Genomic DNA, 72,089 nt, shown 5'->3' on the forward strand with positions numbered 1-72,089 from the left:
ACGAACAGTTCTTGTGCTGACATGGCTTCCAGAGGCAGGTTGGAACTCGGTAGTGAGTATTGCAACCAAGGACAGACGATTTGTTTGCACTATGCACTTCAGTGGTTCAATTCTGTGAGCTTGTGTGGCCTACCACTTCTGGTACGGCTGAGCCGTTGTTTCTAAATGACGTTTCCACTTCACAATAACAGCACTTACAGTTGAATGGGGCAGCTCTAGCAGGGCAGAAATTTGACGAACTGACTAGTTGGAAAGGTGGCATCCTATGACAGTGCCACGTTGAAAGTCACTGAGCTCTTCAGTAAGGCCATTCTACTACCAATGTTTGTCCATGGAGATTGCATGGCTGTATGCTCAACTTCATACACCTGTCAGCAACAGGTGTGGCTGAAATAGTTGAATGCGCTAATTTGAAGAGGTGTTCACATACTTATGTATATATAGTGTATCTATTAGGTGAGCAAGCACGACTGTCCATCTTACTCCCAATATATACAAATAAATTACATGTCCAAATATGTACTCTAAGCCCATGTCGCACCCCCCCCCCCCCCCCAAAAAAAAGTTTATACAAAAATCTGTGAAAACATGAAACTTTTTAAACAGGCAACAACCGTACAAATCATGTTCTACATTAAAACAAACAAATGGAAATGTGTAATTGAGGACTGAGTTCCATTATGGAAGGAGACATTTCAATAGTACATTTAGGAGAGTCAAAGGCATTTAGTCCCATACTTCACATCAATCAGAATTCCACACGGTCTATGTGGAACTTTGTGCAAGCAATGCAAAGTATTTATACTTAGCCAATCAACCCTACAGAAGGCACTTACTGTTGACAAACCATCACATTGACAAGGCTAACCAAGATGGTCTGTCAGTTGTTCTGATGCCCCCTTCATTTCATTAAGGCAGCAATGTAGAAGATCCTGGTTTCTAGGCAGGAATGGTTTGTTGTAAAGGAATGGTTGAGGTCTATCTACTCCATACACAAAAATATAATACATTTTTCAGTATTATATTTCATTTTTTACTGCCCTAGGGTTATTATTGATTGGATAACCGTATCTACTATTTATGTTTTGATTTATTTTTCATTCCTTATGAGGTGCACACTGTACGGAACACCGGAAGAACTATCACTGTGAATCATTGTAGTTTGTGTGTGAAATAATCCTGTAAGGGATAGGTTGCCAAATTGTGTTGACACAAAAATGAAATGTCATTCATATCCACAGAGTGTACAAGACATTAGGAACACCTTTGTAATATTGAGGTGCACCCCCCTTTGCCCTCAGAACAGCCTCAATTTGTCAGGGCATGGACTCTACAGGGTGTCAAAAGCATTCCACAGGAATGCTGGGCCATGTTGACGCCAATGCGTTCCACAATTGTGTCCTTTGGGTGGTGGACCATTCTTGATACACAAGGGAAACTGTTGAACGTGAAACCCAGCAGCGTTGCAGTTCTTGACACACTCTAACCGGTGCGTCTGGCACTTACTACCATACCCCGTTCAAAGGCACTTAAATATTGTCTTGCCCATTCACCCTCTGAATAGCACACATACACAAGCCATGTCTCAAGGCTTAAACATCCTTATTTTACCAGTCTCCTCCCCTTCATATACAGTGACTGAAGTGGATTTAACAAGTGACATCAATAATGGATCATAGCCTTTACCTGGATTCACCTGGTCAGTCCATGTCATGGAAAGAGCACGTGTTCCTAATGTTTTGTACACTGTGTACATCCCTATTCACAGCATAGAAATAGTTTAAATAGAAATGCCTATAAGAAGTCATTTTATCCTGAGGGGGGACAAACACCATGACAAAAACACAATTTATATTAATTTGAATATTAGATAATCTCTTACAATCATTTAGAAAACGAAACCCTTCTTTACATATTGCACTGTAGAAAATGTAGGTTCTTAGTGCACTGGAACAGTAGGTTGATTTACAAACAAAAAACAATAATTTTGAGATACTGCTGAATGCTGATCAGTAGAAGGGCAGGGAAATAGCACTTGTCTACATGTGTGTAAATTTGATGCAAATTCAAACCAACAAGAAAGAGAAACCATCATCTACAAACACTCCCACTTCGGTACCCTGTCAACAGACAGACTGGTGTGAGTGTGTATGAAAAACAAATAACACCAACAAATGCCATTGTTATGTACCCTTTTGTAACAATCACTCTCGATCCTAATCTATCCTTCTCTTAAATCCATTTACAGTGCACATCTCAAATCATGCTCAGTCAATCATGAGTAGAAAATGATCATTCTTTGGTCCGATTATCAGCTTGAAAAAGTAAAATAATCAGCTTTGGTTCATTCATGCTTCTCTAGCCCCTTTCTGCTTTAAATGAGCAAATCTTATTCACTTAAGTCAGATGGCCAGTTCATATATAATATGCTTGATATGAGAAAACTCTCTCTTTTGATTGAACTGCCCCAAACAATCATGGAAAAAAGGGATTAAACAAAAGAAAGTACTCCGAGCTATTGAAGGAGTAATACTGGAATCTGTAGTTCTCTTAGAAGCCACCAGGTGGGCACATAAGGTCTCTCTCTATACGCGGTCCATATAGACATATGCAGAGCAATATCCATGTATGTAAATCTATGGCTCTGGCCACACCCTTATCAACAGAGGAACGTTAAGTGCTCATATATTGGAAAATGTTTTACATTCCCTCCATTAGATAAATCTTGTTTTAGACATTTCAGGAAGGAGGGCTACAAATAAATCTGTGCAAGAAGATGGAATGTATAACTACATTGACCAAAATGGAGAGTAGACCAAACATTCAATGGCATGTAATTGATGGAAGTAGGCGCTTAACGGAACCAAATAATAAACTTAGAATAAATCCAACTGCAATGAATCCTTAAAAGTATATCCGGTCGTCACCGTAACGTTTTGTTTTGAAATCATTTTTGATTGTTACACATCGCCCACTTTAATTTCCAGTCAGGCAGTGGGTGCTTGGAAGTGTTTGTCCCTACATGAGTCCACAGCAGGGCTCCTTAGTGTTGTTGGAGGTGTCCTCCTCTGGGGCTTGTAGTTTGAGCAGGGGCGGGTCTCCGCTGGCTGGGGTGAAGTACACAGTGCCGGGGGAGGGCACCTCCTCTGTGGTGGGTGTCTCCTGGGCGGCTCCGGACGGGGTCACCTCCTGCAGAAGGGCGAGAGAAGAGGGCATCTCCTCTGGGGGGGGTGGGGCTGGGTACTTGTTGAGCTTGGCTGCGGCCCGCTGGCGTTTCAGGTCCGCTAGTGTCTGGTGGGATTTCTCCCGGGTCATGCTGTCCCCTGCCTCCCCAATCCCCGAGGCAGGGCTCAGCTGGTAAGAGGCGCTGCGGTCCATCCGGCCTCCACTCCACTGCTCCCCTGGGACTGACGCTGACAGGGCCAGGGGCATCCCACCGTTCCCCAGATTGAACTTCCTCTCCCCTCCCTCGTCATCCTCCCCCCTCAACATGGCACCTGCAGCCTGAGAGAGCCAGCGCAAGAGAGTTAATATGACACATTCACCTATCAACTCTGAACCATATCTATTCTCAGTGTTAACTGAACATGGTAGCAGTTTGTCCTGGTGTTGTTGCTATGACAGGAGTAATACAGTACCACTCACCATGGCAACATGCTGGTGGAGCTCGTTGTCCGTCTGTCTGTCCTCGTCGTCGTCCTGCGGCTCGGCTTGTCGGCCTCTCTCCTGCCACACCATGGCCTCCTTGTGGTGCTCCCGCCGGTACAGGCTGGAACGCTCATTGATGCTCACACGCCGCACCACCTTACTGCTCAGACGGACGACAGAGAGAGATACTGTAGATACAGCTACAAGCTGAGGGTTTTACCTGTGTTTAAACAAAACCACTATCCTCTCCCTCAATCCTTGAACTAATCCTCTCTCGTCCCCCCCTCACCCTCTGCTGCCAGTGCTGGAGGCTCGTCTCTGCAAGGTGCCCTTGTGTCGGTCCCGACTCTTCATGATGGCGTCGTGTTTGTGCTTCAGCTCCATCAGCTTGGCTCTCACCTCCTCGTCCACACACACATCTGCCACGGACAGAAAACACAACAGAGTCAGGACATGTCATCCCATTCAGGATTTCAGTCCCTCTGAAACACGTTTATGCTGTGTCTGGACAACAATTATCTACCAAGACAACAGTAAGGTAATCTATACTGTCCAATCCTTTTCTGTCATTGCCCTTCACGTCTACACAGTCTCTGAGGGGGTTGATAGTTGTGTTCTTACCCAGCGGCGTCTCTTCCAAGACGGACTTTGTGTTGAGACTGGCCCCATGAGCCACCAGCAGCTCCACCATCTGGACCTGGGGAAACAAGACACACCAGCATGTTCAGGTTTGTCAGGCAATACAGCCATTTAGCATAGCATGGCATATTTTACATTTTAGTCATTTAGCGGACGCTCTTATCCTGAACAGGAGCAATTAACGTTAAGTGCCTTGCTCAAGAGCACATCAGATTTTTCACCTTGTCAGCTCAGGGATTCAAACCAGCGACCTTTCGGTTACTGGCCCAATGCTCTTAACCGCTAGGCTACCTGCCACTCATAGCATGACAGTTGAGAAAGGGGGACGTAGCTTCATTCTAAACTGTTCTGAGTGCGGCAATACCGACCTGTCCCCAGCAGGAGGCGGCATGGAGTGGTGTCCAGCCGTCTGTGTCCTTCTCCTCCACTTTGGCCTGGTGCTCCAACAACAGCTCCCCTACCAACAGGTAGCCGTTAGCCGCCGCTAAGTGCAGCTGGATGTGAAGTGAGACAGAGGACAGATTGTTACATGGTCAACCTTTTATACCAGTGGTGAGGTGAATCTATGGATTATAATATGAGACTAGAAGTTCAAACCTTAGTGCTGTTTGTAAGTAATGTATTTGAACAGTTATTCCCAGCCAAGTGTGTTTTCAGGTGTATTTTAAGGTTTACAGGGGGGGTATTCAAAATCCTACCCTACAAGGTCCAGAGTACTTCTGGTTTTATCTGATAATTAATTGCACCCACCTGTTGTCCCAGGTCTAAAATCAGTCCCTGATTAGAGGGGAAGATAAAAAAATAAAAAAAATAAAAACAGATTACAGTGTCTCACCAGTGTGGCCCCGTTGTCATCCTGAGCGTTCAGGTCCGCACCACTCTGGACCAGCGCTCGAAGGTCCGTCAGCATCTCCATCTCCTTAGCCCCACGACACTGGTTTATACGGTCCTGGGTTATACCTGCACAGGAAGTCAACACAAGACCATTTGACTAGGACTGATTTTTAGTAAGGGTCATGGTGGGGATCACAACTGGGAAGAGAAGGGCTAGGTAGCTAAGGATGAAGGCTCAAGGCTGTAGTCATGGCATGAGAATGATTGGGAGTAGTTGGGAATGCAAATAGAGGATAAGGTTGTGGAGAAGGAGGATGTCGAGTTGGGTTCTGACCCTGCTCTGCCATGACCATCTCTAGCAGCTCCAGCGTGGCCTCGTCCTCACAAAGGTCATAGGGCATGTTGCCATCAGCGTTGACCGCCAGCAGCTCTGCACCACTGGACACAGACAAGGAGAACGTTACATCAGGAGACAGGGACTCATTACACCAGACAAGGACAACGTTACATCAGGAGACAGGGACTCATTACACCAGACAAGGACAACGTTACATCAGGAGACAGGGACTCATTACACCAGACAAGGACAACGTTACATCAGGAGACAGGGACTCATTACACCAGACAAGGACAACATTACATCAGGAGACAGGGACTCATTACACCAGACAAGGACAACATTACATCAGGAGACAGGGACTCATTACACCAGTGGCACATGCATCACCATCACATGTAGCTGCAGTACAGTATATTCACTGACACACAGTGGTCATTTACTGTAGTAAATGATAAGGATGTCCTGGAATTGTAACCATATGTTTATATGATACGATAGTGTCTATGAAGAAAGGCTAAGAATAGATTTTGGGGAAGTTCAACCAGAGGGCCGTGTCCAAACTCATACTTAGTTACTCAAACTTATTTTTCCAAGTCTAAGTAAAGTAGTACATTGTAACTGTGTGTACATTTCTGTGACCAGCAGTACAGCGAGAGAGTGTGTCACGTTTAAGTGTTTCTAAATGTGACTCACGACTGCACCAGGAGCTGCACCAGGGCTGTGTGTCCACAGGTGGCAGCAGCGTGGAGCGGCGTCCACAGCTCACTGTCACAGGCGTTCACACTGGCCCCGGCGTCTAACAGACACTGTACCAGCTCCACAAAGTCATCAATGCAGCACTGCAGGGGGAGCAGACAGACAAACCAATGAATACATGCTCACCTACAGTGTTCTACCATCAGTGCAGTGTTCACTGCAGTGTCAACTGAATTTGCATAGGCCCAGGCCTCCAGTCGTTTACGAAGTAAAACACATTCACTTTTTTCAAAGGGAAGAAATAATTATAGCTAGTACTTATAAAGAGAACATTGTGCTCTCTAGTGACACCCATGTGTTTACAGTGTGTGTTAATGTGTATATGTAGGGTCTGTGTCATTTTGACTTATAAAGAGAGCAGTGTTGTTTCTTGGTGGTGTTCGTAGACCTTTCCAAACAACACAGCAGTGCTATGAAGGGAAGCATAACTAAACTTATCCTCCCCAATGGTCTAGGAATGTAAGCAAGAGCCTTGGTCCAGAGCAGCAGTTACATGTCTAGCCCTAAAAGCAATGTGAAAACGCTCTACAGTGTTTACATAAACTGTGATGTTAGTTAGACAAAACAGACAGATAGACACAACAGACAGTACTTACAGTTCTGAGAGCTGACAACACAAAACAATGCACACACAGGCTGCCCTGTTGGTGTGGGTGGTCACAACTGTCTGTACCTGGTGCGTGTGTGTGTGTTTGAGAGTATGTGTTTAAGAGTACATTTGAGTGTGTGTGAGTTTGCACCTGGTGCAGGGCAGTGAGTCCGTCCTCGTTGTACAGATCTGGACTGACTCCACCGTTCAGCAGCTCCCTCACTGCAGAGAAACACAATCACAACAGCGTGGCCGTTACTCACTAAGCTATGCTACGAATCCTAACTTCAGATAGCCTCTGCTCTTGTAATGCAGGCAAAAGTTAGTTACGAGTGACCACTATAATTAGCCATAATCATGTGTGGAAACAATAGCACCATTGAAACCAAACGCCTGGTCTGATAAGTTTAGAAGTATGACGCGTCTCATAAGAAATATGCATGTACACAAGTACAACTTTTAACTATTTCCATTGAACATTTTACAAAAACACATTTACTTGAGGAACAGTGCCGATGCAAAGTTAGGTAACAGAACGACAGCACAAATAGTCTGTTAACAATCATTGGTTTTTGTTTAACATACATTTTAAAGTGAAAAATCAAAGTCTCAGCATCACTGTTATTGTGGAATTGCCCTTGTGTTTATAGAGTAGTTGTACTGTGTAATTCATGCTAGGCTACTTGGAAGAACAGCAACCATAACAACAGTGAGGGTTATTTAAGGCCCTAGGAGGTGTGCTCTATGGCCAATATACCACAGCTAAAGGCTGTTCTTAATCACGACGCAACGCAGAGTGCCTGGACACAGACCTTAGCCGTGGTATATTGGCCATATAGCACAAACCCGAGGTGCCTTATTGCTATTATAAACTGGTTACCAATGTAATTAGAGCAGTAAAAACACATGTTTTGTCATACCCGTGGAATACCGTCTGACATACCACGGCTTTCATCCAATCAGCATTCAGGGCTGGACCCACCCAGTTTATAAAGTGGGACAACTTCTATGGCTGGTTTCCCAGACATGGATTAGCCTAAGCTTAGTCCAGGTCTAAAACACACTTTTAATAGTGATTCTCCATTGAGCATGTTTTTTATTCCAGGACTAATCTTTATCTGTGTCTGGGAAACCAGCCCATAGTGGTGTGCTGACTGACTCACCTTCCTCCAGGTCATTGCGGGCTGCAGCCTCCAGCAGGGTGATGTTGTTGGGGAAGACCACCCTGCGCGTGCACCCCTTGTTCTTGTCCACTTTCTGTCCAGCCTTGCTACGGGCCGTATCCTTGTCCATTTGGGCCCAGCCCTTCAGCTGCTGGGCGCGCCGCTTCTGGGCGTGTTTCAGGCGCTCCGTGGCACTCAGACGCCCAACCGTGGCCATCTCACCGAGCAGCTCGCCGTGCTCCGCCATGCCACACCACCGCCCACCTCAGACTTCCTACACCTCCCGTTTCAATGTTCTGATCTGGTTCTGGGTTTATCAGTTGAAAGTGAACACAAAAATAATCAAAGCTGCTGGAAGGTCAGGTGGCAGACATCTCCAAGGTGTAAAGGTCCAAGTCGGTATTCTTTGTGTGAGTAACAGAGAATCAATCTCTCTTCCATGGGTCTATATGCTTTAAAGACTATGTATGGAAATTCAAGACCTGAGAACCAACTGGTTCTTACTCTAGATCTTTATGGAACATCTACTGCTGGAACAGATCCATCCAGATTACTTTGAACCACGATCTGTCCTTAAATCCTGTGTTCCTTCCTGTATTCCTCTGGGTTGGAGGGAGGGGGACCAAAACAGTGACACTACTTCGCCTCTGCCCCCGTTAGTGCCAGCAATGCAACCATTGATGGTTAGGCCTACACTCTCTGGGAAGTGGACCCAACACAGAAGTCCCCAGGTGGGAGTCCATACTGAGAGCTGTGGTGCAAACCTTGAAGTGAGGTGGTTACTTAGAGTACAAACTCAGCAGCTAAGAGGAACCAGGTCACATTGTTCAATGTGATAATAAAATATAAACAGAGATTTGGACTAATACTGCATAGAGCTTGTTTTTAGAGTGCAGTAGTATGAGAGAATGTAAGGGCAGGGGTTGGTCAGAGGTGGGGGATGCATGGGGATTGGATCACTTCTAGTCCCTTAATAGGCCACTGCAGGTGGTGCTTCAGGAACCAGGAAGAGTCAGGCATCAAAGCATCTCAAGAATCCATTGTGCTTCTTAGAATACAGAACATTCTACTCCCTCCCCTGACACCTGCAAACAGAAAGAGAAAGGGGGGTACCTAGTCAGTTGTACAACTGAATGCATTCAACTGAAAATTTGTCTTCCGCATTTAACCCAACCCCTCTGAATCAGTGAGGTGCGGGGGGGGCTGCCATAATCAACATCCACGTCATCGGGTGGAACACTGCCTTGCTCAGGGGCAGAACGACAAATTTTTACCTTGTCAGCTTGGGGATTCGATCCAGCAACCTTTCGGTTAGTGGCCCAAAACTCTTACCCGCCAGGCTACCTGACAGAGGGAGAGAGTGTGTGTGAGTGTGATATTAAGAGAGAGACAGAGAGCCCTGTTACAGTAATGTACACAATCTGCCCTCCTAAGCCTGTTATCTGGAAGCTGTACGCTCCTTATCCTCCACTCTTCACTCCCACTCCTCTATCCCAGGGAAACCGGAGATGGGACGCCTTTCATTAATGATTGACACCCTGCCTGCCCTGCGTATGCCCCCTCAACTTCAGCACAGCACACTCTGTGGTTGGTTAGTGTAAGAGAATGGATCAGGAAGGGATGCTGTAGGGTGTTAATTAGTCAGGCTGTAGTACTAGTAACTAGACAATGGTTTGGGTGCTAAGTGCTAGGCTAGCAGTAGCCCTCCTGGCTGTCACCAAGCCTTCTGTCCCTCCCTTTCCGTTTATCCAGGTAAGTAACATCTCACACCAACCGCTCTTTCCAGGCACTTCATCCATTATTTAGCCTGGCCTGTGAGTCGCTGAGAGGAAGGTCAACTAGACACACTCAGGGAGATAGAGGGAGCAGTTGCTTACGGGCAGGCCCAGCGCAGACAGAGACCACTCCAGTCACAGAGGCCTAACAGAGGGGACCAGGTCTGGGACTGGGAAAAGACATCAAATATCTTGTAACATGGACAGGAAAGATGGCATCACAAACACATGGCATTTTTGGCTACATTCAAGTATACCTATGGTGAAACTACAGAGACAACTGTGTTGTGACCTTACTGCAGCCTACAGCAGTGGTAATCAACGTCGGGGTCGCGACGAACTGCAGTGGGGTCGCCAACATTTAAAACAAATTAATGAGACAATATACAATCGTTATTGAGAAAGATAATTTGAAAATTGTATTGATTTCTTTTAATTTGGATAAGAAATTAACATGTCATGAATTTAAGTTTATTTGTTGATGTAAAAATCTAAATGTACAAATGTTAAGGTTGTCATTAGATTTGGGGTGGGGTCGCAATTAATTCTTGGGGGGGGGGGGGGGGGGGGTCCCCAAAAAAAGTGGTCCCCACTGAAAAAGTTGGAAAACAACTGGCCTACAGCATAATCTTTCCATAATTGTCATTCCCAAGTCTTGAATGAATAGACCTGCTTTAGGGACACTTATGTCACTATGGCTTCAAACTATATTTAGGATGACCTTTCCTTTGTCAGTGCCCAGACCACAATGTAAGGATTTCCTTGGATTCAAATCAGAATGTTTATCCTACACACCCGCACACACTAACAAAGTGGCACAGAGTATACCGGTATTCCTATTAAAATATGAGGCCCTACTGCAATATAGAGGCCAGGGCCACACCTTGCTAGATCCCCAATCACAGAGAACTGAACTTTGTTCCTAAACAAGACCTAGCTACAGAGACACCAAGCAGCCATAAACAGACAGACACCTGCTGCTGACACACAGGCTGTCGCTGTCTAGTGTGTCCACACTCCACGGAACAGCTTGTAATCAGTGCACAATAAGAAACCGGAGGGATGGTGCCCAGTTTCCACTACAGTAAACACAGAAAGAAAATCATTATTTACAGACTCTTAAAGTGATGCTCTAGAAATTTGTATAATTTTAGCCAGTAGTGTTGAAAGTGGTGCTCACGAGCCAAAATGGGTACTCGTTTTTTGTGTACCACATCATCCAATTGTGTACTACGTCATCCATTTTGTATGATATGTTACGAATCCAATTTGTACAATATGTTACGAATTTGTTGTGCTTAAGATCCCAGACTCCATCTTTAAAGATGGAATCTGCCGTAGGCGCCGCCCCACCACTGTTGTTTTTGCTGCCGATCTGAGGAGCGTCACGCATTATGGTAAAAAAAAATAATTAAAATCTTTTTTTTTTTTTTTTTTAAATGGTGCTCTTCTATCAAGAGTGCAATGAAAAAAAGTGTTGTTTTCAGTAACTTCTTTGTTGTTGTAATACCACAAATGGACGTGACAATTTCAGCATTAAGGATTCCAGCTTTAAGGAGATTTGGGAAGAAGATCCCCTCAATCCCTTTAGGATCAGCACAGAAGAACTAAACTAAACACTTCAGGTAAATCATAACGCTTAAAATAAAAAAAGAGCACAAATCAGCATGTGACAAAACAGTCTTTTTCAACACCACCAGTTGTAGCCAATAGCTAGGCCTGTATTTTAATGTACTTCTCTCATCAGAATGTAACAAAAGGGATGAAGTGATGAAGACACACAGAGAACTACTGGTCTGTATGCGTTTGTTCTCTGAATCATAGATCATTGGCCGACCTCACTTGGAACACACAACTCCATGGGACTCAGGGACATAATAGCTTTCTATGCATGTCTTTGTGTGTCATCACTCATCTTTCTGCGTCTCTGTACTGCTGAATGTCGTGAGCCTGTTCAGTTGCAGTGTGTTCAGCCTGGTCTGTGTGAGTGTGACAGAAGTGATATGTGATGTCGTAGCAGTAGGCTACATCTTTGTACGTAAAGATGGCTTAATCACAAAACCTCTAACTTCCGCTTCCTGCCTAATCTCATTGTTTTTGGCTGACAGTCCTCCCAGTAATGCTGTCAATCACCAAGGAGATAAACACCACCACTATATCTTAAGACCGTTAGTGACCATGAAACCTAGCCTATTTAAGTCACACTTGAACAATGGCAATGAAACCTACACAAAGGGTCTCCTTTCACCCTGAATAGCCAGGAGAATAGGCCTAGATCTCAACTGATGATAACAATAAAAAGAGGTCATGCTCATATTTCTGTGAAAATACTGTGCCTGGTGTCTCAAAGGTCATTTTGAAAGTGATAGCTGAATTACATAACCTAACATTGATATGAACTCAGGGCTCTGCCTGGGGTCAGGAAACATGTAGGCGCCTATGGATCAACTTATGACCCTTTGTGTACACACACTGAGGTTGAGGCGGATGGAAGATATCCTTTATAGAGCGAGTTACAGAGTGAGTTTTAGGCCGGAAGGACATCCTTGCCCGTCTGTTGCAGTTCAAATGCGAAACATAAAGCACACCAAGTCCTAGCCAGTCAGTCGAACAGCGAGTAAGTCTGGAACAGAAGCAGATCAGTATGTGTACTTTAGCCCAGCACAGACTGGCACAGTGGCCCACAGCGAGGTTTAGCACAATAACAGCCACTGTACCTCCTCAACTCAGAGAACCTCTCTACCCTGTAAAGGCATCCACATGCTTCCCAGCCGAAACAGTTCGGTAGAGTTCATGCATATATTATGACAACATTTTGTGACGCTTTTGTTTTGGACTTCGGTGAGGGTTCCTGGAGGCAAGCCGAAGTTCGGAGCTGAAGTCGACGCCCCTTCGTCGACAGTAGGGATTCTTCAATAAAGTCTTTGTTGTTATTCAACGAGAGACGACTCGTTTTCATGCACATTTTTTCATTGACAAATACTGCACCAAACATTTTTGTTAGATGTAAAATCTCTTTTGTAAAAACGTCAAAAATAATGTCAGATTTCTTGAGTCATCTTATTTTGACTGACACTTCACAGCTTGGGTCTTGCCAAAGATAATTCACAAGTCAACCTTACCCTAACAGTCTTCCACAGAAATGACTACCTGCAAATCAGAGACTTCACGCTGTTTCATGTACAATTTAAAATATATATATATATATATATATTAGAAGAATTTTTTTTTTTTTTTTTTTAAAGGCCAATGTTCTTAAGAAGCCAATTCATAAAGTTCCATTTTTACAACATTCTTTCCGGGAGAAGTCTTTTATAATCTCCCGTGCACATGCCGGTAAATTTAGGAGTGGGAGTGGTCGTAGGCAGATATGGGTTGACGCTTACTTTAATAACTCTATTGAAAATACACCATCACAGAAATCCATTATGCATTTGTTTAGGCAGCTCCGATGAAACATAAGATTAACTAAATGTATTTTCAAAAGAATAGCATATTTTGAGTTTAATTAAGTTACTGGTCTGTGCAGTCTACATGTGACTCGTGCCAGGAAACTAGGTGTATGTTGCACGTCCACTACTTCACAGGAGAGGCATTTGAACGTAAATATTTATTATGTGAGTAATTGTAGTCCTGATGTCCAGAAGTTATTTTCGGATATAAGAGACAGCAACATTATATACAAAATAAGTTACAAACAATGTAAAGAAACACAATTGGATAGATATGCCTTCTGGAACATGTGAACTTTCTTGTGCCTTAATAACAAACTTCTACTCCATCCATAAATAAGATTAAAATAGATACATTACGAGCCTAGTTGGTTTAACCACGGAAAAAGGCAGGAATCTTCCCGCTAGCCATGATTGGCTGAGATAATGTATGGGCTGGACATGCCGGGAGATGAGTTTGGATTGGTCTGCCATGTCGCGAACTTCTGTCTATAACGTGAGCTGTTCAGTATGTGTTGACAGTCCTTTCTACAGCACCATTTAAAAAAAAAAAAATTTTTTTTTTTCACCCCTTTTTCCCCCCAATTTTGTGGTATCCAATTGGTAGTTGTTACAGTTTTGTCTCATCACTGCAACTCCCGTACGGACTGGGGAGAGGTGTAGGTCGAGAGCCATGCATCCTCCGAAACACAACCCAACCAAGCCGCACTGCTTCTTGACACAATGCCCATCCAACCCGGAAGCCAGCCGCACCAATGTGTCGGAGGAAACACCGTACACCTGGCGACCGTGTCAGCGTGCACTGAGCCCGGCCCGCCACAGGAGTCGCTAGTGCGCGATGAGACAAGGATATCCCTGCCAGCCAAACCCTCCCTAACCTGGACAACGCTGGGCCAATTGTGCGCCGCCCCATGGGCCTCCCGGTCGAGGCCGGCTTAGACCACTGCGCCACTCGGGAGGCCTACCACACCATTTAAAAAATATATATATAACGTTAGCCACCGAGAACTACAAAAGTTTTGCTACTTTTCTCAACAACATTGTTGCCATGAATTTAGCAGGCACTATCGACAGATCAGTTGGACAATGTGATGGTCTACTTTCTGCACACGCCACTGTCACTGTGAACTGGAGTGATGCAAATGGATTTCTGATTCAAATAATATTACTACACAGATCATACACAAAAGGTTAGCTAGCAAGCCAGTATACTTTAACTTGTAATAAAAATTACTTTGACTAAATTAGAAACTTATATCTGAAAATGTAGCTGGACTCTTACCCGTATACATGGATGAACGCTTCATGGCAGACTGAAACCATTTAACTGTTTTTGTTTGAAGCTACATGTTGTTTGGCCAGCGACCCATAGTGACCCATCCACTTAGCTAGATGTGGTTTGGGGGTGGTTATAGCATTTCCTTCACATGACTCATCAATTTAGATAAGTGTGTCGGCTAAGCATCATCTAATAAATAAAATATGTATAAAATATTTTTATCTGGACACTTTCCGTTTTTTGACATTACTACTATGCAAGTAACCACTTCACTGTACCATTAACACCTTCTGTATCCTGTGCATGTGACAAATAAACGTAGATTTTATTTGATATAGCGTGTGTTTACAACATGGCCTCACATATGAACCCTTAAAGAGGTGGGTGGGGCTAAGGCTTAAGAGGATGTGAACAATTCTGAATGGGTGTATACAAAGAGCTCTCCAGTAGGTGTACCAAAAATATTCAAGGGACATTTTCTCAAAAGTGGGGATACAAGTTTATCAACATTCAAAGCAGAATTACTTTCCCATTGTTCCTCAACTGTAGTGTATGATATACCATTTTCTAGCTCTGAGTCTAAAATACAAATTATATTTTCCCCACACAACTTGCGTCACAGGAACATGTGGAACTGCTGTCATATAAAAAATTGATATTTTGAAACAGAAACCAAAAATGCTGGACAGAGGAACTCTGCCTAGAAGGCCAGGATCCCGGAGTCGCCTCTTCACTGTTGACGTTGAGACTGGTGTTTTGCGGGTACTATTTAATGAAGCTGCCTTTTGAGGACTTGTGAGGCGTCTGTTTCTCAAACTAGACACTCTAATGTACTTGTCCAGTTGTGCACCATGGCCTCCCACTCTTTCTATTCTGGTTAGAGCTAGTTGGCTCTGTTCTGTGAAGGGAGTAGTACACAGCGTTGTACAACATCTTCTGTTTCTTGGAAATTTCTCACATGGAGTAGCCTTCATTTCTCAGAACAAGAATAGACTGACGAGTTTCAGAAGAAAGTTCTTTGTTTCTGGCCATTTGGAAGCTGTAATCGAACCCACAAATGCTGATGCTCCAGATACTCAACTAGTCTAAAAGGCAAGTTTTATTGCTTCTTTAAAATCAGAACAACAGTTTTCAGCTGTGCTAACATAAATTGCAAAAGGGTTTTCTAATGATCAATTTGCCTTTTAAAATTATAAACTTAGATTAGCTAACACAACGTGCCATTAGAACACAGGAGTGATGGTTGCTGATAATGGGCTTCTGTACGCCTATGTAGATATTCCACAAAAAAAAAAAAAATCTGCCATTTCCAGCTACAATATCCATTTACAACAATAACAATGTCTACACTGTATTTCTGATCAATTTGATGTTATTTTAATGGACTAAAAAAATTTGCTTTTCTTTCAAAAACAAGGACATTTCTAAGTGACCCCAAACTTTTGAACGGTAGTGTGTGTGTGTGTGTGTGTGTGTATATATACACACACACACACACACACATACAGCCGTTGTCGGGTTATGAGTAAAGTAGGCAATTTAACATAGGAGTAACGGGAGTACCCTTGCTCGCCGTGTGTATATATGCTGCCTCTCGGCTACAGTTAATACTAAGCCGAACTTTACCGCAATCATGACTAGGTTGGTTGGTGGAAATAAAAGTAGAGGCTTTGTCAACCATAAATACCTTTCATATATAAAGAAAAGTCTGCAAAAAGTTGGCGGGATGCTGAAGTTGGCAGAAAAAAGCACCTTGGTTTTAAAGTTTAGTGTGTGTGATGGCTGAGTGGCTATTAATACAGTCGATAGAGGAGGGAAGATTAAATCAGGGATCATTTACTGGTAGACTGGGAGGGACGCTCTCTCCTCGATCTCAGTTCATTTAGGCAACTGGGCATATTTCAATAGATAGTAAAAAAAACTGTACTCTGGCAGCAATCAGATTACAGTTTATCATACATTTTTTTATGGGCATACCACTGGGTAAGCCTACTGAACTTTTCACAACGTCACCCTAGCCATACCCAGTATACAGGGAAAAATATATAAATGCAACATGTAAAGTGTTGGTCCCATTTCTCATGGGCTGAAATTAAAGGTCCCATAAATGTTCCACACACACAAACAAGCTTATTTCTCTCAAATGTAGTGTACAAATTTGTTTGCATCCCTGTTAGTGAGCATTTCTCCTTTGACAAGAAAATCCATCCACCCGACAGGCACGGCATATCAAGAAGCTGATTAAAAAGCATTATCATTACACAGGTGCACCTTGTGCTCGGGACAATAAAAGGCCACTCTAAAATGTGCAATTATGTCAAACACAATGCCACAGATGTCTCAAGTTGAGGAAGTGTGCAATTGGCATGCTGACTGCAAGAATGTCCAACAGAGCAGATGTCAGAGAATTTAATGTTAATTTCTCTACCATAAGCCACCCACAACGTCCTTTTAGAGAATTTGGCAGTACATCAAACTGGCCTCACAACCGCATACCACATGGTGTGTGTGTGTGTGGGGGGGGGGGGTAGGAGTATTTTTGTCTGTAATAAAGCCCCTTTGTGGGTAAAAACTCATTCTGACTGTCTGGACCTGGCTCCCCAGTGGGTCCGGCCTATGCCCTCCCTGGACCACCCATAGCTGCGCCCCTGCCCAGTCATGCGAAATCCATAGATTAGGGCCTAATTTATTTATTTCAATTGACTTATTTCCTTCTATGAAGTGTAACTCAGTAAAATCTTTTAAATTGTTGCATGTTGTGTTTATATTTTTATTCGGTATATTAAAAGCTGGATAGGAATTTTATTTATCAGGTTGGGCATGCACCACACAGAACGTACTGCAACTGCCTCTGCAACGCAATGCTTCAAGGCAAACGCAGCACTCCATTGGAAATGAATGTACTTCTGATGTACCAAAATGCAATGACGCATTTCTCAGATATCAAATTATATTTCAACAAAATAATGTTGCGGGAATGCTAATCTTATTGGTTTCTAACAGAAACTATTTCATAACAATCTGAGATGGTGGGTGTCGAAATCCTCTTTCTTGTGATTTTTGAGGTGGAAAGACCCAGGTTATAGGCTTCTGGGCAGCCTAGTTTGGTCACCTGCGTTCTTCATGTATCATCGGTGTACTTTGAGTTTGGTCGGTAAATGCTTGAAACTGTTTACAGGAGAGCCACCATCAATGAGTCATTGACTCAGCGTGGGCAGGGAGGGCCGGTGGTTCTGTGGAACAAATCACTCAGTGACTGGCCCTCACTATGAATACTCACACATTCATATGTGTTTGGTGTGGTTTAGTCCCCAAGTGAAAAAGCAAATGACTTAATTTGCCTACAAATCATAAAACACATTTGTGCATAAATGAGTTACAGTTTAAGGCCTACAGAGTAAGGTTTTCAAAAGGACTGTTATAGGTCAAACAAAGGGATTACTTAATAACCAATAGGCCTAAGTATTTGGTGAGACAAAGTCAATGTCAAAATATGTTTGAGATCTGATTAAAGCAGCGTTATAGGCGATAAGATTAAATAAAGAAACATAGCCTAAGTTGGTAGTGCTACAGTCAGAATGATATAGGCCTAGTTGACCATACCTGTAGGCTAGATTTAGGCCTAAATCGTATTTCTGTTCCATCAGAGGACAGAAAGAACCAACCTTGCCTGACAACTCAAACTGAATTCTTCCGCTGCTCTAGCGTTCTCAAATACTTCACTGAGACTGCCATCATTGAAGTCATTAGTGGTGAAGTCAAAATGAGGGGTGTTGTACAAAACAAAGCCATCAGCGATTGGAACATCTTTAACCAATCAGAGTATCAAAGCCAATGAAGAATTCTCGAAACCCTGCTATACCCACGTGTGTTCTGGCTCTGACCCAACCCATCGGTTTCTGGGACCAATTTTCCATTCTAGAAATCATCAGGGAGGTTCATCCAGAATCATTGGGCATGGCGTAGCATTTGGGCGTAGCATTTTTGCCAGAGAAAAGAGTTTGGGTAGCCAGGCAAGAACCAACCCCATGTACACTGTGTCTATGTCTTGTGGCTTTCATGTAGGCTAACAATGCTGAATCAATGGTTGGTGTTATGGAATGATCCTGCCACTTGAACCACTGCCCAGTGGTCTAATCTCCTGTCAATATTCCTAAAGGCTTTTTTTCCCATCCCCAGCTTCAATGTGCAATTGGTTTAATGTGCAATTAAAAAGACAAAGCTGAGGAAGAGAGAGATATCATTAGGCTATATAATAGTTAGAGATGGATCAATGACAGCCAGGTTAGTAAAGGCTATACTATCTGGCTCCTTTGAAGAATGGACATTGTTCCCAATGGTTAGGCCTATATTGATTAAGGCAGAGAAAATAGGAGCTAGTGTTGTTTATTCAATAGTTGGATAAGACTTAAGTAGGAGTCTCTTTCCGTTCTGTATGAAAACTGTGCTGCTCAGATAAAATACCTTAAGAACCTTACCTTCTTTCAAAAGAGTGGCTGACTCGTTCAAAAGAGTCAGCCACTGAGCAAGAGCAGAAGTTTACATAGGCCAGTGTGTGTGCCATGTCACAATGTGGCCTAGGATATTGTGTTCTCAGATCTCCAGAATCTGAGATAGCATACAGTTGTGAGTGCAGCAGCATTGTGTGAGCGCTACTCAAGTACATGTACTAGTTGTAACTAGGGCTGTGACGATTGTGGAATTTGGGGTAATGATTAATTGTCATGCAAATGGCCAAGGTTATTGTCATAATTGTTATTTTTGTTGACATTTTTGTTGTTGCTTGTAATGCATCTCTGACAAATAGCTACGAGAAACCTAATTAATACAACACCGCGGTCTAAAAACAAATGGTTTTAACTGCTTGGAACTTTTTTAAATTAAGCTGTTCTGCTCGTAAAATGACTACGAACTTGACCAACTTCATGTAAAAATGTAAAACTGCTATTGGGTAAATTATATCTACTTGAATATAATGTTGATCCACCCCCCCTTCTCCTAAAATTAATATGTATTAAGACAATTTTTTTGTCTTGTCCATAATTGTCTATTATACGATTAATTGTGCCAGCCGTAGTTGTAACTTTTAGATATCTCTAAGCACAATAAGAAATGTGACCAGCTTGCTTCCTCTCTTTCCTAGAAAGATTCTTAATGAAAACAAATAAAATGGAAGTAAACAAATAAATGGAACACGGACCTTAGTGAAGGGACTGCCACCATATGAATGAGAAAGGCACTTTGCATCTTAAAGCAGTGGCATTTTTATAACATAAACTCTATGGTTGCTATCCTGTTGGTCCTGGACACACACAAAAACACTAACATACAACTCATAAAGTCAGACTTGCAGAAGAATGCATGGACAAATTCCACCACACAGCTCATAAGTGGCTAAACTTAGAATAAAGACTTACATTTCTATTCGAAAGTAAGGCATTACATGTATGCATCTATCTAGGCTTCTTTACCTAGTACCTAGCGAGCAAAACAACAGTTCTGCACCATATTGATTCATAACACTGAGTAGGCACTGAATCATGAGCTATTAAAATTGCAAGTAAACTGTTTAATGAATTGAACATGTTAACAACAGTCTACAATCATCTAAAAAGTTGTCCACCAAAAATAACAGGAAATGCTAAATTGCAGTGGTCTTAAGGGATAGGTCCATTCTATTAATTAAGTTTCTATGATTGAAATGCCACCCACCCACCTGTTCTCAACCGATATGTCTGATGACAGACCAATACATTAAAAGCCTTGAATAGTAAGCAAATTCTGCTTCACTGGGTAGATGTTAGTAGATTACTAGCACTCTGCAGCCAGGTAACACAGGCTAACTAGCTAGGATGCTGGCTGCCTGGTTTCACTGAATGCGAGTAATTCAGTCAAAAATAGACTATATTATATTCCGGTCACATAACTCTGTAGCTAGCTGCTGAATAAGTTGTGACCATAAACAACTATTTTTCTAATATCGCTTATCATAACCTTCTAACCTCCAACATGCCCGCTCTATCTGTGACAGCAAACTGTTAGTCATTAACATTTTGTAATGCCAATTAATTAGCAACCCAGTCAGGTAGCATCCACGCTAGCCTGCTAACGTTAGTTAACACAGCTCACTTATCCGTCCTCATTCAGTCCCGGTAAAAGTTTGCTTTGGGTAACTCAAATGTCAACCTTCAAATGTATTGGAGATTAGAAACAAGACTTGTTGCTTACCTGTGAAGTTAATTCAGTCTGACAGCAGCACGAACTCGTATCCGTGTTCTCAGCCCGACTGAACCCGATCAGCTGTTTTCTGTCCCCAACCCTCCGGGGAAATGCTTTTCCATAACAACCGCTGCGCTGTCATCGAAAGGTGCCCACTAGAGGGAAACATTGCTCAGAGCAAACTCTAGAAATGTAAATGCTGTAAACCGAGTGCAATGTTTACTATGGGGCATAACTGTAATGTATAATGACTCTCACCAAACTATTTGACAACAAAATCCTACATAAACTTAGTCTCACATTTTCTGACCTTGTATATACTGTATATAATACTGTAATACTGTAGCCCACCTGGAGCATCTGCGTATGCTCCATATAATGTACATCTAAATGTATGTTTACAAAAAAATATGGACTCGTCATCAAGGGCAGAACATTTCCCCCAATGACATACACTGTAAAAAATATAGCCTACCAAAATAATAAATTGTTGAAGGGTCGTATGAATTCAATCACTTTCTGACCGCACCCCTTTAGATTTGAACAAAACCTTCCAAACATGTTTGGTCATGGTAGAGGTCAGAAAGTTACTTTTTGGAACCGAATGCCAAAACATTCAGGAGAAAGAGGTGCTCAAAGTCGACCCATTTTGCATACCCCACACTACCATGAGGCTTGCCTGACTACTCAAACTCCTTGCCGGCCAAACGCTACGCCACGCCCAGGGACGTTAGTTTCTACTCCTCAATGAAGTATGTAGCGAACATACAGTGCATTCGGAAAGTATTCAGACCCCTTGACTTTTTCCACATTTTGTTATGTTACAGCCTTATTCTAAAATGGATTAAATAAAACATGTTCCTCATCAATCTACACACAATACCCCATAATGACAAAGCAAAAACAGGGTTGTGTGTAGATTGATGAGGGGGGGAAACTATTTAATCAATTTTAGAATAAGGCTGTAACAAAACAAAATGGGGGAAAAGTCAAGGGGTCTGAAGACTTTCTGAATGCACTGTAGAGCAGCAGAATAATTCATTTTGTTGTCAGGCAACCACGACACATCCATGTCTTAATCACTGAGGAAGATTAATGGTTGAGTTTAATAAAATTTGAAATCTTAGAAATAGGGTTGAAAAACACAACATTGTAATTTAATCTTCAACGTCAATTATCAAAAAAGTGTGAACTCTGATTTTGGTCATTTTCAGATGTTGTAGCTTAGACCCTATTTTACAATGTCTGAAGTGTTTGTGTTGTGCCCATCATCGGTTGAGAACAATGATGTATATAAACCATTATATATAAATCATTGGTTGAGACACAGTATTCTCTTAAATACAGGGTGGGTGTCATTTCAATAAGAGAAAAATAATGAATAGAATGGACCTATCTCTTAAGACTACTGCAATTTAGCTGGTACACTATTGAAATGGACATTGAATTAGATCTTTAAGTTTCAATTACTGCCATAAAGATGGTCACCAGCAGAGGTGTAAAATACTTAAGTAAAAATACTTTAAAGTACTAGTTTTTTGGGGTATCTGTACTTTACTATTTATATTTGACAACTTTTACTTTTACTTCACTAACATTTCTAAATAAAATAATGTACTTTTACTCCATACACTTTCCCTGACACCCAAAAGTACTCGTTACATTTTATATGCTTAAGAGTACTGGAAAATTGTCCAAATCACACACTTATCAAGAGAACATCCCTGGTCATCCCTACTGCCTCTGTTCTGATGGACTCACTAAACACAAATGCTTCGTTTGTAAATTAGGTATGAGTGTTGAAGTGTGCCCCTGGCTATCCATAAATGTTAAAACCAAGAAAATTGAGCCATCTGGTTTGCTTAATATAAGTAATGTGAAATTATTTATACTTTTACTTTCTTTTGATACTTAAGTATATTTTAGCAATTACATTTACTTTTGATACTTAAGTATGTTAAAACCAAATACTTTTTGACTTTTACTCATGTAGTATTTTACTGGGTGACTTTCACATTAGTAATTTTCTATTAAGGTATCTTTACTTTTACTCAAGTATGAGAATTGGGTACTTTTTCCACCATTGACCGTCAGTCCACCCACCATCAAATATCAACTTGAATGGGAATGTCTATTCTAGTATCTATATTTCTATAATTTCAATAGGTTTTCTATGGAATATTTACAGTTTATTTTAAGACAATGGATATTCCAACTCATGTCAACATTCTCTGATGTGTGGACCTCAAACCATCTTTGTGGTACCATTTGATAGTCAACATTTGTTTTCATTGACATTTTAGTTCATGTATCAGCCAAAACATGACACCCACCCTGTATTCAAGAGCATGCTGTTTTTCAACCAATGGTGGGCACAACACAAACACGTTTGATGACGCAAAATAAGGTCTCTAAGCTATAACATACACTACCGTTCAAAAGTTTGGGGTCACTTAGAAATGTCCTTGTTTTTGAAAGAAAAGCCAATTTTTTGTTCATTAAAATAACATCAAATTGAGACATTGTAGACATTGTTAATGTTGTAAATGACTATTGTAGCTAGAAACGGCTGATTTGTTATGGAATATCTACATAGGAGTACAGAGGCCCATTATCAGCAACCATCACTCCTGTGTTCCAATGGCACATTGTGTTAGCTAATCCAAGTTTATCATTTTAAAAGACTAATTGATCATTAGAAAACCCTTTTGCAATTATGTTAACACAGCTGAAATGTCACGCCCTGACCGTAGATTGCTTTGTATGTTTCTATTTTTGGTTTGGTCAGGGTGTGATGTGGGTGGGTATTCTATGTTGTAGGTCTAGGTTTTCTGTTTCTGTGTGTTTGGCCTGGTGTGGTTCCCAATCAGAGGCAGCTGTCTATCGTTGTCTCTGATTGGGAGCCATACTTAGGTAGCCTGTTTTCCCACTTTTGTTTGTGGGTGGTTGTTTCCTGTTTTGTGTTTGTTTTCACCATTCAGGACTGTTTCGGTTTTCTTTGTCATTCACTTTGTTATTTTTGTATTTTCTCATGTTCAGTTATATTAAAGTAACATGGATACTTACCACGCTGCATTTTGGTCCGATCCTTCATATTCCTCATCTGAAGAAGAAGAAGAAAATCGTTACATAACTGTTGTTCTAATTAAAGAAGCAATAAAACTGGCCTTCTTTAGAATAGTCGAGTATCTGGAGCATCAGCATTTGTGGGTTCAATTACAGGCTCAAAATGGCCAGAAACAAAGAACTTTCTTCTGAAACTCGTCAGTCTATTCTTTTTCTGAGAAATGAAGGCTATTCCATGTGAGAAATTGCCAAGAAATTGAAGATCTCATACAACGCTGTGTACTACTCACTTCACAGAACAGCACAAACTGGCTCTAATCAGAATAGAAAGAGGAGTGGGAGGCCCCGGTGCACAACTGAGCAAGAGGACAAGTACATTAGAGTGTCTAGTTTGAGAAACAGACGACTCACAAGTCCTCAACTGGCAGCTTCATTAAATAGTACCTGCAAAACACCAGTCTCAACGTCAACAGTGAAGAGGTGACTCCAGGATGCTGGCCTTCTAGGCAACATGAAACAAATCAGAGTGTACTAGTTTTTAGATAAGATGTTAAAGGTTAGAAATCAAATATTTAAAAAAACGTTTATTTTTTTTAAAGTGATGAAGACATGGATGTCTCATGGTAGGGTGGGGTATGCAAAAAGGCTCCATTTTGAGCTCCTCTATCACCTGAACGTGATTGAAATCATATGGAAAGAACCTGAAACATACCATACAGTGATATAAAGAGTCTCCTACCCTATCAGTGATAAGATATGTTCTTGACGTAAGACAGAGTCTGTGAGCAGGTAATGTGGGGGTAGGTACAGTATGTTATCTTTTACAGTTGTAAAAAGGGAGGGTGTTGTATCTATCAGAGAATGAAGGGCATGATAATAAAACTGAGAAGGGAGTGATTTGGTGGTCGCTGGTCAGATAGTTGCATAAGAATCAAAACATCGTCTGATGTTCATCTGATGAGATTTGGTCTAGTAAATTTGACCTGAATCAAAACCTTTTTTTTTTTTTTTTTTAAATGTAGTTGGTCCTGAGCCAAAATGTATTTGATATATAGTAGGCCCTTAATCAAAATGTAGTAGGCCTATTCTGCTTATGTGAAGGGTCCACTGACTGCTCGAGGTAGGTTCGACTGATAGAGAATCCTGGGAAAAGTCCCAGGCGGGGACAATCTGCTGAACTACTGACCTCCCCGGTCAACACTGGAGTAACATTCTGCAGAGGACTGGACACAGGAGATGTGAAGCTTCTCTTGTAGTGTTTCACTCAATGACTGATGCGTTGGGAATTATATAATCATGCAATCCCTGTGTTTTCTAAATTGTTCTGTGATCGGTGGGGAAATTATATTTTATTGTACTTGTTGAGGCACCATTGTTTAGATATGATCAGTAATAGGAAGCTCGGGAAAAGAAAGATGACAATTATTTCATGAAGTGTACTGATTCAAGATCACTTAAATAGGATATTGGGATTGCATGGTTTTTGTTCATGTGGATCATCCATGCTGTGCAATGCCCTCAATTTCTGTTTCTCACACCAAAACTTTGTCTTTGTCTTATCCAAACCAGAGGATTGTGCATCCTGACTGAGAATGCCTTTAAAATGTCTGCAGTTGATTCAGACATGGAATTTGTCCCTTATTTGAAAGCTTCAGGGGGACAAAGACAGAGACTCCTCTCTCCCAGCAGGACTAAACCTACTCTCTTTAGTCCTGACATCTGTACACCCCATTCCAATCCTGTAGGCTACTCTATTCATTGGCACACCGTTTTCACTATCCAACCAAAACCCCCTTTGTCTCTTCAACATCCTGGAAGTGATTGCAGCATGTATTCAAATCTACCTGTTTTGCACAACTTTGGAATAAAGAATAGTGTGCAACTTGAATATATTTGTCAAAGTTTAAGATTCTATGTTTGTTAGCAAACCTCACAAAAACTGCAGATATGAACTCTTAAAATATACAATGGCGTGAACTTATTTCGGTAGTATTTCGGACAAACTATATATCTGTATAATTTCTGTCATTTTGTAGAGATCCTCATTGCACCACAGTGTAACTGCAAAAACACTGCACATTTATTGACTTTTAGGCCTACTACAGAGAGCAGTAATATTTTGGACACGCCTATTATCCTTCATTTTCTCATTTTAACAGTAATCAGGGCACAATACCAAAGTATCTATTTTGGCCTGAACATTGTCTCTACTCAAATGTCCTAACGAGTTTCTGAACAGCAGAGAATAAAATGTTAGTTCTTCTTTAGTAACTATATCACATTATTATTCTATAAATACCAAATGAACCAAGGACATTTTAGTTTCATAATACTTTCAAATTTGTGTTTGTCATGGAAAACGTGTCAAAAACATTATTCATAATAGATTACAACCAATTGGAAACGAGATATCACATTGGAGCAATTAGAACATGTGCCAAGCCAGGTGAGGACAGCATGAATGCACAACGGTCTCCTGTACCTTTCCATATTATCTTCACTCTAATTTGAAACATTTGACTTTCGATTTCTACACGGTAAGATCGAAGACATGATGGTTGACATAAAAAAACAAAAACACTTCAGGCCTAGGCTACATAAGACACACAATAGGCTAAAACTCCTTTCACACTTTCATATATTATACATGTATTTATTTATTCGAAATGTATTTATTAGAAAGTGCAATTTTCTCCCCATATTGGTCTGCTAAATTGTCTCAATGGACCCAGTTAATTAATTGAAACTTTTACTTGGTTAGATAGCCTTCATCATAATGTGGCCTTTAACAGCTTCTGCATTGCCTATATTTAAATTAAACCTGTGCATAAATCGGAACGAGATGATATCCCCACCACTTGGCGATCATGGATGGTGTTGAATCGTCGATTGTATGTCCTCGCACGCTAAATAGTAGGCCATCCCTGAAACCAGACGGTCAGTCTGTCTGCCAATGAAAATCGGGCTAATCCAACTTGTTTTCACGGTCTTGCTGAGAAGTAAAGGCTTGGGCATTAGCACTACATTAACTTTCACAAAAGAGACATGGATTCCCGAAACTATTCTTTCACGTTGGACTCGCACTGCATATTCTCAAGGGACTTCCTACTGTGCGCAAATAGCCTACACCCCAACTGGTACGCTCCTGCACAGTCCCTGCGTTTGAGTACTCTCAGAAGTTTTAATATGCTTTTGAATAAGAACATCTATTTTAATTATACTGACACATGCAGGCTACTGCCAGTGCCCATTCGGCTAGTCTGCCTACTGTTTTATATATTTTCAGACTATGCAATCGGCCATATTTTAAGAATTACACGCAGAGCCATATATTTAGATAATAAATATATATTTTATAATAGGCTACAACAATATATTGTTTTGTAATAAATATGGTGTACAGGACTGCCTATTTTTTCCGTGCAGTTACTATAGCCTAATGTGATCTATTACTTTTTGGCACAACAAATCAGCAACACAATTAATGAGAAGTACGCCTAATATTTTGAATTTACATTATCTCTATCTTCATTCAGTGTATCTGTTTAGTGGGCCGAGGGTGTTAATCCCTCAATGTTTGTATATTAGCTGTGCTATGTATATTGCTTGCCATAAATTGTTGATTGAATGAAAGCCTCACCCAAAATTCCTCGGTTTGTTTTTCCCTCTCTGCTTGTGGGCCACTCTCGTTCCCTCCCCCCACTCAAACGTTCTACTTTCATTCTCAAATCTCTGGAGTCTCCTACCTCTTTTATAACGGTCACGTTGGCGACTGATATACTAGTGACATTGGAACATCACTACACAATCTGTGCTTACTGTAAGCAAGTCTCAACAATTAAGAAAATAAGATGGGGGTTTGTGGTGGACACCTTTCTCATTATGACCCCCAATGCCTTGTGTAAGGGTGATTCAAAAGCAACATTCAAGTGGACTGATATACAACACAACACAATTTGGATAATCTGTGCGGGTATAAGAAGCTCACTCCCGTGCGCACCTGCTGCATAAAAGTTTTGGGGCACCATTGCCAAAAGGAACGCTGTGGTAAATTGCCTGTTGATTTGTCTGTGGGGTTATTTACGGATTTACTGTCTTTCTCTCTCGCACCCCCCCCCCCCCCCCCCCCCTCGTTCTGCCCGCAGATAGCGCTTCATTCTCTCCTCGATTACGCAGCGGGATTTACATGAAGCTGTTAATTGTTTGCTCTTTAAATAGAGGTGGCCTGGAGCCAACAGTCTGCCAGAGGTTACGAACCGACTCCCTCCCTCCCCCTCCTGCCCGACAGTGCAGCCCCCTGGATGATCAGCATGACAAAGCACTGGGGGGGTCAGAGCCTGCTGGCACCACCCGCTCTCCTACCTGCGCTCTCCTAGCCTGGGAGGCCACCACGACCATCAACTTGACTTAGAGATCCATCCTCTGATTGCCACAGCGCGGAGCTCTGCAGCCCAACACGGGCCTTCCTACTCGACCCAGGTGCCAGTCCAACAGCCTCCACGGCTGGAAAAGCTTGCCCCTGCCCAGTCCAGCTGGGCCACAGCGCCCATGGATAAAGCGATGCTGCCAAACCACCACGGACCGCCCGGATCATCCTACCAGCCGTCGCCCGAGCTCAACAAAGATGGGCCGATCAAGGAGGAATCTTGGGACCAGAAGAAAAATGCCAACGGTGGAAAGAAAAAAAACTATCAGCGCTACCCCAAACCACCCTACTCCTACCTCGCAATGATTGCCATGGTCATCCAAAATTCTCCAGAGAAGAAGCTTACGTTGTCTGAGGTAGTGAGTTGGTGTGCGGACATGCGAGTTTAGAATAAATTGTAAATTTTGGCCAAATTACGCATGGTTATTTGTGTACATTTGGGCTGTTAATCATTGTTATTTTCATATATTATTTAAGTTTCAGCAAAGAAAGTTGATATACTTTATTATTTAAAAAGTTCTAATCGGGGATTCTGTTTGATCGCAAGTTTTAAAAAACGGTCTTTGTAGGGGTAGGTATACGAAGTTCGATTGCATTAAACAGACAGAACAGTACAATCATTTGACGCTAAACAGAGTAAGCTAGTAACCTCTTGGCCCACTTCAGTGACCGCCATGCTTTTCTGGGTTTGTTTTGTTACGGATAGCAGCATACAGTGAAACCAGACACTGAGATGTATTAGCTGGAGTTGGTTGAGTTGATAAGAAACATAGTCGATGATAGCTCTCTGTGTAGGCTATCAGTCCTACAGGTCATCTTACGTTTTGTATTATAGGCCTATGAAAAGGCTGCAATCATGTTTTCAATCATATACAGTATCTCTTTAATATAGTCTGTTAATTTGACTGTTTCATGCAGAAACCCATTGATGCAAGTTGACTCCTTTCTTATTGTCTCTCCCCAGATTCTAAAGGAGATCAGTACACTTTTCCCTTTTTTCAAAGGGAACTACAAAGGCTGGCGGGACTCAGTGCGACACAACCTCTCTTCCTATGACTGCTTTGTTAAGGTGTGTCTTATTAAGTGTCTTCTTTATTGTTATGTCAATCAGTGGGCTCAATTATACTTTTGATTCTAGAATCCAAACAACCTACAAGCAAGTATACCTATTACATTTACATGTTAGTCATTTAGCAGACACTCTTATCCAGAGCGACTTACAGGAACAAATAGGGTTGAGTGCCTTGCTCAATGGCATATTGGCAGATTTTTCACCTAGTTGGCTCGGGCATTCGAACCAGCGACCTTTCGGTTACTGGCCCAACGCGCTTAACCACTAGACTACCTGTGTAGCCTATCGAAAGCCACCGCAGTGCTTTATAAAACATTAGATGAAGCAAATCATTCGAGCAAATTATGAGATGTGAAACTGGGGAGATCCTGTCTGACTGGTTTTCAGGTTGTACTATACTTTTGATCTCACCGCTGTCTGTCACTCCTGGTCCCTGTAGGTACTGAAGGATCCTGGGAAGCCACAGGGGAAGGGGAACTTCTGGGCCGTGGAAGTGAGCCGGGTGCCTCTGGAGCTCCTCAAGAGGCAGAACACTGCTGTGTCACGCCAGGATGAGACCATCTTCGCCCAGGATCTTGCTCCTTACATCCTGCATGGGCACCAACATAAGCTAGATGTGGAGTCCCTGGCCCCCCCACCACCAATCATTGTTCTACCCCGAGGACCCATCACAACCCCCCCTCCCGGCCCCTCTTTCACTGCTCTATCCCCCATACCCACCAGACAACTCTCCCTCTCTCAGGAGGAGCTGTACCGGCCCAAGCTGGACTCGTCCTTTGCCATTGACTCCCTCCTCCACAGCCTGAGGCCGGCCAGCGAAGCAGGAGAACCCGACAGGGGCAGGGACTGCTGGGGGGTCGAGCCCCACACTCGCCCCTCCCCTCCTCCATGCGCTCGCTACTCCTCCTCCGCCCGCAGCGCCTCAGCGAGCTCCGTCAGCCCCGCCTCGTCATCCGATGAGGACTGGAGGGGCGTGTCGCAAGGCGGGAAGCAGGTGCCCGAGGGCGAGGCAGGATCAGATGGGTACGAGGACTGCAGGCCCCCTCCACACAAGACTGCCCGCCGAGGCTGCCCCCCTCCCTGGGAGCTTCCCACCTCATATGCCAAGTACACACCGCCCAATGCTGTGGCCCCGCCCAGCATGCGTTTTAACGGAGGCCCTCTGATGCCTCTGGGGATGCCTCTGTATGGTTACGGAGGGTCTCCTGTCACATCCAGCCATTTTGTAGGTCATGCCTACTGGCCCCTCTTAGGCAGCGGGCGCCCTCCCCTCATAATGGACCTGGACACTATGCTCCAGTCAGTACCGCCCAATAAGAGTGTGTTTGATGTGCTGGGTCCACCCAATCAGTCGTCTCACCAGCCTGCTGGTCAGTATGCCCTGCAGAGTGGACCCCCTCTCAGACGGTATCCCCATTATTGACTATGACTCAAATCAAACCAGTACCAAACATATTGTAAGTGCAATGCAGGGATAAGAATGACCTATTCGTACAAACTTAACTCCGTGTCCACATTTATTCAATGTTTACAGAAGACCAAATTGTAAATTCAAATGTACAACCACTAATATCTCCCTAAAATATACAACCACTAATATCTACCTCAAATATACAACCACTAATATCTACCTCAAATATACAACCACTAATATCTACCTCAAATATACAACCACTAATATCTACCTCAAATATACAACCACTAATATCTCCCTAAAATATACAACCACTAATATCTACCTCAAATATACAACCACTAATATCTACCTCAAATATACAACCACTAATATCTACCTCAAATGTACAACCACTAATATCTACCTCAAATATACAACCACTAATATCTACCTCAAATATACAACCACTAATATCTACCTCAAATGTACAACCACTAATATCTACCTCAAATATACAACCACTAATATCTACCTCAAATGTACAACCACTAATATCTACCTCAAATATACAACCACTAATATCTCCCTAAAATATACAACCACTAATATCTACCTCAAATATACAACCACTAATATCTCCCTAAAATATACAACCACTAATATCTACCTCATTCTTATGAAATCAGTTAATACAGGGATGTTGCACTGCCCGAGTTTGCACGATTGTATTGTCAATGTGATTCATTTTTCCTTTTAAGAAATCTCTCTAAAATGTTGCCTACCTCGACTATTGAATGTGTTTTTTCAGTGGATTTTCAGAGGGAAAGTATTTTCTTCCCTTTTGTTTTTATGGTTGTCTTTTGAAAAGCTTGTACAGTATTTTAAGATGTAAAACTGCACATGAAGCCAGTATTGAAAAGTCAGCTTTTTCTTCACAGGGTATGAAATAAAATGTTTTCTTTCACTCAACTGTTGTCTTTGATAGTATTCATATAGGAAAAGACATGGCGCTTTTCAATATTACACATGTGCTAGTCCAGTGCCAAGAGCCTTAGGAAAACAGAGAAGTGAGGTTTTCTAAGCCTCACCTAAGTGAAGAGAGAGCTCTTTGTCTTTGTGTGTGTGCTGTGTTGGTCGTCTTGTCTCATCGGTGCCCAGTGGATCACTGCCTCTTACTCCAGTGAGGTTAGGTGTGTTTGTTCAGATGGTTGAACCAAAATTGAGTGTTTGTCCCTGACTTGAGATAAGCTGTGCATAATTGGTTCAGAGTTAAAGTTCAGTGTCGAATGCCTTGTATTCTTTGTCCTATAGAGATGTCCCAGTGTTACAACACAAGACAATTTGATCTTACTGTCTGCCTGACAAAAAGCTTGAATCCCCCCAGCCAGCTCTAAAAGGCTTATTTGCATAAGGGTTACTGTTAACGGTAGCTGTTATTCTAGTCTAAATCAAATTTTATTTGTCACATGAGCCGAACAAGTGTAGACCTTACTGTGAAATGCTTACTTACAAGCCCTTAACCCACAATGCAGTTCAAGAAATAGAGTTAATAAATTATTTACTAAATAAACTAAAGTAAACAAATCAATCAAAAAGTAACACAAGAAATGTACATAACAATAACGAGGCTATACAGGGGGTTCCGGTACCGAGTCAATGTACAAGTTAGTCGAGGTCATTTGTAAAGTGACTATGCATAGATAATAAACAGCGAGTAGCAGCAGTGTAAAAACAGTCAATGTAAATAGTCCAGGTGGCCATTTGATTAGTTGTTCAGCAGTCTTATGGCTTGGGGTTAGAAGCTGTTAAGGAGCCTTTTGGTCCCAGACTTGGTGTTCCGGTACCGCTAAAGATTGGTGTCATGTAGTTTCACCCCTAAATGTTTATCGATGTTATCCCTGTATTAGTGTACAATACTGGCTATTACAGAAGAAATACTTGTAGAGAGTCTCCAAGTCGTCTTTCCTGATACGTAGGCAGATATCCGCTCACTGGGAGGGGGCAGAGTTTTAGGATATCTCTTTGGGTGTGACTAACATTTTTACCACAGGAATTGTGATCCATGAATTTTTTATTTTCTTGTCTTGGATCCGTGGTCCACAGCACCAGCTGTAAGGTCCCACGCCACTCCTTCACATCACTCTACCAACGTCCTGCTGCTGGAACATCAATGCTCACTATCTCCCAATCTATTCTCCATGCATGCCTGCCCTGGGCCTGCACCCCCTCCTCTCCCCTTCCCCTATCATCATAGACACTGAAAACTCTCCTCCCCCTGTGGGGATGAGGCCCTCTCAAACCTCCTGCCTGTCAGCCCCACACCTCAACCCTTCTGCCTCTCAGCCCCACCACACCTCTTGCCTCTCAGCCACACCACACTCCACCCCTCCTGCCTCTCAGCCCCACCACACTCCACCCCTCCTGCCTCGCAGACCCACCACACTCCAACCCTCCTGCCTCTCAGCCCCACCACACTCCAACCCTCCTGCCTCTCAGCCCCATGACCAAACCCTCCTGCCGCTGAGCTCCACCACACTCCCAACCCTGCCACACTCCAACCCTCCTGCCTCTCAGCCCCACATGCCAATCCTTCTGCTGGGTCTCCTTGTCACTCCCAGAACACCCTGCAACTCCCTGGAATTCATATTGGAGGCTGGTTTGGGATTTATTATTTTAGAAGTTTGAATTGAGTTAGAATGACGGATACTGTAAACCTAGACACCATGCAGTGGTTGGTGTTGTAACTGAGGCCTGGGAGGAAAATCATTGTAATCATTCCCATAGCTCATGGCCCCTTAATGACTCAGGTTATATTGTGTAACATTTGGGTGTCGTTGGTGCAGGGTCCCCCCCCAAACATTTCAGCTTTTTGTTTTACCCCTAAACTGGCAAACAAGATTCAATGAATCATCAAGCCTTTGACTAATTGAATCAGGCGTGCCAGTGTTGGGTTAACTAAAATGTGAAACATATGGGTTGCAGAGGAGAGGGTTGAAAAAAACCCATGTGGTGCTCTGAACACAAGGTGGCAGTGCAATAACAGCAAACATATATGGGTCAGACATTTTGCTTGAAGTGTGTGTGTGTGTTTGGATGAGGAGAACTACTTTCCCAGAGTCTATGTGGTCAGGGCTGTGCTCTCACAGCTACAGTTGAAGTCGGAAGTTTACATACACTTAGGTTGGATTCATCATTTTTCCAACAATTGTTTACAGATTATTTCACTTATAATTCACTGTATCACAATTCCAGTGGGTCAGAAGTTTACATACACTAAGTTGACTGTGCCTTTAAACAGCGTGGAAAATTCCAGAAAATGATGTCATGGCTTTAGAAACTTCTGATAGGCTAATTGACATCATTTGAGTCAATTGGAGGTGTACCTGTGGATGTATTTCAAGGCCTACCTTCAAACTCAGTGCCTCTTTGCTTGACATCATGGGAAAATCAAAAGAAATCAGCCAAGACCTCAGAAAAGAAATTGTAGACCTCCACAAGTCTGGTTCATCCTTGGGAGCAATTTCCAGACGCCTGAAGGTACCACGTTCATCTGTACAAACAATAGTACGCAAGTATAAACACCATGGGACCACGCAGCTGTCATACCGCTCAATAAGGAGACGCATTCTGTCTCCTAGAGATGAACGTACTTTGGTGCGAAAAGTGCAAATCAATCCCAGAACAACAGCAAAGGACCTTGTGAAGATGCTGGAGGAAACAGGTACAAAAGTGTCTATATCCACAGTAAAACGAGTCCTACATTGACATAACCTGAAAGGCCGCTCAGCAAGGAAGACGACACTGCTCCAAAACCACCATAAAAAAGCCAGACTACAGTTTGCAACTGCACATGGGGACAAAGATTGAACTTTTTGGAGAAATGTCCTCTGGTCTGATGAAACAAAAATAGAACTGTTTGGCCATAATGACCATCGTTATGTTTGGAGGAAAAAGGGGGATGCTTGCAAGCTGAAGAACACCATCCCAACCGTGAAGCACGGGGGTGTCAGCATCATGTTGTGGGGGTGCTTTGCTGCAGGAGGGACTGGTGCACTTCACAAAATAGATGGCATCATGAGGGAGGAAAATTGTGGATATATTGAAGCAACTTCTCAAGACATCAGTCAGGAAGTTAAAGCTTGGTTGCAAATGTGTCTTCCAAATGGACAATGACCCAAAGCATACTTCCAAAGTTGTGGCAAAATGGCTTAAGGACAACAAAGTCAAGGTATTGGAGTGGCCATCACAAAGCCCTGACCTCAATCCTACAAAGAATGTTTGGGCAGAACTGAAAAAGTGTGTGCGAGCAAGGAAGGCTACAAACCTGACTCAGTTACACCAGCTCTGTCAGGAGGAATGGGACAAAATTCACCCAACTTATTGTGGGAAGCTTGTGGAAGGCTACCCGAAATGTTTGACCCAAGTTAAACAATTTAAAGGCAATGCTACCAAATACTAATTGAGTGTATGTAAACTTCTGACCCACTGGGAATGTGATGAAAGAAATAAAAGCTGAAATAAATAATTCTCTACTATTATTCTGACATTTCACATTCTTAAAATAAAGTGGTGATCCTAACTGACCTAAGACAGGGAATTATTACCAGGATTAAATGTCAGGAATTGTGAAAAACTGAGTTTAAATGTATTTGGCTAAGGGGCATGTAAACTTCAGACTTCAACTGTATTAGCATGCTTGCAGATTCCCATAGACTTCCAGTCACAGTGCTAACACTTGTTAGCATTGTCTCGCGAAACTACCTCCAACTTCGTTCATACTGGACACAGAGACATACAAATGGTATCCACAAATTCATCTGACTATGTGGAAGTAGCTAAAGGGCATCAAGTATCCCTTTAATATGTTGCTCTCTAGTACTGTTTTTTTGTGTCCATTTGTACTCCACCTACTCGTAATTGATGGACAAGTTTCAGCTCTTCATCTCTCATCAGGTTCTGTCTCTTGATGTGGATGTTCACCCTGGGAGGGATCTGGGGACGGAGTTGGGGCGTAGAAGAAGGTGAGGCTAAGTCTTTGATTGGAGACTGCAGGGGGAGGGACTTGAGGCTGGTGACTGCAGGATCTTTACACGGCAAGTTGCACATCTCACAAACCACTACAGGCTGAGCGTTCACATAGGTGCAGAACTGACACATCCACTAAAGAGCGAGAGAGACAGCATGGGAGGGGGGGAGTGAAAGATTAAAACAGAAAAGATACGCTGGAATGATTGTCTCACAGAGCATTCCAATTGTAGAGAGTATTTAAACCACTGGGGGGTCAACCCTCTGTTTCGTTATCTGACGTGGGTCCTGGCGTGGAGAGTACTGGAGTACTGAGGAGTACTGGAGAACTGGAGTACTGGGGAGTACTGGAGTACTGAAGTACTGGGGAGTACTGACGTGATAGAGGGACGGGTGGCCAGACGGGGGCGCTCACACACCTCCCATCACTGAAGGCCGTCATACAGGTCGCGCTGACCTTCCATCCCAGTTAGCAACTGCAGCTGTGAGGAATTTTTCAATGCATTAAGACATCTATATACAGCACCTGGTTTAGGAGCCTAATGACCCAAGATAAAATGCATCATGACAATTGACAAAGATATACTAACACGCTTGGGAAAGAGTGAAGTCATAGGCAGGTTTGCACAGCTGACAAATAGGCGATATAGCTTGATGCTACCCTCAACAGGAAAATAGCTTTACACAGTTCCAACATAATCCAAAGGATGGCAGTCTAAATTCCCAATCATGCTATACTGCAACTACAACAATATTTCATGCAAAACATTAATTTGTGGTCTAGGCTGCCACCCTTTGGATTATGTTGGAACTGCACAGTGCGCGCAGCACAAACTCACATTAGTTATAGGCGCTACATTGTCAATCAGGCATCTTGCATTGGCCGTGCAGCATTTTGAAGGAAGTTGTCAAGGAAGTGCGTTTGTGTTTATACAAGACCTCCCGCCCTCACCTACCGTCAACCAATCATGTCAATGCGGTGCTTTACGGAGCCCGCCGCATTGTTAAAAACTTTGAGTCTCACAGCGATGCTGGACTAAGCTCAAATTGACCTCTGCGTGCCTCTAGAGGCTCCGCAATTTGCGTCACACCATACATACGGCGCCTCCGACCACATGGCAGTAATGTGACCAACATCAACATGAGGCTTTTTTGTTGTTGCCAATCACGATATAGTTATGCACTTGTTATTTGTACGTGCTAATAGATTCTTATAAATATTAACAGTCGCTACGCAATTAACTAACACCATATTCAATGGGTTTACTGACCACAATCCATTGAATTAATATTAAGAAGTGTTGATTATTTGGCGTCAGGATAGCACAGAACATGGAAAAAAGCAGTGAGATATGCAACATAGAATTATGTTTCTGCAAAATGTTCACTGCTAGCGTGCGAGGCCGAGAGTGCGGGGCGCTTCATTTCGGTCGCGCAGGGATGAAATCACCCCCCTCCCAGAGTCAGCCCCAGGTCTTCAGGGTTGAGCCCCAGGTGTTCTGAAAGCCTAGCCTATTCTTATTGAAATTACAAGTCAATCTTACAGATAGGAAATTTATAACGGTTTGTAGTCTTAACATCTGGTACATAATAATGACACAGTTGCCAGAAAATAGCTTAACATTCGTTTTTTAAAGTTTATTATATTTTCTCTTGCGACATATTCAAATTCCTTTATTAATCACATTAGCAAGCAATAATTATTATTTTGATGGAAAACCGAATTTTGCTTCTTAGGTCGTTAGAAGTTAAATCGAGATGACTTACACGCGAACCGTTATGGAAAAAAGGGTTTATTGGCTAAATGTTGCAATTCCCCTCTTGCTGCAAAAATGTTTCATGGTATGGTCAGGTTTTGAGTAGTCGTTATTCTGTAAATTTTTGCTAGACCTGGCAACCCTGGAGAGGTACACTATATTACCAAAAGTATATGTCCACCTGCTCGTTGAACATCTCATTCCAAAAGAATGGGCATTAATATGGAGTTGGTCCCCCCTTTGCTGCTATTACAGCCTCCACTCTTCTGGGAAGGCTTTCTACTAAATAAAACATTGCTGCAGGGACTTGCTTCCATTCAGCCACAAGAGCATTAGAGAGGTCGGGCACTGATGTTGGGCGATTAGGCCTGGCTCGCAGTCAGCGTTCCAATTCATCACAATGGTGTTCGATGGGGTTGAGGTCAAGGCTTTGTGCCAGCCAGTCAAGTTCTTTCACACCGATCTCGACAAACCATTTCTGTATGGACCTCGCTTTGTGTACGGGGGCATTGTCATGCAGGAAAGTGCCTTCCCCAAACTGTTGTCACTAATTTGGACAGCACAGAATCGTCAGAATGTAATTGTATATGCTGTAGCGTTAAGATTTCCCTTCACTGGAACTAAGGGGCCTAGCCTGAACCATGAAAAGCAGCCCCAGACCATTATTCCTCCTCCACAGAACTTTACAGTTGGCACTATGCATTGGGGCAGGTAGCCTCCTCCTGGCAGCCGCCAAAACGAGATTCGTCTGTCGGACTGCCAGATGTTGAAGCGTGATTCATCGCTCCAGAGAAGACGTTTTCACTGCTCCAGAGTCCAATGGTAGCGAGCTTTACACCACTCCAGCCAACACTTGGCATTACGCATGGTGATCTTAGGCTTGTGTGCGGCTGCTCGGCCATGGAAACCCATTTGAAGCTTCCGACAAACAGTTATTGTGCTGATGTTGCTTCCATAGGCAGTTTGGAAATCGGTAGTGAGTGTTGCAACTGAGGACAGACTATTTTTACTTGCTAAAGCACTCAGCTGTCCCGTTCTGTGAGTTTGTGTAGCCTACCACTACTCGGCTGAGCCGTTGTTGCTCCTAGATGTTTCCACTTTACAATAACAGGACTAACAGTTGACCGGGGAAGCTCTAGAAGGGCGGAAATTTGAAGAACTAACTTGTTCGAAAGGTGGCATCCTATGATGGTGCCACGTTGAAAGTCACTGATCTCTTTAGTAAGGCCATTCTACTGCCAATGTTTCCTATGGAGATTGCATGGCAGTGTGCTTGATTTTATACAAATGTCACCAATGGGTGTGGCTGAAATAGCCGAATACACTAATTTGAAGGGGTGTCCACATACTTTTGTATATACAGTGGGCTCCAAAATTACTGACACCCCTAACTAGCAATGCACAAACAATACTTTAAAAAATATAAACAATATAATTATAGAGAGAAACTCAAAATACCAAAATGTGAGAAATACTGTACTTATTTAATGTTTCAATGGAACCAACCAAAATCATACAATTATTTAATACAAAATACATTTTACCAAAATCAAGGTTTCATAATTATTGGCACTCCTCATTTAGTACTTAGTGCAACCACCTCTGGCAAGGATAACAGCATGGAGTCTTTTCCTGTAATGTTTGACAAGGTTAAGGAACACATTTGGAGGGATTTTGGACCATTCCTCTATGCAGATCCTTTCAAGATCCTTCACATTCTTGAGTTTGCGCTTATCAACTGCCCTCTTCAACTCAGCCCACAGGTTTTCGATTGGATTGAGGTCCAGCGACTGAGATGGCCATGGCAGAACATTTTCTGTGTGGATTTCTGTGTGGATCTTGAGGTATGTTTTGGGTCATTGTCTTGTTGGAAAGTCCACCTACGGCCAAGTCCCAGCCTTCTGGCAGAGGCAATCAGATTGTCAGCCAAAATTGCCTGATACTTGGTGGAATTCATTATGCCATCAATCTTAACCAGTGCCCCTGGACCTCTGGAATTAAAACAGCCCCAAAACATCACTGACCCACCACCATATTTCACTGTGGGTATGAGGTGCCTCTCCTTGTATGCATCTTTGACGCCAAACATGCCGATGCTGTATCTGACCAAAACGTTCAATTTTGGTCTCAGCTGACCAGAGCACCTTCTTTCAGTCATAATTTAAATGATGTTTGGCAAACTCCAAGCGGTTGCGTCTGTGTCTTGGGGTAAGAAAGGGCTTTCTTCTGGCAACCCTTCCAAAGAGCCTGTGGTTGTGGAGGTGTCATCTGATGGTGCCTTTTGAAACCTGGTGACCCCAAGACGCCACCAAGGCCTGCAATTCTTTCACAGTGATTCTTGGGTATTTTGTTGCTTCTCTCACCATCCTCCTCCCTATCCTGGGGGGCAAAATGCATTTGTGTCCTCTACCCGTGAGGTTTTCAACTGTTCCATATCTTTTGAATTTTTATATAATTGCCCTGACAGTGCTCAGTGGTATATTCAATCGTTTGTGGATCTTCTTGTAGCCATTACCAGATTTATGAAGGTCTACAGTACGACCATCTGTCTCTTTTGAACTGCCAGTTCTTTTGTTTTCTTCATGGTGTTGGATGACAAAGGGATATTGCATGCGTGTTACCTCATTTTTATACCATAGTGAAACAGGAAGTGATGTAATGGCTCAATATAGTTCCTTAAGACTTATATAAACTTAAATAAGTGGAATTTAATTCCTGGTTTAATTTGGTAGATGTTATTTACAATAATCTTTAAGGGTGCCATTAACTGTGAAACCTTGATTTGGAGGACATTGATTTTTTATTAAATCAAATTATTTTGGTGGGTTCCATTGAAACATTAATAAAGTACGGTATTTCTCACATGTTAGTATTTTGAGTTTTTCTCTATAATTATATCATTTATATTTTTGAAAGTATTATTTGTGCATTTCCAGTCAGGGGTGCCAGTAATTTTGAAGTTCACTGTATAGTGTTGTCAATATATCCATAATCTTGCTACACCCCTGCAGTCCACTGAACTGAACATGCAATTGAAGCGTCCCTTGCCACCTCTATTGCCTTAGTGATGCAGAAACGAGAGACCACATATGTGCCTGTTTTATAAAAATCTGGGAATATTTGACCAAGGAAACATTTCTGGTTGGTCTCAGGGAATGTAAAACAGTTAAGGGAGACTTTTAAAATGTGATTGAGTGAAGTAACAGAAAATATATTGAATAAGCAAGGAGAGCCTCACAAGTTTGATGAAATTACCTTATATATTTCAGTCTAATACAGCAATTTACTTACTTTTGTAGGTCTTCACCAAAAGCACATTAGGCCTAACTGTACTCTTCCGAAAGGATTTGAGAAATATGATTGGTTGACAATAGGCCTATTACATTGGCCTAACGCCTCGGTTACACCGACAGCACCATTACGTTTTGGTACACCAGAAGTCCATTCATTTCTAATGGAACGCTGTGTTTGCCTTACAGCATTGTCTTGCAGTAGCAGTTGCAGTGCTTTCTGCATGTGTAATGGCTTGACAGAAATGGTAGCAGAAGGTGAACTTTTGTTGCAAACATATCTAGATGATGCTGAATAACATTTTGTGCAATGACGCTGTAGGTGTGATCGAGTCGTTAGTGTACATCATAAGGATGTAGTAGCCTGAGTATACAAAACATTAAGAACACCTGCTCATTCCATGACAGACTGACCAGGTGAATCCAGGTGAAAGCTATAAATCCTTATTGATGTCACTTGTTAAGTCAACTTCAATTAGTGTAGATGAAGGGGAGGAGACAGGTTAAAGAAGGATTTTGAAGCCTTGAGACAATTGAGACATGGATTGTGTATGTGTGCCATTCAGAGGGTGAATGGGCAAGACAAAAAATGTAAGTACCTTTGAACAGGTATGGTAGTAAGTGCCAGATGCACCGGTTTGTGTAAAGAACTGCAACGCTGCTGGACTTTTCATGCTCCACAGTTTCCCATGTGTATCAAGAATGGTCCACCACCCAAAGGACATCCAGCCAACTTGACACAACTCTGGGAAGCATTGGAGTCGACATGGGCCAGCATACCTGTGGAACGCAATCGAAACACCATGTAGAGTCCATGCCCTGACGAATTGAGGCTGTTCTTAGGGCAAAAGGGGGTATTCTTCTCTGCTCATACAGGAGTACTAAAGGCCTAGTTAACCAATTCTGTGGCTAAATTGGCAATGTAGGCCTGAATGCAAAACTAATGCATTGCGAAATATTTGTAATAAACTCATGATCACTCACTAGCATAGCCTATGGCAAATCCTAAACCTAGCTCCCCTATTGTGCAGTGTATCTCAAAATCTTCATTGACGTGCTTGAGGCAAGCCTCGTCTCTCTTCCTGTGTTGTCACTTTTCAGAAACCAGATTTACAGCTTTTTAGTACCAGCTAGCTGCAACAGTTGCCTGGCTACCCAGACTCCTTTGCTCCTGCCATGCCACGCCCACAGACGTTAGTTTCTTCTCCGCAATGAAAAAAGGGAATAAGGGGGAAAAGTTAATGAACTATGTAGCGAACGACAGAGCATAGTAAGAATTTGGCGTGAGTTGTCAGACTACTGCAAAAGATGACCATCATATGACAAGGTTTAGGATTTGCCATAGAAGTGTGATCATGAGTTTATTCCAAACATTTAGCAATGCAACGCATCAGTTTTGCATTCAGGCCTACATTGCCACTGACTGACAAAAAGCTACCTATAATGAAAAGCTGCACGAATTCTGGCATTCTATTCCTCCGTAGGTTACATAATAATAACACATACTGATATTTGTTACATTAAAGGAGCCGATCTGGTAAACGATAATACCATCTTTGAAATGCAAAAGAAAGGCCATAATGTATTATTCCAGGCCAGGCACAATTCAGATTTTGGCCACTAGATGGCAGCAGTGTATGTGCAAAGTTTAAGACTGATCCAATGAACCACTGCATTTCTGTTCAAAATGTTGTATCAAGACTGCCCAAATGTGCCTAATTGGTTTATTAATACATTTTCAAGTTCATAACTGTGCACTCTCCTCAACCAATAGCACTATTTCACTGTAATAGCTACTGTAAATTGGACAGTGCAGTTAGATTAACAATAATTGAAGCTTTCTGCCCATATCAGATATGTCTAGGTCCTGGGAATTTGTTTTGTTACTTACAACCTCATGCTAATCACATTAGCCTACCTTAGCTCAACCATCCCGCGGGGGTGACACCGATCCCGTAGAGGCTAATAATGTAAACCATGAAAATAGTGTATTTGCCAGACTGGGTAATACATTGTAATTACCTTAAGCAACTTGAATAGGCTAAAGAAATACAGACTGAGTGTGCCATCCTCATGAGCTTGGGCAAAACAGGAGAAATACAGACTGAGTGTGCCATCCTCATGAGCTTGGGCAAAACAGGAGAAATACAGACTGAGTGTGCCATCCTCATGAGCTTGGGCAAAACAGGAGAAATACAGACTGAGTGTGCCATCCTCATGAGCTTGGGCAAAACAGGAGAAATACAGACTGAGTGTGCCATCCTCATGAGCTTGGGCAAAACAGGAGAAATACAGACTGAGTGTGCCATCCTCATGAGCTTGGGCAAAACAGGAGAAATACAGACTGAGTGTGCCATCCTCATGAGCTTGGGCAAAACAGGAGAAATACAGACTGAGTGTGCCATCCTCATGAGCTTGGGCAAAACAGGAGAAATACAGACTGAGTGTGCCATCCTCATGAGCTTGGGCAAAACAGGAGAAATACAGACTGAGTGTGCCATCCTCATGAGCTTGGGCAAAACAGGAGAAATACAGACTGAGTGTGCCATCCTCATGAGCTTGGGCAAAACAGGAGAAATACAGACTGAGTGTGCCATCCTCATGAGCTTGGGCAAAACAGGAGAAATACAGACTGAGTGTGCCATCCTCATGAGCTTGGGCAAAACAGGAGAAATACAGACTGAGTGTGCCATCCTCATGAGCTTGGGCAAAACAGGAGAAATACAGACTGAGTGTGCCATCCGCATGAGCTTGGGCAAAACAGGAGAAATACAGACTGAGTGTGCCATCCTCATGAGCTTGGGCAAAACAGGAGAAATACAGACTGAGTGTGCCATCCGCATGAGCTTGGGCAAAACAGGAGAAATACAGACTGAGTGTGCCATCCTCATGAGCTTGGGCAAAACAGGAGGCATTCAAACCGTGGCGGTTGTTTGTGTTAAACCACCCTCATCTAATTCTTTATCATATTAGATTTAATTAGAGAGACTAAATCTTGTGTTTAGAGTGGCTTTATTGACACACTGTTTTAAAAACGCACTATGGCACACAGCATTTACTGAGCAAATCTGATTATTCCATGAAAACTGGCAGATAGAAAGTGTTTTCTTGGCGTTCATACATTTGTCTGTCTGTAACCAGAGCCTGTGAGTAATAAATAGAACAAAATAGAACACTTAGTCTTGGAAACAGATCTACGTGACAGAGCCTGGCATTCATTCAGAGGTGCTAAAACATAGAAAAACATGCAGAAGTATTAATTTCACATGAACTCTCATGTACTTTCAAAATGGCTATTAATTGGCACACAACGCAATGCAGTTTGAAACAGAGATTGTTTGTTCTGTTTCTATGCAGAAAAAATGGCATTATATCCAGTTAGAACACAGTACGCTCTCTGTTACAACCCCAGAATGCGGTCATTAGCATTAGACTTTGGCTTTGAGGGCTGAAAAAGTTAAGTACACTTAGTTTAATGTGTCCCTGAACAGTATTGCATGACTCTGGCTGCATTGAGACAAGCAACCCAATTCTGATATTTTTTCCACTAATTGGTATTTTGGCCAATCACATCAGGTATTTTTCAGAGCTGATCTGATTGGTCAATAGACAAATGAGTGAAAAAAATATCAGAATTGGGCTGACTGTCTAAACACAGCCTAAAGGGAGAACAGAAACCAACAGAAAACGTGCATAGCTAAATGTGCAGTGCAATCATCAAACCTTTGAGTGACACACACTTCATTTGTCCTATCTCACTCTCAATGCACACATCCCTCATTGTCTTTCTCAGTGGCAGTTCTGACACTTTGGGTGACATTTTTGGTTGTTGATGTTACAGCGGCAGCCTCCGCTGGTGTCTCCCGGACCCTGGGAGGAAACAGAAGCACATTAGATATTTTATTGTCACACCGGTAGGTGCAGTGAAATGTGTTGTTTTACAGGGTCAGCCATAGTAGAACGCAGCCCATGGAGTAAATTTGGGTTAAGTGCCTTGCTGAAGGGCACATCGACAGATTTTTCACCATGTCGGTGTGGGTATTCGAACGAGCGACCTTTCAGTTACTGGCCCAACCCTCTAACTGCTAGGCTACATGCTACGTTGGACAGGTAGCAGACAGATGTGAAATGTCTGCATTACAGGTGACCATGCAACCATGCAGAGCTAAACTGAATTTGACAGAGAGACAGGAGGGGCGGGCTCTTACCCCTGGCCCCCAGCGAGGCCCTCTGGTGACCCAGCAGATCTCACTGTGACAGACAGTGCAACGCAGCCAATCACAGCCCTCCTTTTTCTGCACGATGATGCCGCACTGTGGGCAGTGCATGGCCTCCCCGGAGAGGACCAGGGTCTGAGAGAGAGAGACACGGGTATTACATGTTAATATAACAGTTATTATCTGTTAATATATCAGCAAAGTCTTACTAACCTGAAAACTAACAATCCTTCTCCTAAAATCTCATTGTCCTCAATGCTTTGCTGAAATCGATCTATAGGTATAAATTGTGTGTGTAAAAGTGTCTGTGTGTCACCTTGAGCAGATCTCTGGTTCTGCGGGCTGCCGAGTCGTTCTCAGCACGGGTCGTAAGGTCATCCTGGTACTGCTTACAGTCCATCCCTTCATGAATCGCCTGAGAGACAGACAGAGTAGAGAAAGAGGTCTGTTCAAATCCATGGTGTATGCAATCATTGGTGAATGTAAAGGTGATGTGTGCGTACCTTGCAGAGCAGGCAGTTGTGCTTGTTGCAGACGGGGCAGTGGAACACGTTGACGGTGTCCTCGTACACACACCACCCGGCACAGTCTGGGCTGGCACAGTGGTAACTGCCCTCACAACGAGACTCTGCCACAGACAAGCCTCTCTGCAGCCAGCGCTCGTACTCCTCTTCCGACACCAACTGGTAGGCAGGAAGGAATGAAAGAGCAGAGGGGAGAGAGATGATTAGATGACTGATGTATCGTGGGTTTGCATTAGCCAGACATTAGGTAGTGTGTTATACAGTATGTCTCTAATATCCAATGGGCCATCGTGCAGCTACTATTAAATACATTAGAAAGAAGTCAGTGATGTCACCACTCACGGCTCTGATCTCTCTCCCCTGCAGGGTGCAGTCACAGGCGTATGTGTCATCACGGTACGGACAGGCCACCTCCGGGTCCTCACACATCAGGACTACTGAGCGCAGGCAATCTCTGTGAACACAACACACTGGCTCCATCTCTGCATAAGCATCTCATCTCACCCATGCCCTTCTTGCACAGTGCAAAATCCCCCCCCCAATTCTTGTAGTAAGAAAGAATCCGAGGGGTGTAAGCAATATGATGTTATAACTGCACTTAGCAGCTCTCTGGCAGGCTAAGTGGAGTTTCCACCACATTGCTAACACCGCTCCAATGCTTTCAGATCAGCTAGTGTGTAGGGGGAGGGTCACGAGTGGGGGGGGGGGGGGTCAAGGGAATTGCGGACTGGGATACGGTCTCCCATGTCTCTGAGTGGTACCTGCAGAAACAGTGGAGACACTCTCTGAGCAGGACTCCCTCCCCAGGCTGCAGGTCCAGGTAACAGATCCTACAGTCCACAGCATCTGGGTTGGGCACCAGGTCCTTTCCATCCAACATCACCAGCCGGGCAAAGTTTTCCCTCCGCTCTGCTTCCCTCGCCTGGGGTGGTGGGGATCCACAATATACAACAACACACACGTTGAACACACACATCGTTCAAACACAGACAGAAATTAATTTTGTTCAAAACAGCATTTTATTTTCTTGCTTTATTAAAGTTAAATACACATTTTAAATTGCAACAACATGGATGTTTTTTTGTTCTACATTCAGTCAAAAGGCCTTCATTATTTATTAAATTGTGCATTTTGAAAGTTAACACATTAAAAACAAACAGCCATTGAAGTTGTCCACTTGATGACCCTGACTGTAACAAACAGGCACAGAGTGGGCAACACAGCAGTTCTTTGTCTTCTCTGAAATAGTAGGTTTCAACTGGTTGGCACACACTAAGCAAACTAGGCCTACATGGATTTGCAGTATAATTACATAATTCATTACAAACATGCAAAGTTACATTTACATTTTAGTAATTTAGCAGACGCTCTTATCCAGAGCAATTTACAGTAGCAATTATAATTAAGTGCCTTGCTCAGGGGCACATTGGCAGATTTTTTTCACCTAGTCGGCTCGGGATTCGAACCAGTGACCTTTCGGTTACTGGCCCAATGCTCTTAAACGCTAGGCTACCTGCTGTCCTATATACAAAGTCTTCGACATACAAGAGCCATGATTCTTTCATTTGCTTAAAAGTCATACAAACACACTTCTGTGCAGATAAACATACACTACATGAACAAAAGTATGTGGACACCTGCTCGTCAAACATCTCATTCCAAAATCATGGGCATTAATATGGAGTTGGTCCCCCCCTTTGCTGCTATAGCAGCCTCCTCTCTTCTGGGAAGGCTTTCCACTAGATGTTGGAACATTGCTGTAGGGACTTGCTTCTATTCAGCCACAAGAGCATTTGTGAGGTCGGCACTGATGTTAAGCGATTAGGCCTGGCTGGCTGTCGGCGTTCCAATTCATCCCAATGGTGTTCAATGGAGTTAAGGTCAGGGATTTGTGCAGGCCAGTCAAGTTCTTCCACACCGATCTCTACAAACCATCTCTGTATGGACCTCGCTTAGTGCACAGGGGCATTGTTATGCTGAAACAGGAAAGGGCCTTTCCCAAACTGTTGCCACAAAGTTGGAAGCACAGAATCGTCGAGAATGTAATTGTATGCTGTAGCGTTAAGATTTCCCTTCACTGGAACTATGGGGCCTAGACCAAACCATGAAAAACAGCCCTAGACCATTATTCCTCCTCCAACAAACTTTAGTTGGCACTATGGCAGTTTTACACCCCTCCAGCCAACGCTTGGCCTTGCGCATGGTGATCTTAGGCTTGTGCTCGGCCATGGAAACCCATTTCATGAAGCTCCCGACGAAACATTTTTTGTGCTGACGTTCCAGAGGCAGTTTGGAACTTGGTAATGCTAGTGAGTGTTGCAACCAAGGATAGACGATTTTTACGCGCTAAGCACTTCCCCACTAGGCAGTCCCGTTCTGTGAGCTTGTGTGGCCTACCACTTCGTGGCTGAGCCGTTGTCGCTCCTAGACATTTCCACTTCACAATAACAGCACATACAGTTGACCAGGGCAGCTCAAGCAGGGCAGAAATTTTACAACCTGACTTGTTGGAAAGGTTGCATCCTATGACGGTGCCACGTTGAAAGTCACTGCCCTCTTCAGTAAGGCCATTCTAATGCCAATATTTGTCAATATTTTTGTCAATGGAGATTGCATGGCTGTGTGCTTGATTTTATACACCTGTCAGCAACGGGTGTGGCCGAAATAGCCGAATCCATTAATTTGAAGGGGTGTCCATATACTTTTTTATATATAGTGTATTTGTATCAAACAATGTCAGAGGGTAGGTAGCCACAATGCTATGTAATGTACAGTCACTGAGATTCTGTCACAACATGAATGAGTATTGCTCAGTAGCGTGAGTGTATAGGTTGAAGAGAATGTTTACAGTGGCAAAATATAGAAAGTGTGTGTGCGCGTCAGTCAGTCAGTGTCTTTCTGCGATGTTACGGAGTGTGTGTGTGCCTGTAGTCCTGGGCCAAGTTTTCCAGTAGTGAGTCATTTTGAGCACCCGCGCCCCTCAGCGCCTCTCTTCTCCCTTTCTCCTTCAAAAAACAAAGAGACAGAAGAGAAGAGAGTCAGCCTTAGAGCCCATCCTACCATCCCTGGTCGTCTCAACTCCTGCTACCCCTACGGAGCCTACCTTTCCCCTAATAAACCTTTTCCCTAATAAACTATGCACTGTAATTAACTGTAAACTGTGTGCATGTGCAAGACTGTATGTGTGTGTCTAGGTTTCTACCTGTCCTGTTGACACTGTCTGACAGCTTGCTTTTCCTGCTGTATGCACCATTTGAATGCATTTACGTGCACGAGTGCGTGAGTTTGCATATGTGTTCATGAGCATAAAACATCCTACCTGCTGGTACTGTCGGACAGCTTCTTTCTCCTGCTGTATGCGGTGAAGCTCCAGAGGGTCTGGTTTGTAGCTCCCGGGAACAGTATAGCTCTCTGGACGGTCTGTACTGCAGATCTCACAGCCAGGCCGTGTGGGCTTGTTTATGTACGTGCAAGAGGGGCAGGCCCAACCCTGAGACACACAGCGAGACTGTCTTTACAGGTGTGTTGCTGGAAACCTACTGTATGTCAACTTACTGCATCTAGGTATGCATGCATACCTAGATGAAATCCATGTAGCAGAGTGAAATAGTTAGTCAATTAATACCAAGGGGTACTGTACAGAGCTTGTGTGTACCTGAGGCCCTGATTTCTTAGGGGTAAGTGCTTTGTTGAGTTGCGGCATCTCCAGGTTGATGAGGTCTTTGATTTCACTGATGTTCAGCCTCTCTGCCCCGGCTCCATTTGGCCCCGCTCCATTTGAACCTATCGGAACAAAGCTCGGTCAGGAGGAAGCCAACACAATGGGTCCTTCTGTCAATGGTGTGTATGTGCGTGCATTGGTGTGAGTGTTTAACAGTGTCACCCATGCTGCTGTGGCTCAGTCTGGGGGGCAGGGTGCTGTAACCCCTCCAGTCCTGGGATGTGGGGCCGTTGCTTGGGGTCTCAAGAGGAGGGGTAGCGGGGGTGAGGAGGGCTCTTTCCTGGTCCTGCTGGAGCAGCTGCCGTGTGAGACGGGCGTGGCGGGCAGAGAGGAGGTACAGGAAGGCCGTGTCTCCATCCCTACGCACCCCGTAGGACGCGAGAGAGCGCTGGTCAGCACACAGACATTGGCCAATCACCCAGCGCTGCACCCGCGGATGGAAGCCATACTCCAGGAATACCTAGGTGACAGAGGGACAGAAAGAAAAGGTTCAAAAACTAAAAACACAGGCAGAAAGTAGGTTTACATTATGTTGAAACTATTGTAGAGCTAGATACTGTTAAAGATCTGAATTCAAACTTGAAAAAAAATGTAATTCTTATTTAAGCTGTTCAGACTGACCTGCTGCTTGAGTATTGCGATGGTCGCGTGGGGGGGGACTTTCACTGTGACACAACAGGAAGACGAAGAATCTTCGACCACTACAGCCAAGCTTTCACAGAAAGATACAATCGTCATGAACTACTAAAATATGCATTTCCTGTCATCGCACCAGTTCACACAATATTCTGACTTCTTCAATAACTTCCTGTTCTATTACCCAGTAGCTCGTTTGCTCTTAACTCTCTCACCTAAGCTCCGTGTCTCCGTAGCTCCTCTCAGAGGGCTGGATCTTCAGCTCTGCCTGCTGACGAGCCAGGGTGGCAGCGTAGATAGAGGCCGCCTGGATGTCACCAGCCTCGATGGCCCTGGTCAGCTCAGCACACATCTCCTCTACAGATGAATGGACACAAGGTTGAAACAGAGTCCGGGACAGTGAGCAATTGAAAAAGAGTAGAAACTTGGCCAATACACTACTGTACACACACACACCCACTGAGGGCTACCTGTGCGTGGTAAGGAAGCGGAGCTGGGTGTCTCCAAGGCCTCCAGAGGAAGTTGTCGGTCATCGGTGGGAGGGCTGTCGGACACTGAGGGGTCAGGAGAATAGAAGACAAGGGACTCAGGTTATTAGAGCACAGCAAAGATTGGAGCAGAAGACAGTGGAACATCTGATCAAAGAGAACAGAGGCAGGAAGAAAGTAGACTAACCCCTGTGTGCCTCTCTGAGTGATGATATCACCACGGTGGCCCACTCCTGAGCCTCCTGCTCGCAGCGGAAGTTGAAGCTGATGCGGTCGTGAGGGGGCATGAACAAACTCAGCTCGTGGCATTTTGGCGATTTCACCTCATAGTGCACCGACCTCAGGTCAAACTCTGCAATGGACTGGAAGACATGGAGGGGGAGAGAGAAGAGTGATGCTCATTGTATCACATTGAAATTGGCTGCCTACCACTATTTGTTCCATGGTAGTATGTTGAGGTATTGCACTGATGTCATGTTGGAATGACCTTTGAGCTCTGTTTTTGGGAGAGAATGATTGGAGAGCACTGCAGCCTATAGACCAAGTCAGTGGGAATGCCTTTGGAAAGCATTCACACCCCTTTACTTTTTCCACATTTCTAAAATGGATTAAATAAATACAAATCTTCATCGATCTACACACAATATCCAATAATGACAAAGTGTAAACAGGTTTTTAAAAAACAGAAATACCTTATTTATTAAATTATTCAGACCCTTTGCTATAAGACATGAAATTGAACTCAGGTGCATCCTGTTTCCATTGATCATCCATAAGATGTTTCTACAACTTGATTGGAGTCCCCCTGTGACAAATTCAATTGACTGGACATGATTTGGAAAGGCACACACCTGTCTATATAAGGTCCCACAGTTGACAGTGCATGTCAGAGCAATAACCAAGCCATGAGGTCAAAGGAATTGTCCGTTGCGCTCCGAGACAGGACTGTGTCAAGGCACAGATCTGGGGAAGGGTACCAAAACATTTCTGCAGCATTGAAGGTCCCCAAAAACACAGTGGCCTCCATCAATCTTAAATGGAAGAAGTTTGGAACCACCAAGACTCTTCCTAGAGCTGGCTGCCCGTCCAAACTGAGCAATCGGAGGAGAAGGGCCTTGGTCAGGGATGTGACCAAGAACCCAATGGTCACTCTGACAGAGCTCTAGAGTTGCTCTATGGAGATGGGAGAACCTTCCAAAAAGACAACCATCTCTGCAGCACTCCACCAATCAGGCCTTCATGGTAGAGTGGCCAGACGGAAGCCACTCCTCAGTAAAAGGCACATGACAGCCCGCTTGGAGTTTGCCAAAAGGTCTGATGAAACCAAGATTGAACTCTTTGGCCTGAATGCCAAGAGTCACGTCTGGAGGAAACCTGGCACCATCCCTACGGTAAAGCATGGTGGTGGCAGCATCATGCTGTGGGGATGTTTTTCAGCAGCAGGGACTGGAAGACTAGTCAGGAACGAGGCAAAGATGAACAGTGCAAAGTACAGAGAGAGATCCTTGATGAAAACCTGCTCCAGAGCACTCAGGACCTCAGACTGGGGTGACGGTTCACCTTCCAACAGGACAAGCACACAGCCAAGACAACGCAGGAGTGGCTTCGGGACAAGTCACTGAATGTCCTTGAGTGGCCCAGCCAGAGCCCGGACTTGAACCCGATCGAACATCCCTGAAAATAGCTGTGCAGCAACACTCCCCATCCAACCTGACAGAGCTTGAGAGGATCTACAGAGAAGAATGAGAGAAACTCCCCAAATACAGGTGTGCCAAGGTTGTAGCATCATACAAGAATACTCAAGGCTGTAATCACTGCCAAAAGTGTTTCAACAAAGTACTGAGTAAAGGGTCGGAAATACTTATGTAAATGTGATCAGTTGTTGTTTAAAAAATATATAAATTAGCAAAATGTTCTAAAAACCTGTTTGTGCTTTGTCATTATGGGGCGGTGTGTGTAGATTGATGAGGAAAAAAACTATTTAATCCATTTTAAAATAAGGCTGTAACCAAACAAAAAGACAAGGGGTCTGAATACTTTCTGAATGCACTGCATAACTACACTACCGGTCAAGTTTTAGAAAAACCTACTCATTCAAGGGTCTTTATTTTTACTATTTTCTACATTGTAGAATAACTGTGAAAACATCAAAACTATGAAATAACACATATGGAATCATGTAGTAACCAAAAAAAAGTGTTAAACAAATAAAAATATTTTATTTGAGATTCTTCAAAATAGCCACCCTTTGCTCTTGACAGCTTTGCACACTCTTGGCATTCTCTCAACCAGCTTCACCTGGAATGCTTTTCCAACAGTCTTGAAGGAGTTCCCACATATGCTGAGCACTTTTCCTTCACTCTGTGGTCCGACTCATCCCAAACCATCTAAATTTGGTTGAGGTCGGGGGATTGTGTTGGCTAGGTCATCTGATGCAGCACTCCATCACTCTCCTCCTTTGTAAAATAGCCATTATACAGCTTAGGCGTGTGTTTTGGGTCATTGTCCTGTTGGAAAAACGAATTATTGTCCCAATAAGCGCAAACCAGATGGGATGGCGTATCGCTGCAGAATGCGGTGGTAGCCATGCTGGTTAAGTGTGCCTTGAACAGGGCCTCCCGGGTGGCGCAGTGGTCTAGGGCACTGCATCGCAGTGCTAGCTGCGCCACCAGAGTCTCTGGGTTCGCGCCCAGGCTCTGTCGCAGCCGGCCGCAACCGGGAGGTCCGTGCGGCGACGCACAATTGGCATAGCGTCGTCCGGGTTAGGGAGGGTTTGGCCGGTAGGGATATCCTTGTCTCATCGCGCTCCAGCGACTCCTGTGGCGGGCCGGGCGCAGTGCGCGCTAACCAAGGGGGCCAGGTACACGGTGTTTCCTCCGACACATTGGTGCGGCTGGCTTCCGGGTTGGAGGCGCGCTGTGTTAAGAAGCAGTGCGGCTTGGTTGGGTTGTGCTTCGGAGGACGCATGGCTTTCGACCTTCGTCTCTCCCGAGCCCGTACGGGAGTTGTAGCGATGAGACAAGATAGTAATTACTAGCGATTGGATACCACGAAAAAATTGGGGAGAAAATGGGATGTGCCTTGAATTCTAATTGGGGAGAAAAAAAAAGTGTGCCTTGAAGTGTGCCGTGAGTGTCACCAGCAAAGAAACCCACACAAAAACACCTCATCCTCCATGCTTTATGGTGGGAAATACACATGCGGAGAGCATCCGTTCACCCACACCGCGTCTCACAAAGACAGCGGTTGGAAACAAAAATCTCCAATTTGGACAAATTTCCACCCGTCTAATGTCCTTTGCTAGTGTTTCTTGGCCCAAACAAGTCTCTTCTTATTATTGGTGTTCTTTAGTAGTGGTTGCTCTGCAGCAATTTGACTATGAAGGCCTGATTCACACAACCTCCTCTGAACAGTTAATGTTGAGTTGTGTCTGTTACTTGAACTCTGTGAAGCATTTATTTTGGCTGTAATTTCTGAGGCTGGTAACTCTAATGGGTTCATCCTCTGCAGCAGCTCTGGTTCTTGCTTTCCTGTGGCAGTCCTCATGAGAGCCAGTTTCATCATAGCGCTTGATGGTTTTTGCGACTGCACTTGAAGAAACGTTCAAAGTTCTTGAAATGTTCTGTATTGACTGACCTTCATGTCTTAAAGTAATGATGGACTGTTGTTTCTCTTTGCTTATTTGAGCTGTTCTTGCCATAACATGGACTTAGTCTTTTAACAAATAGGGCCATCTTCTGTATACCACCCCTACCTTGTCACAACATAACTGATTGGCTCAAATGCATTAAGGAAAGAAATTCCAGAAATGAACTTTAAACAAGGCACACCTGTTAATTGAGGTGACTACCTCATGAAGCTGGTTGAGAGAATGCCAAACGTATGCAAAGCTGTCATCAAGGCAAAGGGTGGCTATTTGAAGAATCTCAAATATTAAATATATTGTGATTTGTTTAACACTTTTTTGGTTACTACATGATTACATGTGTTATTTCATAGTTTTGATGTCTTTACTATTATTCTACAATGTAGACAATAGTAAAAATAAAGAAAAACCCTTGAATGAGTAGGTGTTCTAAAACTTTTGACCGGTAGTTTATACTGGACAAAAATACTAAGTGTTGGTCCCATGTTTCATGAGCTGAAATAAAAGATACCAGAAATGTTCTATATGCACAAAAGCTTATTTCTCTCAAATTTTGTGCACAAATTTGTTTACATCCCTGTTAGTGAGCATTTTGTCCTTTGCCAAGATAATCCATCCACCTGACAGCTGTGGCATATCAATAAGCTGATTAAACAGCATGATTGTTACACAGATGCACCTTGTGCTGGGGACAATAAAAGGCCACTCTAAAATGTGCAGTTTTGTCACCCAATACAATGCCACAGATGTCTCAAGATTTGAGGGCTCGTGCATTCGACATGCTGACTGTAGGCATGTCCACCAGAGCTGTTGCCAGATAATTGAATGTTAATTTCCCTACCATAAGCCGCCTCCAACATAATTTTAGAGAATTTGGCAGTACGTCCAACCGGCATTACAACCGCAGACCACGTGTAACCACGGCAGCCCAGGACCTCCACATCTGGCTTCTTCACCAGCGGGATCGTCTGAGCCACCTGGACAGCTGATGAAACTTTGGGTTTGCACAACTGAAGAATTTCTGCACAAACTGTCTGAGACCGTCTCAGGGAAGTTCATCTGTATGCTCGTCATCCTCACCAGTCTTGACCTGACTGCAGTTCGGTGTCGTAACGGACTTCAGTGGGCAAATGCTCACCTTTGATGGGTACTGGCACGCTGGAGATGTGTGCTCTTCACAGATGATTCCAGGTTTCAACTGTACCGGGCAGATGGCAGACAGCGTGTATGGCATTGTGTGGGCGAGCGGTTTGCTGATGTCAACATTGAACAGAGTGCCCCATAGTGGGGTTATGATATGGGCAGGCATAAGCTAAGAACAACTTAAACAATAGCATTTTATCGATGGTAATTTGAATGAGATACCGTGATGAGATCCTGTTGCAAGGATCTGTACACAATTCCTGGAAGCTGAAAATGGCCTGCATACTCACCAGACATGTCACCCATTGAGCATGTTTGGGATGCTCTGGATCAACGTGTACAACAGCGTGTTCCATTTCCCGCCAATATCCAGCAACTTTGCACAGCCATTGAAGAGGAGTGGGACAACATTCCACAGGCCACAATCAACAGCCTGATTAACTCTATGCTAAGGAGATGTGTTACGCTGCATAAGACAAATGGTGGTCACAAGATACTGTCTGGTTTTCTGATCCAAGCCCCTAGCTTAAAAAAAAAAAAAAAGATGTGACCAACAGATGCATAACTGTATTCTCAGTCATGCGAAATCGGTAGATTAGGGCTTAATTTCTTTCAAATGACTAAATTCCTTATATGAACTGTAACTCAGTGAAATCTCTTGCGTTTATATTTTTGTTCCGTGTATTTTGTTGAACTATATTGTTTCAAATAACTATGTGACAGTTCAATGCATGGCCGCCAAAGGTAAGCATGAGACCAGCGGTAATATCAGTGTTGTTTTAAAACCCTCTGTACACACATGCCTGCCTGCCTGCCTTGGTAACGCTGGTAATAATAAAACATCACGTGACATGTAACTTTACTCCATCGAGTTTAGCTGACAATTTCAAAAACTATTTTTAATGAACACCATTTTGTAATTAGTCAAAAGCAATAAACATTATTTGTCAACATGGCTGACAAATGACATGAATTGAAATCCGCCTTTAACCTTTCTCTCTCTTACCACACTCCGACCCGTTGTTCCGCTGGTGTCCCGTAGCGTGAGACGGAATTCCCCGGACTTCCCGGGGTCCATACTGAGCTGTAGACGGAGTGACTCATCACCTGCCCCAGGAAGACACAGCGGCCGAATACCAGAATGGCAAACTGATACCCGTACCGACATCAAGACGGTATGGCAGCCAGTTTGTGAGGCCCCATAGCCAGGGATAGATGAGGACGGGTCCGGCGGTGGGGTGTGAGTAGTCCACCCGCCTGAGCTCAGCGACATTCCACCAACAGCCTCATGCAGTGTTTGGAGACGTCAAGACACCGTTCCCGGTGTGTTTACCACCACGCCAATATTGTCAGCAACGATTGCTATTAGTATTCCCATAAAAATTGCAGTTTCATCGTAGTCCCTCCATTTACCAAGCTCACAACAACAGAGCCGATGAACGACCAGCTACCAGGAAGTGCGCACTCTGTGTCACTGTTTGTTTGGCTGGCTCTCTCGTGCTGCTAGTGCTAATCATTTGCGCCCCCAGACGTTGTACACATGTACTGCACAACATGGATTTTCTGCAGGTCCAAAAACGTTTAATTTCCTCAATTTCTCAAAATCAGGTTCACAAATATACAGTATATGTGATGTACTCCTATACTAAATTGTATACATATTTTTTAAACTTGGACCTGCAAATTGTAGTGGAGACAATTGCGTATATGGTTGACCTACTTTCAACAAGACCTTAGCAGATAGAAATGTCTGAGGACTGCAGCATTAATGTCATGCCATCAAAATGTTGCTTTTTTGGCCCCACAGTTGTAGTCCAACAACTCAGACAGCTTCTAATCTAGTGTTCCTTAATTTAGGCCTGGTGAAACAGCGACCCCCATTGTTTACCTTCATGTGTGCGCCAGTGGAAATAGAATACACATATCCATTGAAGATGCCTGGAAAAGTCCATATCATATATCCCTGCACTCACACACACACTGAAATGGGGCAAGTCTGTTCCGCTCTGGTCACTTCCTCTTGCTGTACGGAGAGCAGTCAGCCAGCCTGGTCCTGAGATGTGCGTAAGGGAATTTCCATTTTTTTTACACCCAACTTTGAACCTAAATCCAATGTCATGGAATTCAAGTTAGTTGACAGCTCAACCAAATGTACATCGAAACTAGACGTTGAAATGACGTCTGTGCCCATGGGATAGCACTGTCATGTCGGTTACAGTTTATGTTTTCACTAATTGTTGCTATCGATAAATATTTTCTTCTCATATCAGAAAAAGTAAACATTGTCTGAAGTTGCTGTTTGGTTTTTCCGGACCCTGACATTGGAGTCAGTCTTATGGTAGTAGGCGCCAGGCATACTGGTATATGTCAAGAACTGCAACACTGCTGCGATTTTCACGCTCAACAGTTTCCTGTGTGTATCAACAATGGTCCACCATCCAAAGGACAGGGGAGGGACTCAATATTAGGAAGGTGTTCGTAATGTTTGGTATACTCAGTGTATATCCCTCTCCCACAGGGCAGTCCATTGAGGAGCTATACCTGTCTGCTAATGTGTTCCTGGAGCGGGGTGCCATGTTTCACTATGATGAGCCCCTGGGCCTGCCCGATATCCCCTGCTTCACCTTCTGCTCCCGAAAGAAAGACAGCAGATCAGGGCTGGGATTCAGTCAAACCCAGTAGCTACCAAAAAAAACAATGGTGTAAATTCAGAAATGCTGGTTTGTTTGAATTGAGCCCCATGTCAAGAAGAAAAGCACCCTTGAAAAGTACATATTAAGTATTTCTCTTGCATTAAATGCACTTCACGTTACAGGGTGGGAAAGTGTTTGCTATGCTGTTAAATGCATTGATAGGATAGATAGACAGGACGCATTAGCAGGATGCACTGTAGCACAATGGTGTGCAGAAGGGAATTATACATTTTATAGATTCATGATTAATACAAAGGTTTGGTTCACTTGGATGTGTTTCTTAAACTTTAAAATAGGGTGTATTTATTTGCAGAACTGATTGTTTATGAAAAACCATTTAAGTTGAATCTGGACTACCTACCATGGGTGAGCTTGTGTGCATCTGTGAAAATTTTGCTATTATATTGTGAAGAACCTATTTGGACACATTCCTGTGAAGTGCATGTTATAACCTCATTCTTCCTCTGCTCCCCTCTCCAGAGACGACTTGATGTGCATGCTGTTGTGGTGAACCAAAATGGCTACCACATTGCCTGCTTCAATCTCACTTTAATAACAAAAATAGGCCAAGGAGAAGGTTTAATGTGAATTAGATTACGTAGGGAGGAGAGGAATAAATACACTGTGACCACACCATTATGTACAGTTTTTGGATAGTGTGTGTAAATGTTACTGACATACTGTAACTCATGATGTACTTAGATATTAGCTGTTTGCAACACTAAAGATTAGTCATTTCATAATTGTATATATTTTATCATTTCAGTTTGTGTCAAAACAAGCAATGTAGAGAATCATTGTACCATCTAAACCACTGAAATATCGTTTCAATTTACAAAAATATTGTATTTTCAGCTGTTTGAAGCTGGTGTACAAAACCGAAAGGAAAAAATGCAAAGGAAACTTAAGAACAGAAAGCATAGAAATAATGCATATAGACTTGCTTTCAATGAGAATGACAGATCTGTAACTAACATTTCTATGTGAATTTGGTCGGTCACCTCAAAAATTACATATTGCAGTTTTAAGCCTAGTCCTGGATTTACAACCCCTTTGAATTAAGAATCGCCCATAAAAATGCTTCTTCTTAGTCTAGGACTAGGCTTAATCTGTGTCCGGCAAACTGGCCCTTAGTGAACACAAGATGAAACTCTTGATTCAAATAGACCTGGACCATAATTATAATAGCATGCATTAGAGATCCATGATTTGTGAAGGTGCATAATGTCTGTCCAATTACAATTTGTTAATGTATAAATCCTGTATTAAATTAGTTATTTGCCATTTGCTCTGAATTTCAGGTTCTCTGGTTCTGTTCATTGATACAGATTTCAACATACAGTAGAACAAGTTACGTTTCTAAAAGTTCTGACTACTGATGATTTCAAAATGACAACTCTTTCTTAAAATAAAAGCTTCAAAGGCAAAAATGACCTCTGTCCGAAATTTACTCTCTGATTATGCAATCCCCTACAGAAGTAAGCATACATCAGCAGTTTCCCATTTCGCCCACTAGAGGTCCTACTCTTTTCAATGTGAGAGTAGAGAAATACACAACGTTCCATGCCAAATGTGAGAAGTTCCTTGGTTTTATTGTTGACATAATAATGTTGGGACACTATTTTCACGCCACTTCGACACATCTATGACCAGAAGTGATTTTCCTTAACCCTTTTCCTAACCTTAACCGGGGTAGGCCGTCATTGTAAATAAGAAGTTGTTCTTAACTGACTTACCTAGTTAAATAAAGGTTAAAGAAAAATAAAACCTAATTCTCCTAACCTGCTAAATTAATTATCCTAACTTGCTACGTTAATCCTCCTAACCTGCCATGATAAAGTAACTTCCCGTCATAGCTGTACAAAGTGGTGTGAAAAGAGTGTTTCTCAACCATGTGTTAACACTTTAGTGTATCCTGTTTAAATCCATGTCACTGTTTTGTTAGTCATCAGTAAAGCTGCCCTGTGGTCGAATTGAACACTGATACTATTTTAGCTGGATGTTGATTGCATATGTGAATTTGGATACATTGTTATAGGCTATATATTATTCGGGGCGGCAGGTAGCCTAGTGGTTAGAGCGTTGGACTAGTAACCGAAAGGTTGCAAGATCAAATTCCTGAACTGACAAGGTAAAAATCTGTCGTTCTGCCCCTGAACAAGGCAGTTAACCCTAGGCCGTCATTGAAAATAAGAATTTGTTCTTTAAACTGACTTGCCTAGTAAAATAAATAAATTGTTTCCACATTTCTGACACTTTTTATTGTCTTTACAGACAATTTTTGTCTGTCAAACACTTCAATGTGTGGACATTCTAAGCAGAATATGCTTATTTTTGGCTTAAGGGTCACTTTTGCAGAAGGATTGAGTCTGTCACTGATATTGATACTGCTAAAAGTATTTCCTGTTGCCATAGATTCAAGAGGTTCATGCCAAAATGTAAGGTCTTCAGTAGATCAGTTTCAAAATGATAAAAAAAATAAATGCATTGAGGCTGGCTTTCAAAACTCAAGTTGGTCTTATGTTTGGATTGCCTGTGTCTGATGCACTTTGTGTTGGCCTTTGCTCTCATGTTTGTCTGAAAGGTGGCAACTGGAAAGCATCCTCAATAACAGGTGTGGAGCCATAGCAATCGTCCCTACTGTTCTGCACAAGGTTGAACTGTCTCACCCCAGCCGAAGTTACCGCCATTTTGGTGACTCATGTCATGACCGAGCCACACACACACACACACACACACACACACACACACACACACACACACACACACACACACACACACACACACACACACACACACACACACACACACACACACACACACACACAGAGACTAGCAAACAGGTCAATGATTAACTCCTCAAGCCAAGAACACATGCACCTCACACACACCACTATCACTTTCCACATGAAGCATGGTAAGAGAAGGGCAGTATTCCTAAAAAAGTTGTTTACATGATGTTCATGTACTGCTACTGCTGTGACAAATCCCAAGGTTGTTTCATCACAGATTGTGTGATGGCCTCTGGGCATAGCCTTTAGTAGGACAGACAGCCACGCTGCAGAGCAGGTCAGATCTCAAAGCACTCGAGCACTCCAAACTATTTGGATCCCTTGACAGGGTTGAAGGAGGCTTCATGTTACTGCCTACTCTCTCTCGTCCTCCCCTCCCACACACACTCTCTCTCGCTCTCTCCCTCTCTCTCATCCTCCCCTCCCTCACTCTCTCTCTCTCCCCTTCCCCCTCACTCTTCTATCCTACTACCGTTCAAACATCTCGTTTGTCACCTTTTCCCCCCCCTAATATCAGGATAGTGTCAGCATAGGCAATAAAGGTTTCACATCTTATTGGACAAGTCCAGGTGGTCCCTCCCTGTTTCAGTCTGTTTTCTTCCGTTCGGTGCCCAATGAACACAACCCATGTGATAGGTCCTTCAAAAGGGTATAGTGGTAATTTGGGGTTGGGGAAACTTCTCTAACCAGTAGGAACCAAGCTGACAAGAAACCTTCCTAGAACATAAAGAACATTTACACCTAGTTCCTGGTTGGTTAGATAATAACCTTCTAACGTTATTTGAATATTCCTATTCAGGGATGGAATTAAATTAGAGTTCTTGAAATGTTGCTAGACTGTCTTTGAGAAATGTTGTGGAAAAAACGCCTGTTGCCTAAGAGACTTCAATGGAGGAATGAGTCAGGCTCTATTGCACTGACCTGTCATCTATCCAAAATCCTAATAACCCACTGGGCACACCACGTCATTTCAATGTTGATCAGTGAAATTAAAACCTATTTTCACCCACTCAAAAAGACAGATAAAAGTTTGTTGAATTCCCAATGTGTTATCACTATGCTTTCAACCATGCAAAAGCACAACTAAATTCCAATGGCAAATACATTTCTGATTTTTGATTTAGTTGTCACCTAAATGTGTTATCACTTGCTTTCAACCATTTAAAAGCACAACAAAGTTCAAATAGGAATACAATGTCAGATATTTTGTTAATTTATACAATTTAATGTGTTATCACTGTGCTTTATCTAATCGCACAACCAAAATGACCAGTATTGCAATTGAGATTACATTAAAGTACATGGTGCAAGTGATCAATGCCATTTGAGATTCTGCACAGATTATTATAGCAATTGTAAAGCTCTCCACAGACATGTGACCATTGCATGCTATCTTGAACATGCACGTTTTCTATGATTACATTAGAAGACATTTGTTGTTACAGTAACCTCAAAATGCAGACATGGTTGTGTTACTCATTTTAAAGTTGAATAAATATGGTTACATTAGTTTGTAAGATAGCTTTAACTTTAGGCTATTTACTGTATTTCTGCTTGGATAATTTTATCTGTGCCACCAAGTCTGGCATTAATTCCAGTTTGTCTACAAATTAATAATTGATATGTTGGATTCACGTCTCCATTTCAACCAACAATTAAAGTTAAAGAACAGGACTAAATCAAATCAAACATTAAATGCACTTTAAATACAGTTTGATATCATTTAGTACTATTCTTTAACTTAGATTTTTGGTTGAGATGGAGATGTGAATCCAACATATTTATTATTAACTTGTAGATTCCATTGGTAATCAACCAAAGCTTGAAACCCTAGGCTTATACGTATTTTCTATTCTTGAATTCTGGGCTGAATTTAAACAATCGCTGTTGATGACTTCGCAAATGCTATATAGGACTAAATAGCAACATTGATGATATGATTGATGGTTACATTTCATTTGCTCTGTTAAACATACCTTTTGGAATGACTTCGATAGCAACAGTGAATCTATTTAGTGGAGATTTCTCAACAATCCCTCTCACGATAGCACATTGGTAGTAGTCAATGACAAATATCAAAGCTAAGCAGGGCTTGATTAAAACCAAAAGGATACCTGTAGACAGATCAACTCATCACTAGGAGGTGCTGTCCAGCTTATTGTTTTTTTCTTATTGTAGATATTACGTTGAAGATCTGATGATGTTTCAAAGGTTGAATATTGGTTACCATGATGACATAATCCTGTGGTTGAAATTTTAGTTGAGGGTGATGACTTTTTGCAAATCCAATGTATTTCCCACGTAGACTCCACATCACAATACATTATTTACAAATTAATTTGAAACAGCGTTGATTTAACCAGTTTGTGCCCAAAAGAAAGAGACGTTACTAAAGGGAGAGGACATTCTTGCGCTTGTGGCTAATATATACTGTAGTTTCTCAATGTAATTGTTGCTATTCTCTTCACCTCTTCATTTCCATGTATTCCATCCAAACTATTTTATGAATTGGCACAAAGGTAGATTAAATGCACTTCAACCAGTAACCCTTCTCTTGGGGTCAAGGGTGTTATAGACATAATAACCAAATTATGATTTATTTGTAATTAATGTAATACAAATTCAACAAAATTGGATGACAGATGGATGTTTGAGAGATCACAACTTCACCCATCCTCATTTTCTAAGTTATTTTTTTAGCCAAAGATACCATACACTTTAAAATGGACTTAATTAAGGGCAAACTGCGACTAAGAAGTGGGTGCACACCATTTGTTTGTGCATATTGCGTCCCGTAATAAAGAATGAATCAGCAATTTATAAAGAGAGAATTTACAAGTTGCCCTCGTGCACGAAGAGTCTCTGTGCAGCTATAGTGCAGTGCAGACTGCAAGGCAAACAACTGTTACCTACAAATCATCCGTCACCAATGGAAACCGGTTTTTCACCACTCCCCCTGTCCTCTTTGCATTTACTTACAAGCACATGCTGGAGCCAGCTAGGGCAACATCTTTAACAACCTGTTTATTGTACTTCACATAACTACTTTCTTTAAGCACAAAGTCAATTTCTGCAACACATATATGTGTAAAAAATGCAATAGCAATTTTAAGCGGTTAAATAGACTCCATAGGAGAGAAAACTAGACAGGCAGTCCACAGCCAGTTGAGTAAGTGCAGCATGTGCTTGTCATCCCCCACACAACCAACAGGTGTTTATCTCATGTGACTGTCGATGGTGCGAGGGTAGAGTCAAATACAGTGTAATTACTGTTTGTACAGGAAGACAGCGTCAAATAGTTTTTAAAGGTAAAACATAGTGACCCATATGCGTCGAGTGCTATCACTTTTTCGACTCTTAGAAAAATGCGCTCGCGCGCGGTTCAGACCAGTCTGGAACTTGTTTTACAGAATGTGAGATGCTGTGGTCGCCTCGCCCACGATGGATGAATCCACCCTTTTGTTGCTGTCGAATTGGGATAGTTGTTCCCAGCAACGGGGTTGAAGCCATGATTACGTTCAATAAATTACATCACTCTCATTTTTGTGGGTTTTGTGACTGAAGAAAGGCACACTGCCATTTCTGGCAACTAAAATACGCACGTGCGCGCACACGCAATCTCAACTATTGACCACCATCATGTATAGGCATGCTACAGGTCTTACTTAAAACTCAAGTCAAATTGATGAAATTGTCTTTTATTATCATAAAATCACATACAGCTGTTTAAAATGCCTATTTGAGAGTTTTGATGGAAGATCATCAAGTTTGAGCAACCTAAAATGTAAATGTTTTTTTAGCATGCAAGCCCTTGAAGACAAAGACTGATACCATTAGGGGAAAGGCAACAAGTTGATGAATCAGTTCAAGGCAAGCATTCACAGCAGATTGGAACTAAATGTGCTAATTGCACAAAAATATAAATTATTATATTGCTATGGCTAATTGTTTGTCAATATTTATCATTGGAATTTGAAAGTAAACTATTAGATTAGTGATGTAATGTAATGCAGGCTCATGAGGCTGATACTGTGAGTATTTCCTTTATATAGGCTAGGCACTGCAGAATGTGTGTGTGTTTATGTTAAACATTCAAGTTAGAAAAAAGTATATTTATAAACTACTTGACTTGGACTGAAATAGGTTCTGGTACTCATTTTGGGTGCCGGTACTGTTTATATTTAGGTGCAGGAGCTCCACAATAGTTTTGAGGTAATATTCTATGAGAGTAACAGGAGCTCATGCAGTAGAGCATTTGAGATGTCGGTACTCAGCTCTGGTGAGCTCCTGCCCAAGTCAAGCACCGTTTTTAAAACTAAATTGATGGACATTATGAATGTGTAAGAAGGTCCATATTTGCCTTTAATTGAATAGCTCACCAATGACCATCTTTCTTTAACTCTGCATTGGGAAATATAGTGCCTTCAGAAAATATTCACACCCCTTGACCTTTTGCACATTTTGTTGTGTTACAGCCTGAAATTAAATTAGATTAAATAGAGATTTTTTGTCACTAGCCTACACACGATACCCCATAATGTCAGAATGAAATTATGTTTTTCAAAGTTTTTACAAATGAATTAAAGATGAGAAGCTCAAATATCTTGAGTAAATAGTATTCAACCCCTTTGTTATGGAAGCCTAATATGTTCAGGAGTAAAAATGTGCTTAACAACTCATAATAAGTTGCATGGACTCTGTGTGCAATAATAGTGTTTAACATGATTTTTGAATGACTGCCTAGTCTCTGTATCCCTCACATACAATTATCTATAAGGTTCCTCAGTTGAGCAGTGGATTCGAAACACAGATTCAACCATCAAGACCAGAGAGGTTTTCCAATGGCTCACAAAGGGCACCTATTGCTAGATGGGTTAAAAAAAGCAGACATTGAATATCCCTTTGAGCATGGTGAACTTATTAATTACACTTTGGATGGTGTATCAATACACCCAGTCACTACAAAGATACAGACATCCTTCCTAACTCAGTTGCTGGAGAGGAAGGAAACAGCTCTGGGATTTCACCATGAGGCCAATGGTGACTTTAAAACACTTATAGAGTTTAATGGCTGTGTTAGGAGAAAACTGAGGATGGATCAACAACATTGTAGTTACTTCATAATACTAACCTAATTGACAGAGTGAAAAGAATGAAGCCTGTACCGAATAAGAATATTCCAAAGCATGCATCCTGTTTACAACAAGGCACTAAAGTAATACTGCAAAAGATGTGGTAAAGCACTTAACTTTCTATCCTGAATACAATGTGTTATGTTTGCAGAAAATCCAATACAACACATTACTGAGTACCACTCTCCAGATTTTGAAGCATAGTGGTGACTGCAACATGTTATAGGTATGCTTGTAATTGTTAAGGATTGGGAATTTTTCAGGATAAAAAAGAAACAGAATGGAGATAATCACAGGAAAAAGCCTAGAGGAAAACCTGGTTCCGTCTGCTTTCCACCTGTAACGGTTTTCCTCCTCCTCTTCATCCGAAGAGGAGGAGTAGTGATCAGACCAAAATGCAGCGGGTTTTGAAAACATAATGAATTTATTAACTGCCGAAAACGAACACGAAAACAAACACTTGGAATGACTACAAAATAACAAAACGAACGTAGACTGACCTAAAACATGAGAACTTACATATAACACGAAGAACGCAGGAACAGGTACAGACTATAACAAACGAACGAACAAACGCTACAGTCCCGTGTGGTACGAACGAACATGCAGACACAGAAGACAACCACCCACAAACAAACAGTGTGAACAGCCTAGCTATATATGGTTCTCAATCAGAGGATAACGTCAAACACCTGTCCCTGATTGAGAACCATATAAGGCTAATTACCAACGACCTAAACATAGAAACACAAAACATAGAATGCCCACCCCAACTCACGCCCTGACCAACTACACACATACAAAAACAACAGAAAACAGGTCAGGAACGTGACAGAACCCCCCCCTCAAGGTGCGAACTCCGGGCGCACCCCTAAAAACTCAAAGGGAGGGTCTGGGTGGGCATCTGTCCGCGGTGGCGGCTCCGGCGCAGGACGAGGACACCACTCCACCATTGTCTTTGTCCCCCTCCTTAGCGTCCTCCGAGTGGCGATCCTCGCCCCCAACCCTGGTCTAGGAACCTTCACACCGGTCCCCCCTAGATAATTCAGGACATAGAGGTAGCTCAGGACAGAGAGGTAGCTCAGAACAGAGAGGTAGCTCAGGACTGAGTGGCGGCTCATGACTGAGTGGCGGCTCATGACTGAGTGGCGGCTCATGACTGAGTGGCGGCTCATGACTGGAGGGCGGCTCATGACTGGAGGGCGGCTCATGACTGGAGGGCGGCTCATGACTGGAGGGCGGCTCATGACTGGAGGGCGGCTCATGACTGGAGGGCGGCTCATGGCTGGCTGGCGGCTCCTGGCTGGCTGGCGGCTCCTGGCTGGCTGGCGGCTCCTGGCTGGCTGGCGGATCCTGGCTGGCTGGCGGATCCTGGCTGGCTGGCGGATCCTGGCTGGCTGGCGGATCCTGGCTGGCTGGCGGCTCTGGCGGATCCTGGCTGGCTGGCGGCTCTGGCGGATCCTGGCTGGCTGGCGGCTCTGGCGGATCCTGGCTGGCTGGCGGCTCTGGCGGATCCTGGCTGGCTGGCGGCTCTGGCGGATCCTGGCTGGCTGGCGGCTCTGGCGGATCCTGGCTGGCTGGCGGCTCTGGCGGATCCTGGCTGGCTGGCGGGTCTGGCGGATCCTGGCTGGCTGGCGGCTCTGGCGGATCCTGGCTGGCTGGCTGGCTCTGGCGGATCCTGGCTGGCTGGCTCTGGCGGATCCTGGCTGGCTGGCTGATGGCTTAATGCTGGATGACGGCTCTGGCTGGTCATGGCTGGATGACGGCTCTGGCTGATCCTGGCTCGCTGACGGCTCTGGCTGGTCATGGCTCGCTGACGGCTCTGGCTGGTCATGGCTCGCGGAAGGCTCTGGCTGGTCATGGCTCGCGGAAGGCTCTGGCTGGTCATGGCTCGCGGAAGGCTCTGGCTGATCCTGTCTGGCGGAAGGCTTTGGCTGCTCCTGTCTGGCGGAAGGCTCTAGCGGCTCCTGTCTGGCGGAAGGCTCTAGCGGCTCCTGTCTGGCGGAAGGCTCTAGCGGCTCCTGTCTGGCGAACGGCTCTGTAGGCTCATGGCAGACGGGCGGCTTTGCAGGCTCATGGCAGACGGGCGGCTTTGAAGGCTCAGTACCGACGGGCGGCTTTGAAGGCTCAGTACCGACGGGCAGTTCATGCGGCGCTTGGCAGACGGACAGTTCAGACGGCGTTGGGCAGACGGACAGTTCAGGCGCCGTTGGGCAGACGGACAGTTCAGGCGCCGCTGGGCAGACGGCAGACTCTGGCCGGCTGAGACGCACTGTAGGCCTGGTGCGTGGTACCGGGACTGGTGGTACCGGGCTGAGGGCACGCACCTCAGGGCGAGTGCGAGGAGAAGGATCAGTGCGTACAGGGCTCTGGAGACGCACATGAGGCTTGGTGCGTGGTGCCGGAACTGGTGGTACCGGACTGGAGACACGCACCTCAAGGCTAGTGCGGGGAGCAGGAACAGAGCACACTGGACTCTCAAGGCGTACTATAGGCCTGGTGCGTGGTACCGGCACTGGTGGTACTGGGCTGAGGGCACGCACATCAGGGCGAGTATGGGGAGAAGGAACAGTGCGTACAGGGCTCTGGAGACGCACAGGAGGCTTGATGCGTGTTGCCGGAACTGGAGGCACTGGGCTGGAGACACGCACCACAGGGAGAGTGTGTGGAGAAGGAACAGGGCTCTGGATACGCACAGGAGGCTTGATGCGTGGTATCAGCACTGGTGGTACTGGGCTGGAGACACGCACCACAGGGCTAGTGCGGGGAGCAGTAACAGGACGCACAGGATTCTGGAGACGCACAGGAGGCTTAGTGCGTGGTGTAGGCACTGTCTTAACCAGACGGCTAGCACGCACCTCAGGACGAGTATGGAGAGCGGTACCCGGTGACATCAACTCACCAACACGTTCAGTCGGACGGATGCCGTGCCTAAAGCACCAAACCAGTACATCCCTCATAACTCTCTCCTCCAATTTCTCCATTAACTCCTTTACTGTCTCTGCGTCACTCACCTCCAACTCCGCCCTCACCGGCTCCTTACGGTAAGCAGGAGGAGTTGGCTCACGTCTCCCGACTGACCCAACTACACTTCCCGAGAGCCCCCCCAAGAAATTTTTGGGTTTGACTTACGGGCTTCCAGCCTTGTTTCCGTGCTGCCTCCTCATATCGCCGCCTCTCAGCTTTAGCTGCCTCCAGCTCCTCTTTGGGGCGGCGATATTCTCCTGGCTGTGCCCAGGGTCCTTTGCCTTCTAGGTCTTCCTCCCATGTCCATTTCTCCAAATAATTCAGCCTCTCCTGCTGCCGCTGCTTGGTCCTGGATTGGTGGGTGGTTCTGTAACGGTTTTCCTCCTCCTCTTCATCCGAAGAGGAGGAGTAGTGATCAGACCAAAATGCAGCGGGTTTTGAAAACATAATGAATTTATTAACTGCCGAAAACGAACACGAAAACAAACACTTGGAATGACTACAAAATAACAAAACGAACGTAGACTGACCTAAAACATGAGAACTTACATATAACACGAAGAACGCAGGAACAGGTACAGACTATAACAAACGAACGAACAAACGCTACAGTCCTGTGTGGTACGAACGAACATACAGACACAGAAGACAACCACCCACAAACAAACAGTGTGAACAGCCTAGCTATATATGGTTCTCAATCAGAGGATAACGTCAAACACCTGTCCCTGATTGAGAACCATATAAGGCTAATTACCAACGACCTAAACATAGAAACACAAAACATAGAATGCCCACCCCAACTCACGCCCTGACCAACTACACACATACAAAAACAACAGAAAACAGGTCAGGAACGTGACACCACCAGACACTGGGAGATGACTTAACCTTTCAGCAGGACAATAACCTAAAACACAAGGCCAAGTCTACACTGGAGTTGCTTACCAAGAAGAAAAGGAATATTCCTGAGTGTCCGAGTTAAAGTTTTGACTTAAATCTGGTTGAAAATCTATGACAAGACCTGAAAATGGTTGACAGAGCTCGAAGAATTTTAAGCTCTTAGGGGTGTGAATACTTATGTAAAAGAGATATTTCTGTATTTCATTTTCAATAAATTTGTAAAAAAATCTAAAAACATGTTTTCACTTTGTCATTATGGGGTATTGTGTGTATATGGGTGAGATTTTTTTAAATTCAATTTTGAATTCAGGCTGTAACAACAAAATGTGGAATAAATCAAGGGGTATTAATACTTTCTAAAGGCACTGTATGTTAGGTATCTTCTTTGATTTTAGATTAGCTATACAAATAAGATCTAAGATCTCACTCCCAAGATCATATGTTTGCCAGATGTTTTAAAACCTTCTGAAGTGGTCTATCAAGATGAGTCCATGTCCCATGCCTCAACCCCATATTAATAGGAAAGCTAAGCACCATCTAATTTCTTTATTTTATTTGGTGCATATCTTTTCCATTCAGTTGGGGTTGATTGAGCATACAGCTGGATAGAGCCTAAAGTTGAACTTTCTTAGAATGTTTAGTGATCAATGGTCAGATCAATTTGCAATACGTGTCTCCATAAGTGTCATAAGAACGAGGTGATGCAAACAAAATTACATCCCATTCATCATATTTTGTTTTTTGAAATCTAGCACCAAAAACATCCCAAATTAGCATCCTTATTATCTATCATCACTGAAGCATCACTAGGCCTATTTGCTTGGCAATGGCTATGGAGGTTTAGGTTAGATATAATCAACAGAAGCCACAATGACCAAACTCTCTGTAGGCTAGGCCTATCCTCTCACATTTACTATTCAGTTCATTAGGCCTACATGAAAGTTGTTTGTCTAGATTTATAATAATTAGTAGCCTAATGTATCTGACTTCATCTCAATGGGGCCCAGACAGTGTGAGGGCTGTGCAGGCCCCTACCAGTTCAGCTGCATAGAGGGGAGGGAATGTTTGTCGGCCAGTGGTTGATGAGTAAAGGCACAGGGAGGGGTCTGTATCCAGAGAGGAGGGCTTGGAGGAATGTGGGAGTATGCCAGCACCAGTTGAAACTAAATTTAACAATTGAAACTAGTTAAATATAGTTTGCTTATGCATCCATCACTGGGTCCTGTACCTACTTAAACAATATTTAATCATTACACTTACTTAAAAAATGATAGGTGTGCATTCTTGGTCGGCTTTTATTTTATAAAACGCATCTGTTCGTCGTTCAAAGATGCCCCATAAAGAAATGTTGATCAACAACAAAGTTCTAGAACTTTAAAGGGCTCGAGTTTCCTCGGCGTGCACTTCCTCTCTCGACAAGTTTTCCTGTTGAGGGTACCACGCCGCTCGATAAAACTTGTTGCTCTTTTGAGACCCCTCCTGTAGAGATGCTTACTGGCTTAAGTCTTGTGGAAGCAGCCTCAGTAACACGTCCCCTTGGAGACTAGCAGGAGCAACACGTGATGCGTCTTACTTATCAGGTTAGGGGAGAGGAGAGAGCTGCGCTTTGGGGACGGTCAGAGAGGATAGCGAAATAAGTGTTTTCCTCTCGTCTCTGAACTCTTTCTTCTATCTTCCTTTTTAGGAATTTGGAAGAAAGAGGGGGGAACAAAGTTGTCGAACTTTGCACATCCTCAGAAACGCCATTTTGATTCCTCTCCGGAACAACTTTGCAGCTTCTTTTTTTTTTTCTTAGTCCATCATCACCATTCACCATCATCAGTATGTCTCGGCGTAAGCAGCCCAACCCCAACAAAGTCAAACGTAAGTACCTAGCTAGCTTCTCGGCTTATTCTCTAAATTCTGCCGTATTTGTCTGGTTTAGTCGATATGTGATGTTAATTGCGTGTTTGGCGAAGTTTACAGTTGTTGTGACAAAGTTGTAAAACTTCGAAAAGCGACGTGGATAGGATAGTTTTCTCGACTCCCATTCGCTTCCTAGTTTCGCTGAGGACCTGATGCTCATCCATGATTAAAACGCCTGAGCGATGGAATTTCTCTTCCTTATATGATTATTCGTAACCGACGAGGTTTGGTTACTTATCGCCACTTAAAATTAACAGCAATTGTTGGAGTTCTAACTTCCACCATCGGTAACGTTTGTTTTAATTATGGGGGCTCGAGGTGGAGGTTCAAAGTCTGCTAGCTTGCTAACTAACCGCCTGTTGCTCCGCTCGAGCATCCATATCTTCAGTGCACTTTGATCGAAGCCTAGCTACAGCTTAGTGGCCATGTGTCGGTATAGCTAGTTACATTTTGACCTTGTCAAGACGTTTTCGAAACTTATTTGTTTTTCAAGAGTAGCCTGTGTGTTAATTCGATTTATTCAATATCATTATTTCTTCATTGTTCAGGAAGTAAACATAATAGTTTTCCGTACTCATCACGCCGCTTGTTATCCT

The 72,089-nt window shown here is 43.2% G+C and overlaps 4 protein-coding genes across 5 annotated transcripts in view; 2 read left to right on the plus strand and 2 right to left on the minus strand.

Annotated features, from left to right (window-relative positions):
* Nucleotides 1-1,830: 1,830 nt before the first annotated feature.
* LOC120050346 (protein phosphatase 1 regulatory subunit 16A-like) lies at nt 1,831-9,041 on the minus strand. The gene is made up of 10 exons (XM_038996927.1): nt 7,970-9,041; nt 6,958-7,028; nt 6,155-6,300; nt 5,456-5,559; nt 5,123-5,247; nt 4,656-4,781; nt 4,270-4,345; nt 3,938-4,067; nt 3,646-3,808; nt 1,831-3,504 (listed from the first exon to the last, which is right to left on the minus strand). The coding sequence occupies exons 1-10, from the start codon at nt 8,214-8,216 to the stop codon at nt 3,019-3,021; spliced, it is 1,674 nt and encodes a 557-aa protein (XP_038852855.1). The 5' UTR covers nt 8,217-9,041; the 3' UTR covers nt 1,831-3,018.
* A 17,151-nt stretch (nt 9,042-26,192) lies between these two features.
* Nucleotides 26,193-30,681, plus strand: LOC120050616 (forkhead box protein H1-like). Its single transcript, XM_038997206.1, has 5 exons — nt 26,193-26,206; nt 28,137-28,542; nt 29,151-29,255; nt 29,698-29,863; nt 29,924-30,681. Exons 1-5 carry the CDS (start codon nt 26,193-26,195, stop codon nt 30,679-30,681), a joined length of 1,449 nt encoding a protein of 482 aa, XP_038853134.1.
* Nucleotides 30,682-43,721: 13,040 nt separating this feature from the next.
* On the minus strand, nt 43,722-56,576 carry shrprbck1r (sharpin and rbck1 related). Its single transcript, XM_038997559.1, has 14 exons — nt 56,108-56,576; nt 50,500-50,674; nt 50,295-50,378; nt 50,040-50,181; nt 49,810-49,900; nt 49,351-49,648; nt 49,123-49,250; nt 48,787-48,957; nt 46,229-46,389; nt 45,810-45,921; nt 45,447-45,626; nt 45,260-45,358; nt 44,935-45,078; nt 43,722-44,596 (listed from the first exon to the last, which is right to left on the minus strand). The coding sequence occupies exons 1-14, from the start codon at nt 56,372-56,374 to the stop codon at nt 44,516-44,518; spliced, it is 2,133 nt and encodes a 710-aa protein (XP_038853487.1). The 5' UTR covers nt 56,375-56,576; the 3' UTR covers nt 43,722-44,515.
* A 14,300-nt stretch (nt 56,577-70,876) lies between these two features.
* The window catches only part of LOC120050995 (ras-responsive element-binding protein 1-like), a 72,401-nt gene continuing 71,188 nt past the window's right edge, over nt 70,877-72,089 (plus strand). The window contains exon 1 of one of the 2 annotated variants that reach the window (XM_038997560.1): nt 70,877-71,451. In XM_038997560.1, coding sequence (XP_038853488.1) covers nt 71,412-71,451 — 40 coding nt within the window. In that variant the 5' untranslated portion in view covers nt 70,877-71,411. The remainder of the gene's footprint in view (nt 71,452-72,089) is intronic. The other variant, XM_038997561.1, reaches the window with a different exon arrangement.

The sequence above is a fragment of the Salvelinus namaycush genome, chromosome 7 (genome assembly GCF_016432855.1).
Source record: "Salvelinus namaycush isolate Seneca chromosome 7, SaNama_1.0, whole genome shotgun sequence".
NCBI lineage: Eukaryota > Metazoa > Chordata > Actinopteri > Salmoniformes > Salmonidae > Salvelinus > Salvelinus namaycush.

Bases quoted from the DNA above. Each gene is read 5' to 3' on its own strand.
- LOC120050346 (XM_038996927.1), bottom strand. From the start codon at position 8,216: ATGGCGGAGCACGGCGAGCTGCTCGGTGAGATGGCCACGGTTGGGCGT. The intron at 6,301-6,957 runs GTGCAAACTCAC...CTCCCCCTGCAG, and splicing joins GACTCACTGCCCTGCACCAG to TGCTGCATTGATGACTTTGT. The intron at 3,505-3,645 runs GTGAGTGGTACT...TGGCTCTCTCAG, and splicing joins TCCACCAGCATGTTGCCATG to GCTGCAGGTGCCATGTTGAG.
- LOC120050616 (XM_038997206.1), top strand. The intron at 28,543-29,150 runs GTAGTGAGTTGG...GTCTCTCCCCAG, and splicing joins AGAAGCTTACGTTGTCTGAG to ATTCTAAAGGAGATCAGTAC. The intron at 29,864-29,923 runs ATAAGCTAGATG...TACCCCGAGGAC, and splicing joins CATCCTGCATGGGCACCAAC to CCATCACAACCCCCCCTCCC.
- shrprbck1r (XM_038997559.1), bottom strand. From the start codon at position 56,374: ATGTCGCTGAGCTCAGGCGGGTGGACTACTCACACCCCACCGCCGGAC. The intron at 48,958-49,122 runs GTACACACAAGC...TGTGTGTCTCAG, and splicing joins CTAAGAAATCAGGGCCTCAG to GGTTGGGCCTGCCCCTCTTG. The intron at 45,079-45,259 runs GTGACACACAGA...TCTCTCTCTCAG, and splicing joins GAACCAGAGATCTGCTCAAG to ACCCTGGTCCTCTCCGGGGA.